Source organism: Homalodisca vitripennis, chromosome 5 (genome assembly GCF_021130785.1).
Source record: "Homalodisca vitripennis isolate AUS2020 chromosome 5, UT_GWSS_2.1, whole genome shotgun sequence".
Classification (NCBI taxonomy): Eukaryota; Metazoa; Arthropoda; class Insecta; order Hemiptera; family Cicadellidae; genus Homalodisca; species Homalodisca vitripennis.
In genome coordinates, this window is record NC_060211.1 from 162,050,148 (window position 1) to 162,122,236 (window position 72,089).

The 72,089-nt window shown below is 32.1% G+C and overlaps 2 protein-coding genes across 2 annotated transcripts in view; one reads left to right on the top strand and one right to left on the bottom strand.

Annotated features, from left to right (window-relative positions):
* The first annotated feature begins 2,812 nt into the window (after positions 1 to 2,812).
* On the top strand, positions 2,813 to 27,447 carry LOC124363068 (integrator complex subunit 6). Its single transcript, XM_046818152.1, has 15 exons — positions 2,813 to 3,074; positions 6,090 to 6,167; positions 8,812 to 9,051; positions 12,640 to 12,820; positions 13,496 to 13,627; positions 14,751 to 14,860; positions 15,402 to 15,581; positions 15,818 to 15,970; positions 16,410 to 16,637; positions 17,975 to 18,263; positions 18,649 to 18,858; positions 19,714 to 19,850; positions 20,943 to 21,213; positions 22,369 to 22,719; positions 26,763 to 27,447. Exons 1-15 carry the CDS (start codon positions 2,958 to 2,960, stop codon positions 26,933 to 26,935), a joined length of 2,850 nt encoding a protein of 949 aa, XP_046674108.1. The 5' UTR covers positions 2,813 to 2,957; the 3' UTR covers positions 26,936 to 27,447.
* A 30,694-nt stretch (positions 27,448 to 58,141) lies between these two features.
* LOC124363069 (NADH-ubiquinone oxidoreductase 49 kDa subunit-like) overlaps positions 58,142 to 72,089 on the bottom strand; it is a 27,177-nt gene continuing 13,229 nt past the window's right edge. Inside the window, exons 6-11 of the mRNA XM_046818153.1 lie at positions 69,908 to 70,071; positions 67,375 to 67,494; positions 64,225 to 64,354; positions 61,393 to 61,489; positions 60,102 to 60,242; positions 58,142 to 58,360 (exon numbers count right to left, since the gene is read on the bottom strand). Coding sequence (XP_046674109.1) covers positions 58,323 to 58,360; positions 60,102 to 60,242; positions 61,393 to 61,489; positions 64,225 to 64,354; positions 67,375 to 67,494; positions 69,908 to 70,071 — 690 coding nt within the window. The 3' untranslated portion in view covers positions 58,142 to 58,322. The remainder of the gene's footprint in view (positions 58,361 to 60,101; positions 60,243 to 61,392; positions 61,490 to 64,224; positions 64,355 to 67,374; positions 67,495 to 69,907; positions 70,072 to 72,089) is intronic.

The following is a 72,089-nucleotide window of genomic DNA, read 5'->3' on the forward strand; positions in this document are numbered from 1 at the left end:
TTAAGTCTGTTCCATGTCTGGTGCAGTGTGTGTGAACATCCTAGTGTTGCTTATTGGTTCCCAGACGAACTGCTAGTGTTGTAGACTGGAAGGATATAGATGGTATTACTGTTAATACTTTCAGACTTTTTAAGACCGACTGGCAACGTTTACTCTTATTGGAAATTCAACTAAAAATCCATTACCTTTTAAGTATTTATAAGTTACCTTATAAGTTCTTTTGAGCTTTTCAGCATATCAATATTAAAATTTCCTGCAATGATTAAATACTCTTCTTTATTAAACAAAAATTCTATGACAATCTAATCGACAAAGAAATTCTGACGATTAACTATAGTCTTATTAGCAGACTTATCAGCAGAATACTCATAATTTTACTTTAAAATCTAGCTATAAAAAATTCAACCAGTTTATCTTGGCAGAGATGATTTCTTATTATATGACTTAGTTGTTAATATCTTCTAACCCTCCTTTGAAAGAATACCACCCTCAGATGCAGTTCTGTGAGAGTACTCTCAAATCATAGAGTAATTTTGTATGTTTCATTTTGATAATAAATTCAGTTTTAGACATATTATGCTCTGTTAAAATTGTTGTCAGGATACAATTCAGATAAAACTATTCCCAATGATTCAATTAATTACTTTAAGTTCACAATATTTTGATGAAAATGTTGGTTATTTTCTTTAACAGGGGCTTTGAGGCCGATTGGACTAGGAGTTCAAAAGCAAGGCATCTGGATTTACACTCTAACTGTATTAGAACTAAGCTTATCAACAACAACAGATGGAGGCAAACATGACTTATTAGTAAGATTGGCAGTAGTGGGTGTTGAAATGCAGCTGTATGAGCACCACACAGCTCCATGACAGAAGCATGTAGTGAAGTGGAGCTGAATTCAACATTCACATTCCATTAACCTTTCTCACCGTGTAAAAACTCGATTGCTCATTATGCTTTGGGATTGTGTTTATTTTTACTGAATAACTTTCTGAAAATAGTTGTAATATCAACAAATAAGACAACAGATGAACTAGTTAGAATATGGTGTGTCATTATAAATAAATACAAATGTTATGTGTCTAATAATTGTTCTTGAGTTACAGTACCAAAAGATTTATCAACTTTTAAGATTATGTAACAAAACAAAAATTGTCTCATATTTTTATGCTTTGACTGTATAATTTATAACAAAAATATGCATTTTCTTGTACTCCATAAAAGTTAAATTGTTGTATAATAATACTTGTGTTAATTATAGTAAACGTTTTTAAAGAGATTTTAGAAACATTGTGTTATGTGTTTTTTTTATTATAGTTAAGGCTTACCTTACTAATTTAAATTTGTTATATTATTAATACATTTCATTATTATTTATTACAATTAATTATTATTAAAAAGTTTTTTTGTTTTTTACCCTTTGACTGTATATTTAATAACAAAAATATGCATTTTCTTGTACTCCATAAAAGTTAAATTGTTGTATAATAATACTTGTGTTAAACATAGTAAAACATTTTAAACAGATTTTAGGAACGTTGTGTCATATGTTTTTTTTTTTTTAAAATTATAGTTGAGGCTTACATTACTAATTAAAATTTGCTATAACATTAATACATTTCATTATCATTAAGAAAGTTTTTCTCATTCCTTTGACTGTATAATTTATAACAAAAAATATGCATTTCCTTGTACTCCATAAAAGTTAAATTGTTGTATAATAGTACTAGTGACATAGTGAAACATTTAACACATTTTAACAGATTTTAGAATCGTATTTTATGCGTTGTTTTTTTTATTATAGTTAAGGCTTAATAAAAAAACCTTACTAATTTAAATTTGTTATAACATTAATAAATTTCTTATTATTAATTATGAATACTCAGTCCACAGCCAAAAATGAATTTTAAAGCAATTTTTTGTCAAATTAATAATTATAAAATAGCTATAAAGGGACTTAATAATATTAAAAAAGGATGCTCTTTTAATGAATTGATGCATAAAAGCCATGACCTTCTTTTGCTAATTACAAATTGTACTTATAAGTTTGGTTAGTTTTATAGTTTCTAAGCTACATTTGGATTGGAACTATTTCTGGAATTCTCTCTCCAAGATAATTAGATTTGGTATAATATGTGTTTGTTAGGAGTCTGACAATAGGCAGTAAATAAATAATTCCCATTGATTTTCAATTAAATCAAAATATAATGAAAACCTAAATGACAATTCAGTATAATTGTTTTATAACATAACTAAAAGTTAACGAAATATTTAACTTACAAATTATAAAGTAGTAATAATGGTTTGTGCTAATATTTTGGCATAGATTGTTTTGTTCAGCTCAAGTGCTACAGTAAACTATGAAATAATTAACAGTGGATATTGAAATCCCGTCACCTGACAATCCAAGACGGCCATTGGCATTTTTATTTACTTATTTAAACGGTGTCAACATTTTATAAAGAGTAACATAACAAGAAGTAAGTAACATTAAATAGTACTACAAACAAAAGTAAATTTAGAAAATGACCAAGATGGATTTGTAAATAGCAGTTTTGTGATAAATTGTAGGGAAATTTTTATTTAGGTACGGATTGATTTGACATCAACATTATTCCAATAATGTAAAGACTCGTGATAGTACACACCTAATTTAAAGATTTTAAAAGTATAAACCTATTTATATCAAATAAATATTTGGTAAAAGCCAAAATTTGAACGTAAACTAATTCTATACTTACAGTCGAATTGTAGTGCGGGTTATTTTGGTTTAAACGTCTTGTTGTAAGATGGCAGCCTGCAGATTGGAATGGAGATCAGTCATAAAAAAGTCAGCAGAGTGTGTGTCTAGTGTTTGGACGATGATGGTGGTTACGTCGTAGCATCATGTCGCTCTTTGTTAATTTATTCTAGATTTCCCATCATCAAATCGTAAATTATCAAATTTTACTTAAAATATGACGATAATCGTATTTCTAATCGATACTTCTGCGTCTATGAACCAAAGAGGTTATTTAGGTGGACGCCCAACTTTACTAGACGTAGCAAAAGGAGCTGTAGAAACATTTGTCAAGGTAGGTTGAACACGAAGTTTTGGTAGAGTTTTATTTTCACGTAGGTCTTCTTGCTCAATATATTCGCTCCCTCAGTGAGTCCTTCCAGCTGCGCCTAGCGCTCCACGCTCCACGTTTTATTAATATGAGTTAATTAATTTAATTTGGACTTTTATTTCAATATTTTACAAGGATTTGAAAATTTGGTGGATGGAGTACAACTAGCCTAGTTGTAGTAAAATATTTTGGCTACTGCAAATATGCTTTAGATCTAAAAAGTCAAGAAAAATAAAATAAAATATGTATTTCTATCCTTACAAAGGCAAAAGATCTAAGAAATTAATTATATAAAGAATAATAAAAAAATAGTTTTATTAAAATCGAATTTATTCAATTAATTGTTTACTAGTAAAATTGAAATATACCTAGTCCTTAGGTAAACTATGTGGGAACATCTTGTATTTACATTTTATAAAAATATTGTAACCCTTTACACTAACAATTTTATTTGTATAGGCCTACCCAATTGCCTATTTCCTGTTGCTACTAATTTAAGCACCACAGATTTGATAAATTCTTTGTAGGATAAACTGCAGAGAAACTAGGCCTCTTGGTTAGTGTTTTTGTGTATGTAGACATGTCTAAGTAATTATTGAAACAATATTTCCTATATCTAAAATTGATGAAAGAAACATACATCATAATCATCGACCATTGAGAATTTTGTAATTATCTAACTGCCAATTTATTCCTAAAATTGCTGTGTGATATCACACACCAATCTGGAACATCCCAAATCATATTCTGGATATAACTAATACTTGATATTTCCATGTTGTATATTGTTTGATATAGCCTATTTGTATTTGACACAATGTCAAATGACATAACAGCTAAAACAATTGAAAATGCTGACTGGTTGGCAAGCTCATACAAAACCATAGTACAAAATTGTAATACTAGGGGAAAGTGGTTTAAAATACTGGAATTGAATGATTTAAAATTCCTAGAACAGTACAACTGGCTATTATGATGGTCATCTTCGTAAACATTAATATGCTTGGTAATTTAATCTATTACAAAACATTTTCATTGAGATTTGAAACTGCTTTTATTATAAAAGTTCTAGATTTTACCTCTTGTTAGCTAAGACATTATTCAGTGTTTGTTTCCTATATTTTATTTTACTGAAAAACTTCTCAGCCCAGACCAATGATACTTTTTTTTTACTGTGGACCCCATCAATCTTCTGTCATCAGTCCTTAGGTGTTGTTCGTAAAAGAAAATACCTTTTGAACAGGAACCGATGTTCCTTTAAACAGAAGGCATACTCAAAAATTTGAATTAAGTAAATTACAGCAGTATGATTGTTCTAGAAATGTGCAGATATTCTTATCCTTTGTCTTCACTGGAGATTATATTGTCATTTAATTTCGTCTTTGTTCTTCCACATTTCCCAGCTGATTCCAAGTATGTTTTAACTAGAACAATTTTATTGAACAGTTCATCACTATTAATATTTAGTTTGAGAAGGTCAGGAAGGCTGTTCTTAATAATTTTAGCCAAATAATTTAGCTTGTTCCCACTCATTAGCTTTGGCTACATTTATACCATTCTGCATTTCCAACAGTTTTCTTCTACAGATCCAGAATACACAATGCATCTTTGATAAAATCCATTTAATTCCTGTTCCACTTTGTGATCTTCCTTGGTAAGTTTTGTGTGTGTTTTTTTTTTCTCATAAAGATAAAGTTAGAGGCATTTTGTCTGTAAGATTTCTTTTAAAGAGATGTCTGAGCTTCAGCAACGTTGAAAACAGTGACATTTTCTTTTCCCATAATCAGAAAATTTTTTTGGCACATTAAGGCAAACCGGCCAGGACACTGTGATCATATTTGAAAACCAGGATTGTCACGGCCAAACCAAGAAATGTGGTAAACCTACATATTGGTCTTGGTTGAACCCTGGTATTTATGTATTATGGTATTAAGTATTTTTATGTTGTAAAATACCTGAGTTAAAATGTTTGCACAAATGCCATTGGCCATCATCTTAAAACGTTTTATTGGCTAATACTCACTAACGAATTCATGTTGTCAGTTGGAATAGGATAAAAATATACTAACAAGGGAAAACAATTTTAAATCAAAAGGTATCACACAAAAGATATCTTTAAAAATCTTTGCATTATGAAAACACTGTATTTGTTGCAATATATTGTTATAATTATAATGCACATAATTAAGATTTTTATTTTTTTCGTGGTCTCATTACTCATTAGCATATTTCATGTAAACTATTAGGCTATAAATAAAGAAAAACTCTAAAATTGGTACAATTCAGTGATATTAATTGACTTTTAAACAAATAATTAGAGGTGACAAATTAATTGTATATATTATAACATCATAAGAACAATAAATGAGATTTAAAGAGTACAATGTTTGCAATTAAATATGTTGATTTAAAGAATGAGTGGGTTGCCTGGGATGTGGGTCTCAGCTTAAAATCTGGAATGTGATACAGAGACAGCTATTTTTTATTGTATTCCGGCTATACTGCAAGAAGCTGTGGGGAAAATTACCCACAGTGCTTACTAATGGGACATTATAACTTATCTGCAACAACTGTCATGCATAGTTTTAACTACATATACAGAGTTTAAATAGTGTCAAAGGCCAGTTAGAAAAGGTTTCTAAACTAGATTTTTATAGCAACAATTTAGTATTTCAACAAGAACATAGCATTAACAATCGTAGATACATTACCATGTGCTAATTAATATTTTGTTACATGGACTAAGCATGGTCTCTAGTAGCTCTGTCAGCACAATAAAAGATTGGAGAGGTAGTGTGTGGTGAATTTCACTAATTTAATCCAATCTCCAGAAATTATCTAAAATATAGCCTACAAATTTATAATTGTGATATGTATGTATGCGACATGCGAATAATTATGCCTGTAATTAAACGTTTTAAATCCTAATCTCATCTCATACCTACTTGTTACAATAAATAACAAATTCTGTTTGTGCAGGTAAGACAGCGATCACCGGAGAGCAGGGGTGACAGATATATGTTAATGACATTTGAGGATCCCCCAAATAATATCAAGGTTGGTATTGTAGATTTTCATCTTTTAAATTAATTAATTATGAATACTTCTGTAATCCCTAACGAGTATAAGCTGTTGAGTTTTGGAGGTTTGAGTAGTTCCATAGGATTGTGCTTCAAAAACAATTACAATTATTTTAACTATTTATTAAATAAGTAATACAACTCGAATAAAGAATTTGAAACTTAAAAAAAAAATAATCTTTGTGTAATTAATGTTAAATCATTGTTATTTTAAAAGGGTACCCGATAAAATGTTATATTTACAAATGTATATAATATTAAGGATAAAAGAAAACACAAGAAAGGATCTAATAGAAAATTAAAAAATTGCACACCACTGTTGGTCCGAAGACCATCATATGAATTGGGATGAAGCCAACATAATACATCAGGAACCCCATTTCTTTGAAAGGAAATTAATCAAGGCTATGTACATTAAATTTTAGACCAACCAATCAGTCTACCACAAGTTGAGATTAGGCCACTTTGGTTGCCAATTCTGAAAAATGAACTAAAAAGAAAATCAAAAGTATCAAACAGATTAGATATTTGTAATAAACCAATGCAGAGTCACAGTGTGGTTTTAAGAAGTTCATCAAGCATGAAGCAATAATGAAAAAAGCTCCACTTGTGTTCCCTTCCTTTTTGCCTCCATCTTGTTTGCTATTGGCCTCTGGTCAGTCATAGGTGGTTGGTCAGGAAATTCAGATCTATTGTGACCTCTATTCTGTAATTCAGTTTTAATAATTAGTGTTGTGGTTAGTTTTTTATTAAGTGCATGTTTTAGAGTTAGTGAAGTTGACACACAACATGGTGGTTGTGATTCCTGACTTACGCTTGTCACAACGCTCTAGTATGATTTGTTTATTTTAACCTAGTTTGTAATTATGTGTTATGTTAGTTATTTACCTGAAGAAGAGATCAAATTGCAGATCTCGAAAAGTAGTGTATCTGATATCTTATATTGCTGAACAATGGTAAATGTCCAAAAAGATCCTGTTTGCTTCACAATCATTCCATTGTTAAAAACAAGCTTTCTAACAAAGGGTATATAATATTGTCTTCTCAAAGACACAAAACTGTTTAGAATTAAAATATCTGTACAATAAAATTATTATAAAAAACAAATAATTAAAAACACTAAAATAAGTCATTTCAAATTTAAAATCTTAAATAAACAAAGTTTATAGGAAAACAATAAAATGTGTCCATAGAAAGTCATTCCATATCGTACATATTTTTTTAAATTTTCTATCAGTGCATATTATATGGATATCTTTATAGATAGAGATATATTTTATAGCAATGTTTTACATAAAAGAACATCCCAATTCAGTATTAATTTTATTCATATTTGCTATTGAACTACAAAAATCACCAGGATGGTTCACTTCTGTGTGGTTTATACTACCTGCCAGTAGAACCTCCACTGAGTACGCAAAAACTGATGTCATAGGGTTGGTTCAGAAATGATCAGACCTTAATCTGCAAAAAGGTTATTTATTCATCAAAATGGTTTAACAAGTGTTTGATCTCCTTTAAAATAGTCCCATTTGAGATTTGAAACACGTCTTGAAGGCATCCTTGTAATGGCTAGTTAAACCATAATGTTTTAATTGTCATTCCTAGTCTCAGATCGGAAACCTGCAAGGTGCTTCTTCAAGGGAACAACCACAAATCACTCAGTGTGATATCAAGGTAGTGGAGAGCCTGATATAACAGGGATGCTGTGTTTTGTCTGGATGTTTTAAACAAGCTGGGCAGAATGCACTGGAACATTATCCTGATGAAGCTGCCTGCAACGGTGTGCGGTGTGTTTCCACAGTGAAAGAAGACTGCACTTTGATTTCTAGATTACCATGGCGTAACTAGAATTTGGCTTAGAGGGAATGAATGTGGTTGAAGAGTACTACACTGGAGGATATGGAATAAATCAGAATATAAATATGAATTATTTAGATAGGCCTAATTGAAAGTAAAAGATTTTACTGCTGTATTTTAAACATGTTGGATTGCTGTTATAGGTATTATTTTATATGTTTTTAAAGCTTTCGGGGGGTTCTATCTCTTTCATACACCCCTTAGTTATGTCACTGCTGGGTCATACCCATGATACACTAATTCACTGGCTGTTATGACTGTTTTGAGAAAATTAGGATCATTTTTTGTGATTTCTCACACGGCTGAGCAATTTAAGACTATTTGAAACCGTATTAAAAAAAAATGATCTATTTTGTTGATCACCGTGGCAACAGCAGGACTTGTTCCTATACTCCTCTGTCCCTCAGTCCATATCTCAAAAACTCGTTAAAGCAACATAAATACTGTTTGGAAAATAAAAATAAGGGGTACAGTCTTGAGACTGCAACACATACTTTTGTAGATGATGATTGTGTATCTGCAAGGAATATAATAAAATCGAATTTGCTCTTGGCAATTTAGGAGGCTGTACAATTAAGTTGAATATTATATTTTTAGAAGTTGGAGATTAATAGTTTGAAATTACGAAGAGTTGTCAATCTCTGGTAAATAATATCACACTCATTGGCACAATTCTATCAGTTACTACCATTACTAATATTGTGACACTAAGTGTGAACAATTTGAATGAACCCTTTTAACTTGTGTGAACATTTATTCAGGCGGGATGGAAGGAGAACTTGGCTACGTTCATGAACGAACTGAAGAACCTCCAGTGTCAGGGAATGACCATGATGGGCGCTGCGCTCAAACACGCATTCGATGTTCTCAACATCAACCGAATGCAGACAGGCATTGACACCTATGGCCAGGGTCGCTGTCCGTTCTTTCTTGAGCCATCCGTCATCGTAGTAATTACTGATGGAAGCAAGTTATCTAACACTAGTGGAGTCCAAGAAGACGTAAGTTCTCAGAACTCTCTATAAGTTTTCTCTAATACTTCTCCCCTCTCCTGTTAATATTAAATATCACTATTACTGAAATAATTTCTATTTATCTAAATCTAAGTATTTTTCATGTTTGCTAAATGTCACTTACAACAATGGGGTAATGGGCTTTTACTCCCTTATAATACTAATTATTGTCAATTTTATTTATTACATAAGTTGTAATTATACATTTTTATATGTTGAACATTTCAAGCACACTAAAATAGTAATTTAATATTCTATTTTCCATAAGTTTCAAAATTTTGTTTTCATTCTAGTCTAAGTTACATTAAAATTTTTTGTTTCGTCTCTGCACACATTTAAAATCTAAATATTGCAGTAGCCTGGTTTGAAATTAAGTACCAGTATTGAACACATCTGTACATGTTCAATGGTAAAAAAACTAATCAAAATTAGCATAGTTAAATTAAATAAAAATTATAATTCAGAAGAACCATTTTATACAATAAAATTTAGAGTGTATTTTAAAGTTGCAATTATTAAAAATGGTTTATTCGGCAGAGTTAAAATTTAATTGCTTAAGCTATTTCTGCCCTCACTTGAAAGAACACAGTGATAATAATTAATAATGATTTAATACAATTATTATATTCTATTATTTTTGTTTAGTTAGAAAATATGTTAGAAAAATAAGATATTATAATTTGTTTTTAGTATTAGTATAAATATGTTACGGATAAATATCCGTAACATATTTATTATATTGGCTGTTATTATATTGTTTCAAAATTGCTTAATGTAAAACATTTATTTCTTTAAAATTGTATGAATATAAATTTACTACATACACTCACAGATAACTAAAAAACGACCAGTGGTTGTCTGTACAAGTACAGCAAGCATGCATGTGGGTACTACATACACTCACAGACCACCAAGAGACGGGCAGTGGTTGTCTGGACAAGTACAGCAAGCATGCATGTGGGTACTACATACACTCACAGACCACCAAGAGACGGGCAGTGGTTGTCTGTACAAGTACAGCAAGCATGCATGTGGGTACTACATACACTCACAGACCACCAAGAGACGGGCAGTGGTTGTCTGGACAAGTACAGCAAGCATGCATGTGGGTACTACATACACTCACAGACCACCAAGAGACGGGCAGTGGTTGTCTGTACAAGTACAGCAAGCATGCATGTGGGTACTACATACACTCACAGACCACCAAGAAACGGGCAGTGGTTGTCTGGACAAGTACAGCAAGCATGCATGTGGGTACTACATACACTCACAGACCACCAAGAGACGGGCAGTGGTTGTCTGGACAAGTACAGCAAGCATGCATGTGGGTACTACATACACTCACAGACCACCAAGAGACGGGCAGTGGTTGTCTGGACAAGTACAGCAAGCATGCATGTGGGTACTACATACACTCACAGACCACCAAGAAACGGGCAGTGGTTGTCTGGACAAGTACAGCAAGCATGCATGTGGGTACTACATACACTCACAGACCACCAAGAGACAGGCAGTGGTTGTCTGTACATGTACAGCAAGCATGCATGTGGGTACTACATACACTCACAGACCACCAAGAGACGGGCAGTGGTTGTCTGGACAAGTACAGCAAGCATGCATGTGGGTACTACATACACTCACAGACCACCAAGAGACAGGCAGTGGTTGTCTGTACAAGTACAGCAAGCATGCATGTGGGTACTACATACACTCACAGACCACCAAGAGACGACCAGGTGTTGTCTGTTTTTAGGTGCTAAACCCTTTTTAAATAAAAGTATTATTGATTTGATCATTATCAGAATTGTTATTGTGTTAAATTGCTGTAAATTTTATAGTGATACCATTCCTCGCTGAATAAAAGTGTTTTCCAAATTCAACCTTATCAGAAAAGTTATGCGATATTTGGAAATTTGGTTTCAACCAGAATGCTTTATCAGATGGTCTGATATCACAAAAAGCAGCATTGATTAGTCAGCTAATTTCTATATAATATACGTGGGACATTGAATAATTAGCTGGTGAATGATTTATTTCACTTCACCCAGGTCATATGGGATTAAAGTCGAGTATCCAGCTCATTTGAGATGTGTAGCACCTTTGATTTTTCAGAGAATAGACCTTGCATCCTTATAGTATTATTGATTATGGTACTATTATTATTATAGTATAGGGATTATGTGGCAGAACTTTTGTTCAGTAAAGCTACTTCTGTCCTTTGAAGCATAGATCTGTTTTTAGTAAAATCGACTGAGGAATTTCTCCTAAGACAGAAATTCTTATAAAACTAGTCAACCGCACTAGTTTTGGAATGTCAAAATAGAGGGATGTCAAAAGGATTAAAAATCTCAAACAACAATTTTTTCAGATAGTTTAAATATATATCCTGACACACTTGAAATTAACATGTCAGACATGTAAATAAAAATGTCACTCGCTTTATCTTGTCATGAAAAAATATAGTATTTTTAATTTACAAAAGTATGGATACATAATGTACTGTAATGTTATGTACGGGTAGTATATCAATTAGTTCATGGATACTGTACTGTACACAAAATGTAATTTCCTGCAGTTTTACCTAAGTTTGATCACATACTTACTTACTTACTGCCGGGGCGTAACAAATCTCAGTCGATTCTCTGCCTCGTCTATGAGCCTCTAAGTTTGATCACATAGTATAAAAATAAAATGAGGCTTCTTATTTAAAAGAAAACAATGTAAGGTTTACTTTTAGAGACTGCAATTACTTTTACTTCCTATAACTACATAATATTAAAAAAAACATGTTTATAATTAATTGTCCGTAAATAGGTTAAATAAATTTGAAAATGTATTCAGTTGTTCTTAAATGTGTAGAAAATAAAACTAAACCAAGAAAATCAATCATTCATCAGAGTAAATAACAAGTCCTAAAGAAATATATTGAAAACGTTGTTTTAAAATAAAACATGTACTTCTCTCCAAAGTGTATTTTGTAAAATGTTGTGAGGGGTTTGTGATAAAGCTATCATAATTATCATGATTGTGGTAGCTGTGGTTTTATCACGGAGAACTATGTCAATTAATTCTTATATAAATGGCTGTTTTGTTTAGTTCACAAAATTTGTATAGACGAGCCCTTCTAAAATGGCCAGTGGCTTTATTTTTTAAGATTAATCGTTCTATTAATATGTTGCTATAGAACACTAAATAGGCCTATTTAGTAACCAGTGCTGCAATGGTTCTTAAGGTCTGTGGCTGATATCAATGTGTATAAATAGAATGCCAAACTATAACAAAAATTACATTCCTTTGTATTCAAAACGTGTATTTGATTTCACTGACAAAAATTAATTATTTGCTAAATATATTCTTTATTTTTCAGATGATACTCTTCTCAGTATTATGTCTACTATTCATTAGACTTAACTGTGTGTAAATTATATCAATACGCGTTTCTACTTGGAAAAGCTATATCATCTTTAATTATTACATTTTAAAGTATGAGATGTTTTTTCTTCACACGCTATCTTTTTTCAATCACCTGTTGCGCCGGACAATGTAACTAATGGGGAATGTGTTCCTTTGCAGTTCAACTTGCCGATGCACTCTCCCATACCCGGGTCAGAGATGACAAGAGAACCTTTCCGATGGGACCAGCGGCTGTTCTCCCTGGTGCTGCGCATGTCTGGTACGCCCGCACTCGATCGTGACACCGGCCTTGTCCCAAGCGACACTTCGCCTATCGATGCCATGTGCGAGGTTACTGGAGGTGATGCATTACTTGTTATGAAACTTGTTCAAATCATTTACTGCTACAATTACAAAGTGTTTTGCTTAACATTTTGATTTTAATAAAAAAACCTTTCTAAATTTGTTTATTAATTTTTAAAATAATTTTAATTTCCAAAATAAAAAGAGTTAATTATTTAAAATAAACTATATTGACATTTTAAATTAATTTAATACTGTTTTAATATTTTTATTTTTATTTCTACTGTACATTAGCATGTGGTTGTAACCTAGTATGTTAGAAATTCATTAAAACAGTAGTTTTCTGTAGTAGCATAATTCATTTATCTTCTTAATCAATAAAAATATCGTGTAGCTATAAAATATTAATAATAAATTAGACATCTACACTAATTTTTAATTTAATCTTCATATTATGTAATGAAAAAGTTCTAACTTCTGTTATATAATGTATTAGTGTTCTATTTACAAATTGACTTTTTTAATACTTGTTTAATGTTTGTTCATGTAGAGAATATTCTTTTCTTTTGTGATAAACAGTCTGCAAGCGATTGTACTTCTGGTGGAAATGTCATATAACTGACATTGATTTATTTTTGATGTGATGGAAATAAAATGTTATTTTGTTTGTAAGTATATAATAAATTAATCAATAACATATATAGGAAACTAAGATGTTTTTCAATCATTACAGGACGTTCATATTCCATTACCTCACAGAGGATGTTGATGCAATGCATCGACAGTTTAGTGCTAAAAGTACAGAGTGGGGTCGTCATTAACTTTGAAAAGATCGGTCCAGATCCAACTCCAATCACTAATGAAAGTAAGTTTATTAATTGTATATTTCATTGTAGTTCTGTCTTTAATCTTGTTATTTTGGAATGATTATATATAGTTTTAACAAATTTTGACTTAATCTCATAATAGAACATTGTAATCTATATAAGTTTTAATATTGGGTAGATAGTTTTAAGTAATTTGTACTTTTTGCTCTTTTTCTTCTCAATGCATATGACAGTGTTTCAGTACTATATTGTAGAATGACATTAACATCAAGTAACATTTTCCTCCTCTTTCTCTAGAACGACAAAACTATTGCATTGTAGCTGTGTGGTGGCTTAGATTTATGTAAAATCTCAAAGTATATTGATTAATGATTATAGCAAAAGTTTGATAGAATTTTAGGTCACATTATACTAACTAACCCATAGAGTTGATAGCAAACTTGATATAAATTGGGCAATTGTAGTAAATAGTGTTACATTAATTTTGTCATTTGATGAGTATTACAGTTGATTTGTATCTTTTATTCTGTTATATATTTGATTAGAAATTTATGTTCATATCATAATATAGCCTTGATTCTCAGAAATTTTAAACTTGTGTAAATCTTTCCAATTGCAAATTTCATTCTGAATCATGTGTAAAAGTAGTCTGCAATAGTTTTACGATTTAAATCAAGAAAAGGAATAGAGGCAAAAATTACGATTCTGCTCAGCATTGTTCTGAAGCGGTCTATAAAACTAGTACTGGTAGATATATTTTTATTGTGTGTTGGTATACAAATATAGACACTTACGAATCTGATCTTCAAGGATTTAAAAAGGTTGAGTAGATTTACATATTCAAAACAATTAAAGATAATTTCATGGAACACTTCACAATAATTTACTTAGATTATATTGAACATTCTCATTGCTACTCATCAGTGATAAAGAGTATTGCACTGGAAGAATTCAAGAATTCAGGATCTACAAGTGTCAGAGTAATCATTTTGTTCTCAGTTCCAATTAATGCTCTAAATTCTTGTGATGGACTGACTGTTAAGTGTTGCGTTTCTAACGTAAGCTACCTGAATCAACCTTGATGGAGTATTAACCAAGCTACTGCCTTCTAATAACTTTTGTCTGAAAGAGATACTGACAGTTTTGATGGTGTGCTTCCAGACTCGAGAGAGGGCAGTGAGGATGGAGACCTGGAACAGGAACAGAGGGACTGGGACAAGGAAGTCATCAACCCTAACAATCACGCAGAACTCAAGCTGCCCAACAATGGGGTTAGTGTGAGGATACGATCTGTAGATTTAGTCAACCGGTGTCTGACAAAACTATTATAGTCAGAAAAGATTTGGTTGCAGATCTGATAGAATAGACATAATTCAAAGAAACAAACTTCAACATTATATGGATACAGTTATTTAAAAAAAATTGTTTATGTTACTTCGTTGTCATAATTATATTTTTGTTAATCACCGTCATGATTTTGGGTATATTTGACTGTAATTAATCTATTATAACCATAATATTTGTCATTAATTTTGCTACTTCTCTGATGCCGTGAATACAGAATTAATTTTATTTCGCTGTTAGAGAAACTTTAATAGTTAATCTGGTTATTTAATATAGAGTAATCTGATCTGTTAATTATCACATTATCATTGACATGATTGGAAACATCAACTGTGGCATTCAGCATTGAACATAATACTGAAAACAAATCCTTTCTATAGTAAACTAAAACTCGCTGTAGGAATATGTTATCTGAACATTTCTCAGATATAATATTTCATGTATATTATTGATCTATTTTGTTGGCAGAATCGCAACGGTGGGACAGGAACTCACACGCCACTAGGGCCGGGCCCTACACTCAATAACACAGCTTGGCACAACTGCCGCAGACTCATCTACGTACCGAAGTCTGCACAGAAGGGGTTCGCAATCGGCTTCTGGCCCATCCCTGAGTCTTTCTGGCCAGACCTCTCCGCGTCTTCTTTGGTAAGCATACAAAATGAGCATCATGGTCTCCAAGTTTGTATCTGATTTCTTTCGTAGTAAAAAAATGTGTATTTTTCCTCCTAGAAATAGAAAATAAATTGAACTTGGCAAAAACAGAATTTTATTTTAAATGTAATTGAACTAAGCCAAGTTTAGCACTTTAAGGGGTTGAAAAAATCATTATTTCTTATGTGCAAGTTACTTAACAAACTTTTTTATTTTATGTTTTCTCACAGCCGCCGCGGTCAGCCCACCCCAACGTTAAGTTCATGTGCACTAGTCAAGAGCCAATGGTGATAGAGAACCTTCCCTTCGACAAGTATGAGCTGGAACCTAGTCCTCTCACGCAGTATATTTTGGCCAGGAAGCAGCCTACTGTCTGTTGGCAGGTAAACAACATTGTAAGATACTAAAATAATTTAGTTATTTAGAAAATATGGTGGAGGTTAATTAGAAACAAATGTATTGGACAATTCCAAATCCAGAGATGGCCACATTAATTTTGTTGGTCTAGTGTAAAGCACTGAAATTATTACATTGGGATTTTTGTGTCTAATGCAATTCCGATGTATTGCAGCTTATTTAAAAAAAAAACTTTAAATAGTTAACTTAGATGCTTCTTATATTGCAAAGTATTATCTTTATCTTAAATATTTTTTAATTAAAACTTAAACGTACAATACATTTTAAACAAACTAATATCCAACGCAGCAGCTGTCTAAAATAAAATGAACTACAAGTACTATAAGCTATTCTTTATATTTAAAATAATTAGGCTATTTTGGACAGACTATGCCACAAAATTTAAAACTATGTTTTGTTACACAGGTTTTTGTGCCAAATAGTTACCGCAACTCAGACGTGGGTCACCCGTTTGGTTATCTGAAGGCTTCTACCAACCTGACATGTGTGAACCTGTTTGTGATGCCGTACAACTACCCGGCCCTGCTGCCCTTGCTTGATGACCTGTTCAAGGTGCACAGACAGAAGCCGACCCCAGAGTGGAGGACTCAGTTTGCAAACTATTTACGCACCATGCCTCTCTACTATGCCGGGGTTAGTTCTCCTTGTTTTCGTTGTCGGTGCTGCTTCCTTTTGGTAGCATCATATACTAGCTCCAGAACAGTCTGGATATCATTGACTTGTTTTGATATGGGAGTTGCCATTTCACGTAGGCCTCCCAGGATCGTATCTAGTTTTATCAGTACTGAACTATCTATTTTGAACTGGGCAGAGTAAGAATAAAAAGGGAACCTCCCATACAGAAAGATGAGTTTGTAGTTAATTTGTACAATACTGGTAGTATTATGACTCTTAACCCTTAGAGTGCTGGATATATTTCAATTTCAAATCTCTTTATTCATGGAATGTATAAAGTTATACATGGAATAGTGTAATATTGTACATGAATGATTAAGACTGTGGTTACTTGATTATCTTCCTTGTAGCGTGTCATTAGTTTCTAAAAAAAAACAAATAGATATTAATTAAAATGTCTGAAGTTATTGTTGGAAATAAAAAGTGAAAACTGATTTTCTATAGACTTGATCTATAGATTTTAATTTAAGATAATTTTTACAAATAAATATGTATAGAAATAACAACATTTTCCAATTCACAGAACCAAAAAACAATCATAATATAAAAAAACAGAAAATTTAAATCTCAATTCGAGATCAACATTTGATACAATTACTTAATCTATAGCAAACCGAGCATTTTCAAAATTATTTGTACTTTTGTAATCGTATAGGGTTTTCTAAAAACTAGAGTTGGTTTGGTTGCGATTAGTTGGAAATTATGTTCGTCACCTTTATGGATTCAGTATTATTGTATACCTACATGTACTATTGGATTTCCTCAATGTTACTGTATACGTCTTGAAATTTAAGAGCCCACTATCTTGAAACTTTACAATATATCAAAAACATTGTTGTAAATGAACTTGGAATTATTAAACACATCCATTTTCTGCTATGATTTTTAATAACTAAAATATAACCATTCCTTTTCCAAACTCTGCATAGCCTTTATGTTGAAACCTTAAGAGAGTAACATTTTAATAATACACAAAACGTTGTTTAAAATGACTTATTATTGAAACAATTTTGCACAAATGTGAATGTGTCATCTTGAAACTTTTTATTGGTTGGGACTGTCTCATGAACTCGTCCAAGTCATAACATTTCCATCAAATGTACTAAAAAAACATTGAGGTAAATTGTCTTTTAACTGTCTAATGTACGGGAGTTTTAAAGTTCAAAACTAAACAGATACCAGGTTTGGCTTAAATACTGAGTGGTTGCAGTAGCATGTAGATAAACATAAAGCAGCAGAAGGTCCCTGTAGCTTTGGTATAGTTGAAAGAAATGAACTTATGATGTTGTTTACAGCCGTTGCGCCGTGCCCTGGCTCGAATGTGCAGCCCACAGTCGAACTTGCCGCAGACACTAGTGCCCGACTCGTTAGAGAACTCTCTCAGCTATTCCGTGCTAAACTACCTCAAGCGGCTCAAGAACCAAGCTAAGCTGGAGTATGACCGGTTGTGTAGCGAGGTCAGCAGCAAGCAGCCGCCACTGGGCAGCAAGGCTACTGTTGTTACTAGCACTGTCAACGAGGGTATCCGGGTCGTGCCACGGACACAACTCCGTCGTGACCTCATCTCTCACCCTCTACTACAAGGTATGTACTACGTGTTTACATCTGTTGACTAGAGATGGCTCTCCGCAGTGAGGCTGAAATAATTTAAGAATTTAATTGTGTTAGGTAATCTAAGGAAACGTAGATGTTAGTTATAATACCAGATTATTGAGTATAAGAACAAAGGAGCTAAACGATTTTACTAATCTGAAAGAGATAACAAGCCACAGTGAATCAATGAGAAAATATTTTATACAACTATATAAAAATATTTAAAATATATAAAACCAAAAAGAAACGGAAAAACTAGTGTTACTGCTATTGGCACAAGACATGCTTCCGTATAACTGTCAGTATCACGGGTGTCTAATTTTACTTTTGATTGTTGTTTCCACCTGTTTTTAAACCAATATTCCTCTGTCTGCAGATAAATTCACATCGATGAAGGAACAATTGAACGAGTTTTCAGGATTTGTTGTGGGAGTGGTGCGCAATCGGCAGCATCAGCACAGAGTAGGAGGCCAGAGTCTGCGGAATCCCTTCGACATCCCAAGACGCAACCTTCTTGACCAGGTTGTGCGTATGAGAGCAAACTTCCTCCAGCCCGCCTTCAAACACACCAAACTGCTTGATGAAGGTACAACTTGCTTGAGATCACTTACCTTATGTATTAACAATATGTACTAAAAACACTATTTTACTGATATCCAAGTATCAATTAACCTCAAAATGAATGAGAAATGAATAGATCAATTGATTGTCATTATTTAAATGGTCTTTTACTGGATTTAAAATATTTACATTTTAAATAATACTTTTCATAACTGGTACAGATTTCCTGTGTATTAAAATTTGTAATACTATTTATCCTACAAATTCAAAATAAACTTCAAAATCAAGCAAATAAAAAATATATTGACTCATTCCTGTACATGGGCTTAGCCAATAGTTTTAGCATTTGTTAATAAATTTATCACATTAATTTATTTCACAGGATCTAAAGGATAAAAAAGTTTTAATTTGATCATTACAACACAAAACATTAATTTGTAGTATAATAGCAAATATTTTGGGAAGAACTAAAAGGAAATATTTGAGTTATGCTGCATGAAATGCATCATACTTTATATATAGGTTCATCAAGAGATCATAAAGCTGTTCAGAGATTACATTGATTGTGATCGTATTGAGAAATATCTGTATTTACAAAGGTACAATCATCCAAAATTTAAGATCCGTTCTGAAGTCTGATATTCTGAATACATCAATTTCTTTTAAAAATATAAATTTATCAAATTGTAATTTGATTTCATATAACTTGAAAGATATATGTGAAGGAAAGGATCACAGAAATCAAAGAATTAAATAGATAAATGGTTTTAACACATAATTGACACATATCATTTATATAGAGTAGTTTTTGTGCAATGAAAGTAATTTGCAAGGGTATTTTCTGGTATGTGCAGTACTAATAAGGTAACGGTGGTTTCAGACTATATCCACAGCATGCCAGTGAGTCAGATGGGTAACTATCAAGAGTACTTGAAGCGCATGCCGTCTCCTCTGCGAGAGGTGGAGTCTACACCAGTCAGGCAGCATATGTTTGGCAACCCCTTCAAGATTGATAAGGTACAAGTTCTTGTTGCTTGTTCATTTATGCTACAATTTAAATGTATTTTTACTTATCTTTTAAGAGTTTCCTTTGGTGGGATTGTATTAAAAACTTACTTGGAAATCACCCGTTAGTCCTCTTTCTTCAATGCAACCCCCAACTTGTTTGCGACTTTAAATAGATCTTCTTCACATTTTCTACTTTTTGCAGTAACTTCATTCAGTTCAAAATTTGTATTTCTTCCATACCGTTCCAGCCTTTCTAAGTGCTGTGGAACCAAGATCCACAATAATTGATCTTAGTTTCTGTAAATCTTTCTTAACTTCAGACAAGGTTTTCAGTTTTTCTTCAATTTTATGATACTTATCACTTAACTGGTGACTTATTCTAATTTCATCTATAAAATTTGTCAAATTTTACAGATCAATTTTTATACTTTGAATAATTTTCAATTTTTTGGTAACTTTTTCCAGACACTCCAAAACCCTCAAAATTAAATTTGCTAATTCATTTGATATGCTGGTAATTTTCGTATTCGTAGAACTTTTGCATTCTAGACACAGCCAGTCTACTTTCTGTTCTGCAGACAGTTTTGTAAAAACAGTTTTCAACAGTTTCTCGTATTATAGTATATTACCTGTAAAAAACTGAAGAAAATAGCGTTGGTTGTCTAGAATTTATAACAATCAATTTGAATTTTGTTAGGCGCAAAGTATAAAACAGCTTGTATATGCTATTTTATTTAAATCTATGATGAAAATCTGAGCTAAAATCACTTAGCTAAATTGTCCATTCTTGTTTAAAAAATATTATTTTATCCTTATCTTTATTTTTTCTCCTGGGAACTATAGGAATCACATTTATAAATAAATACTTTATAGAGAATTGTATTGATGTCACTATTGTAAAAGGTTAAATATTGATATGTGTTTAGTGAGTATTCTATAATATGAGCTAAATATTTACCATTGTTCACTAAATACTAAGATACTATTCATTTTGTATTTTTCATGTATTTAAAAATCGTAATATATGATATATTGTAAATGTTGTTCCGTAAACTAAAGGCTATTCATTAATATGTTTTTGGATTGTTGTTTTTATTGCAGAGGATGATGGTGGACGAGGCAGATATTGACCTGGTATCGAGTGGATCACCCCACCGCGGAGGAACCAAGAGAGGGGCTAGTGAGCCACTCAGTCCGAGGCCCCCCAACAAACGCAAGCCAGGTCCAATACCACGAGAGGTGATAGTGCGTCGCCCAGTCAGTCCAGCTCCGTCTCCATCTCCATCGCCGTCTCCGACTCCTCCCGTAAACTCTCCGCCCCCAAGCCTGCCGCCGCCACTAATCCCTGCCGTCATAGCTAACGGTGATATCGGTAAGTGATTCAATGTTGTCTTTGTAATTACATGTCTACATCGAGGGAGAGTTGATTTTATGTCAAAATCATGACTTGGAAAGTGTAATAGTGCTTTTAAGCGACATACATATTAGGTATCTAAAACATGCAAAAGTCAAATACATTTGAATGTAATATTTTTCAAATTTCATTAACAATAAAATTAAAAAGAATGAACCAAAACCGCTATTGCCGTATTAAAATTAGAAAATTAAATATTTTTGGACAATCTTTCACTATTATATAATTGATTTTTAGTTTATAATTATAGTCGTAGTCCTCTATTGAAACATGAAAACATTTCACATTTAAAATACTTTCTGATTGGAATTACTTTTCTTTGAAGAAGTAATATTTTATAAAGTAAATATAACTTACCCAACCATCGATTCACAGAAAGTTATATAAAATGAGAAATATTTTATCCATAGATATAAAGTATCAAAAGTGACACTCCTTCCTACCATCATTGATTTTAGGTCATGGATCACTACTCTATATGTACCTATTATAGGGGATGTTTTCCCAATATTTAATAATTTACATGATATGTTTAATTTGATGATTACACTAATATTTAATACACATGCACTGCTAAATATTACATAATTCTCTGTCTTCATTTGAACAAAACTCACACAGTTACTTATCTTAATTTTGTATGTCTGAAAATCATATTTTAGTTCTTAAATTTTCCTATTTTCATTATTTTTGTTCCTCATCTCTACATCTCCTCAGAACTTGCCACCATAGGTCAAGTTTGTGTACTGTAATGTACACACCCTTAGTTTGGACATTTGGTGTAACATTTTTTGCATACGTTAAACTTCAAAATTTTGTAAAATAAAACCAATGACTCACTATTAAATTTGACTAACAGAGGACTGGTCAGTACATTTTTGTTGGTGAAAACTTTAATGGTATTTAAATTTTTATTGGTAAAATTCAAAAAGACTGTGTTATAAAACAATATTTTTTAAGGGAAAACGTGAATTGTACTGCATGATTTTTGAAAATGTTTGTAGCTATTATGTTGTATTTAAGTAGACAAACTGTCACAGCATGCCAAATGGTGAAATTTGATGTAAGTGTTTGGTATTTAAACACGGGTTTTGTTGTTGTCTTGTTTTGCAGATGATCTAAATAGTTTAAGCCCTGAAGATAGCCGTGCAAGGTCTCCTTCCCCTCCTCCCCTCCAACCATATGATGAGTGCTCTCCCCTCCCTCTCCCCCTTGATAGTGCCCCCATCCTTGGGCTCTCCCCTCCTCCCCTCACACTAATGGAGGACGAAAGTCCTGCCATTGATTGGCAGCCCAATCACATTTCCGAAGGGTTCCAAAACCACACCCCCCATTCTCCGGCTGGACTGAATGATATTAAACCCAGCGATTTGCCGATCTCCAAATCGGAAATGGCAGAAGTCCGACAGCACAACCTCAACGTTCGAACGTTAGCGTATAGAGAAGTGAGGCGGCCTGGAATAAGTAAGTAACAATTGTACGTTGTTCTAGTTTGATCTTGCCTCTGATTCTATCCCACCATACAACATATTTAGTTCAACCCAACAAAAAACAACAATTCTCATAATAGCATTAAAATAGGAATCTAAAGTTAACAATTATTTAGATATAACACTAACCTACACATAGTATAGGTTAACCCTTTATCTGTCTGTCACCACAGATTACCGAGCCAAAATGCTACTTTTCACCTATTGTCAGTGTATTGCTGCTGTTTTGGATTAACATTGGAACTTACTAACTAAATTAATTAATAAGAGTTTTTCTAATCGTCTTTGTTCATTTGGATCATAACACTGAATTATAAATATATTTTATACTTTTTGGTCTGTTTTGGAAGAGAGTTATTAAACATTCAGATTAAGTAAAGTAGCAAAATTTGAGGTTGTCTTTTAATTTTATTTAGAAAGTTTTGTCAAATGTGCTTATTTATGCATTATTAATATACGGTTCCACTATCTTAAAACTTTTAATAGAATTTTCCAAATTTCAAGATTTTAAATATATCAGCTAGGGTATGTTAGGTCTTCCATTTTGTTTTGATAAGTGATGGTTTTTACATGAGGAGGGGAACATGGAGATAAGACAATAACAAACATCCTCCTTCACCTGATACAGCTGTCAAACAATAAAGAAAGGCTCTATTTGCAGTCACCCATCCCCTCCTCTGAGCCCAGTCACTATAAATAACCATTGTGGGGGTCTTTTTGACAATTATATACCTTCCTTATCAGTTATAGATAGAAGTGGTTGTCACAATTCCTTTCTTTGTTAATCCAATGAATATAAGTTTTGTGTGTATATAAAACTCGAATCCAACACTTTATAATGTTAGTTTATATATATTTTTTATCATCACTTCTTTACTTCCAAAGTATATAGATACAAATATATGTTTACAACTGTTTTACAAAAATACAAAAACTCTTTTTTAGGTTTTTGCACGAAATTTATGACTAAAAAATAACAATATGTTATATTTTACATTTAATTGGTCAGTAGTTCAAAACAGTTTTGATAAAAGAAGATTGTTAGTCAAATAATTAAGTCAACTCATCACTCTACATATCTTAATAATAGTTTAAACACAGCAATTTTGATAGCAATACTGTCAATAATACAAATTAATAATACATTAAATTAATAGCAATAAATCTTATTGGGAAAAGAATCAGAACTGAGAAGTGACAAGAATGTTGTTTGCAATAAGTTTATCTATAATTACTCTAAATTCAGAGATTCAAGCATAATGTGCAATTATTATAAAGTGTGATTGGTCTCATGTATTAATATATATATATATATATATATATATATATATATAAATAATTACCACATACAACTGGCAGATATATTGAACTTCTCTTATTGAACTGAGGTGTATAGTCAGCTAGTGTGATAAGTAGTCTTAATACACATTTAAAAATAGCAAAATTTGTAACATTTAAAAAAGAGATTATATCTTTGAAATTTCATCCCTCACAAGTGTAGTATAGTGTAATCCAATAGTGTTAAAATGTATTCTTCAGAAAATAGTACTCTAAACAAGAACAATGAATTTATTTTCCTCAAGAATGTTACTGAACTGATAAGAACTAATACATCATTATTTCATTTTAGATTGAATTGACAAAGTATAGGGCTACAATATGTAAAGACTTTTTCTTGGATTTATAGTTCAACTGTTCTTTTAATTAACTTAACGTTGTAATGCCAATTTCAGTGCTCGTTTATGTTACTGGACAGAAATTAATGATTAAAATGACACAAACAAATAAAACGTATCCAGTTTTAAGTCAAGAATTAAATACTCATAATATATTTTCCATTCTCTTTATAAATTTTGGGGAAAATAACATTATTTCTAACATCTAGTGTACGTTTAAGTGCTTGGTGATGGGGTTATCTTTTCTTATAATCCTTATCATTACAAGACATACAAGTAAAAGTTTGATAGTTATTGGTTATTGCCTGATTTAGCTATTAGAGTATTTGTAGGAAGATATTTTTAGAGTCAATAAAATAAATTTTATCTGAGTAATGGTTGGAAAAACTTTTATCAAACAAGCTAAAATTAAATTCATTTCATAAAATAAGTAACAACCTAAAAGAGAATAGTGTTTTATATGGTTAAACGGTGCTAAATGCTATTAAAAATAATTTTTTTTAGAATAACTACCAAATGTAGGCGTTTGTAGTCATCCATATAAGGCTAGCTGTTTTACTTATTTTTTTGAATAACTACCTAATCTAGGCATTTGTAATCATCCATATAAGGCTAGCTGTTTTACTTATTTTTTTAGAATAACTACCAAATCTAGGTATTTGTAGTCATCCATATAAGGCTAGCTGTTTTACTTATTTTTTTAGAATAACTACCTAATCTAGGCATTTGGCTGTTTCACTTAGTATCTAGTAATGTAACAAGTGATTTATGAATAATACATCAAGAAACAATATATCTTTTAAGGGACAAAGAACGTTTAGGTTATAATTGTCTAAACAGAGTCCTATTTTCCTTAACCGTCGAAAGCGCTTTTTAAATAAATTAATGTGGAAGTATGAGAAATGCCTTTTCCATTAAACAGAGTCCTATACAAATACATAAAAAAGATTTCAAGCATAAAACCTTACAAAATGTGTATCCTCAAATATTCAACTCCAGAAGAGGAATATACAATTATTCAATCTTAGCCAACAACTTAGAATGTTATAACAGTATTGGAACAGTTTCATAATTTTTGTACTGGTTCTGTATATAAAACTAAAGTTTTTTCATCACACATTAGCTTAGATCCTAACAAATCTTTTTACAAGATTGTTTACTCCCATCGGTGAACCTTTACCTCCCAAGGGCAAATGACATGTTGGTAGAAAATCTTATCTGTTAGATATAATTTCAGTGATTTTGATCTAACAAGGAAACCGTTATATGGTAAATAAATTAAAACAATCTTAAACATATGCAATTTTTTAATTTAACAAATTATGAACCCTCTGAAGTACAATTTACAAAACTAAAACTATTTACCGAACTTAACATGATATTGATTGTCATTAGTTACTTAATGAATTACCTTAAAAGTTTATAATACAAGGTGTATATTTTAAGTAATTACTGTTTTGACATATAAAAAATCAAGTAAATTTATCTAAAACAGCTCACACTTTGATCTACTTTTCTACATAATTGTCATCAATATTAAGTCACTTATCATATCTAAACAACCTTTTGTACACTATCATCTTAAAAGATATTTGTCGTCGTTGTGGGACTAGGATGATTCTTCTTATGAATAAAAAAACAAATGGTAGTCAATGGGCTGTTTGGGGGTTTAAACAATTAATTGTTCCACACAAAATGCTGTGGTGAGATCTTGAGTTTGTTTTACCGCATGTGGATGGACATTTGAATGCCATTTCATTACTCATAATTTTTTGTCTATACACTTCACAATTCTGATAGTAAATTTCAATTGCTTTCACACCTTTAGTCAAAAGGTAAGGTTTGGCAGAGAAAACAAATAACAGCACATACTTCTGTCAACGGGATTCTCAATTGATGGGGATATTTGAAATATACATTAACAAGTCTAAAAACAATCGTATTTTGGCATAATTGCATCTGTGGCTTGCTAACAGATAAAGGTAGAGAGTGCACAAGCAAGGGACACTAACCGCAGCGCTTCAGAGGCGTAATATCAAAACGGTACTTTCTTAAAAAATATGCCTTGTGTTTATAATACATTTATATTTAGTATGTTTCAATTTAAAAAAAATTGTAATCAACTATTTAGCGGAGTATTTGAATGGTAATACAAATTTTCATCTCCCCTCCACGATTCTATATAAATTAAGCAATACATTTTTGTGACACATCAGTGTTATTTGAATGTGAATCATATATTTTTAACATTTAAACTTGTTTTGTGTTGAAACATGTGCTGGTGGCCTGTTTGTGGTCTGTCAATTTTATTTTGTTGAAATGTGTCTGTGTTTCTGTTTAGATTACGCACCGTTATTTGGCCACCTGGAACAAATGCGTGGGAGTGTCCATGTTCGCGCGAAAGTTTTAAAAGACATCATCAACGAGTCGTTGCGCTTTAAGCGCCGGAAACTTGCTAATTTGTTGGACGAATTTCTGCAATCGATGCTAACCGGCGCCAACGGAGAGAGATGAGTTTTGGATTGCTACAAAATTTAAAACTGTCTCCCGGCGCGTGAAACACCACTGATCACTGCACTAAGGTTTACCGCTTCAGTGCCCTCGAGCGAGCTGTAAATATGTTTATATTTGAAAATCAATTTGATTCTGTACATTTACGCGGAGCATAACACTTCTGACCTGTGTTACTTATTTAGAGAAGGACCTGGTTATTTTATTATTATTTAAACTTATTTATTTTCAGTCAGGATTTTTTAAATGCCACTTATTATGAAATATTAAATTGGCTGCAATACCATTCAAATTATTGAATGAAAGATTTTTATTTAAGAAAAAATATTTAATTTATAACATACAAATGGACCATATTTATGCTGTGATGAAAGTATCACAAACCCGCAATAACAACATTGTACAAACATAATTATTTAAATGTATATTGGATGATAGAGTATTTTGAAGATCGCTTTGTTTCCAAGGCACTGTTTGTAATTATAAATATATCTATCGTTTCTTAGAATGCAAAACTGGTAGGCCTATCATTTTTGAAGACTCTTCAAAAAAATTAATGGGCCAGTTATTTCAACCTTTTCACTATTTCTCGTGGGATTCCTCTGTTGTATGGTAAGTATTAGAGCTCAGTTTTTAAATTATTATTGAGTTTTAAAACGATTTTGTAGCTGTACAATTAAAAGTGGGCTAATTCCAAACGTTTTTTTAACCCAAAGTGGGACTCATTCTCGATTTTAAGATTTAATAATTTAAAAGAAACTGTGCTAAAATTCAAAATAAGGTAATTTTCAAGTTGGCCGCAGTGAGCAAAAAGTAGCATTCTATGCTCACTACCATGTGATAAAATAGGTCAGTTTGATGAGGTACATTTGGTGTTTGTGGAATATTTGGATTGCGGTGCCATGATAAATTTTGCTATATTAAATTTCACACTTGTAAAATGGATATAAAATATAAGTACAAGTAATAAAGTAGTAACTCTTCTCTTTAGTGTGTATCACTGTGATCGTGACATCACAAAGTTAATTGAAGATCTCGTCATGTGAAGCATTGTAAAGGGGTTGTCTGCCACCATTTCCTAAAGCACCTAAACATCTATAAATTAGTAATCTACATTAATGGACATGAGTAAGGTATATAGCATGAACATACTGAAGTGGATAAACCAAAAATAAGTACTTTATCATGTATGAATCGCTATACGAATGTGCCACAATGCTAAATCACGAGAATTAAGTTTTTAATTGTTGAAGAAGCAAAAATTGATGTTAAAAATCGGAATTAGCCCACCTCTACTTAACATTCACATTATCATAGTCAGTAGTGACTACTTTTCGTTCTTTCCGAAAGAGAAGCTACGTTTTACATGATTTTTACCTGAAATTTGACGTAGTGTCAAATTCAACCAAACACCAAGGGTACATATCACAAAGGAAAAAAGATTAGAAACAATACGGAAATTGCTGTCCACTAAATAAGAGAATGTGGTAACAGATCATAGATCACACATAAGCTGAACAAAAATATCTTAATTAGTCTAAATCATACATTTATTCAAAGGTCATGTTTTAGCTTCAAACTCATAAAACCTACTGTCAGACATGTAAATTGAATAAAATCAGTGTCAGCCAACAAGATTAACACTGATTGTTTGGCTGAAAATGGCAACTTTAGGTATCTTTATCTTGGTGACTGATGCTGATATATTTGACAGATGGATTTAAGTATTTCAAGCTAAAAAGTGTGATTCTTTTCTTAAGAGCTGGCTGTACTGGCTGCCATTATGATTTTACTCCCATAAAAACAATGTTAAACTTATTTTTTTTTAGTAGAACTATAGCAGGTGTTTCATTTTAAACATGAAATTAATATGCAACAAAAAACTTCTTGGTTTTTCAATATTTCTCTTCACTTTCTTGTACTTAATCGTTTAAATCTTCAAAAAGTATACACTTTACAAAAAGAATTAATGCTAAAATAAAAAATAATGGTGTAAATGTGCATGAGGATTAACATTGTTATTTTGGAGAAAAATTAATAGTTGGTTTACTACAGTTGGTTTTTAGGAACAAATTTATTAATCGATTTCATTAAAATCTAGAAGTGCTATAATTGTGCTTGTACCAATATATATATTGGTTCTCTGCTCTTGCTTAAAAATGTTGTTCAAGTACTTTTTCTCTTAATATCAAGCTTATATGGAATATAAATGGTACTTTCTTTAACACCTTCACTGCTGGTATATACTGAGTGATGGTAACTATTCTCATAAGCCAGAAGCAACCAAGGGGGTTTGTCGCAAGCAACAAGTTTTTTTTAAATGGAGGATATGAATGGTTACGTGCTACAGAAAACAAGAATATGTGATTCATACCTGAGGTATGATCTCTCACACAAATACAGGGAGCGGCAAAATGATCTGACGGTTTTCGCTGCCGCACTGTTAAGCGAGTGAGTGGTGGGGGGTGGTGGGGATAGGGGCGTGGCAGAGCCTACGTGCGGACATTTTTAGTAGCCATGGAGCGGTGGACAGCTGAGCACCGTGCGTTCGTTGTAGAAGCATTTTTTTAAAGTGGCGATAGTGTTGTTGCTGTTCAGCGGCAGTTCCGCAGACGTTTATAATGTGGCTCCAAGAGGGAAAGTGCCAACTCGAAACACCATTTTGCTGTGGGTGGGTAACTTTAGAGCTACCGGTTCAGCTTTAAAACGAAAATTAACAGGCCGTCCAAGGTCAGCCCGGACGCCAGAGAACGTCGAGAGAGTGAGAGGAGCTGTGGAAGCCAGTCCTCGGCGGCCTGCACGTAAACAAGCTGCAGCTCTGCAGATGTCTGACCGCTCGGTAAGAAGAATATTAAGGTACGACCTGCACTTTCATCCGTACAAAATGGCTATCGTGCAACAGTTGAAGCCCAGTGATTATGCAAAACGCATTGAATTTTCAGAGCAAATGATTGATTTGCTTACAGATGAAAAAATTCTCATTATGAGCGACGAAGCTCATTTTCATTTGAATGGTTATGTTAACAAACAGAATTTCCGATATTGGTCAGAAAACAATCCAGAAGAACTGCATGAACGACCTCTTCACAGTCCCAAGGTCACTGTGTGGTGTGGCGTAACAAAAAATTGTGTTATAGGCCCATACTTTTTTGAAGAGAACGGTCTAACTGTAACCGTCAATTCACAACGATACCTGACTATGTTGAAAAACTTCCTGATCCCCGAAATACGCATAAATCGCTTCAACCACCACAGAATTTGGTTCCAGCAGGATGGGGCAACTGCCCACACAGCCAATGTGGTAATAAATTTCTTAAGAAGCAAGTTTCGTGGCCGAGTCATCTCGCGTTTCGGGGACATTGCGTGGCCACCTCGCTCCCCGGATCTCAGCATCTGTGACTTCTTCTTGTGGGGACTGCTGAAATCTAGAGTATACACAAACAAACCCCGCACATTGGATGAACTGAAGGAAACCATACGCCAAGAAATAGCCAACCTCTCTCCTGAAATGTTAGGGAAAGTGTTTGACAATTTCAGTGCAAGATTGGAAGAATGCATCGCCAAAGATGGACATCATTTGAAAGACGTTATATTCAAATCTTAAACGGATCAACTCGCCCTTTTTTTGTTATTTTTATAAGTGTTCATAAATACCAATCTGAAATCTGCAATAAAACACTTTGTACCACTTTAAACGTTTGAGTTGTTTACATTATAAAACCGTCAGATCATTTTGCCGCTCCCTGTACATAAAATAATGTATCATTTTTAAGGTGAAATGAAGATGAAATGAAAAATGTCTTTAATATTCAACGAAAAAGCATACTCAATTGGTGAGGTTAGGACTATTAAGTCCTCTCTTAGACCTAACCATAAATTAATAAACTGTACTATTAGTGGAAAAGCAAGAACCACAATATAGTCTACATTACTATTTACATTCAAAAATGATCATCTTTATTTATATAAAATAATAAAATTAAAAGAAGGTTCTTTATGAAACTAAAAATAAATAAATAAAATAGAACTTACAAAGAAATTAAGACGTTCACCCATCACCATTCATACAAAGCCATCGCCCCATACTCTATGCCTATGCCCTAAGGTGCAGGAATGAGGTAACAAATTAATTTAGGTAAACAAATCAAAGCAATGCCTACAAGAAATCCCACCACCTGTACTAACTAAACCTAACAAATAATAAAACACACATCCCGCTACAAGGACATAACCTCATGGCAACGACTGAGCTGTCACAATGGCTGCTGGGAATCATGATAAACTAAACATCAAGATGGCGGAAAGTGTTACGAGTAGATACAGCATGTTGTTGATCTTGGATTTAATTTTCAAAACCATTTTATGTATGCCAAAGTTCTGTTATCATTCAGTATAATACATAGTGTTAGATGAAAGGCTATTAGTATTACAGAAAATAATAAATAAACATCAAGTCATGACTTAATAAAAGTAGTAAGAATCTTCTGTAATATTAAGAGTATTGATTTATTTTGGACCACATAAAGTAAACGCTCTTAATTTTATGTATGTTAACATTATACATGTGTAAAATTTTTAGGGTGTATAATGAAACTGTAAAAAGTGAAATAATTGCTAAATAAATTAAGGGTTCCAGTAATTTTATGGTTAGTATATATATATATATATATATCCAACATGTCAGAGGTTTGGGTTCAAGTTCTGACAAAGGAAATTCTTTTTGATTGGTCACAATGAAATATTTTGTACATGGCACATTCAATATTGGTATTAATACTAAAATGTAAGTCCTCTTCTATAAAATATATTCTTCGAATTCCGTTATATGCCTCCAAATATTACATTTTTTCTGTAGAAAAGTAACCATCTCAATCTATGAAATCTACAAACACACAAGTGGTGTAATAGTGGATTCTCCATGAAGATATGTCTTCGACAAAATGTCCGCCTAATCAGACTAAATCTCCAGTTGGGTTAGTTATAGAACTACAAGACATTTGGAGAATCGTAACTTCAAATAATATCAATTTTAGCTCCATCAACATATTTTGGGTGGCATTTTTTAATATGTTTATGTAAAATATCCCAAGTAATAGGCACTTATAGCTTCAATAAAATCTTTAATTTTTAAAATAAGATTTTATTTATAATTTTTGGTTTCTCTGACCAAGATAAAAACTTGTAATTCCAACAGAAGATTTTACAGGCAAAATACACTCCTGGTGAGAGCACTCTTGGTAATAAAATAAAAGATGAAGAACTAGTATACTTATTATTAGTATACTTCTCTGGTATATACTTATTACACTTCATGCCAATTATTTTAAATCTTAATGGGTGAAGTGAATAAAAAGTAATACTTCCTTGTTACACTGATTTTGAAGCAATTACTTCATTTCCAGTGAATAAAAATGAAAATTTCATCAAATAAAAAAACTTACTTCACATTTCCCGGACCATGTACCATATGCTCGGATTCATGTGAAAAGAACTTAACCTACTACCTTTCTGTAGTAATTGCTTCGTTCTGTGGAACCTGGCGTAAGTCAGATTTCATTTCAATTCAGTTGGCATCAGGGTAATGTTTAAGTACAAAAGTTGTATCGTGAGCTTCAGCATGTCACTGAAAACAATTTTTATGGTTTAGGAAGGATTTATGAAACATGCTGTGACCAGTTCAGGATTTCAAGGTTCACATAGTACCATCAAGACCTCCAGCATTATTGCTGGGCCAAATTGTCAAAAGGTGATTTGTGAATTGAGTCTCATCAGCCAATTAAGCGTTAAATGTTTATCTTACTGCGCGGCTTGGGTACTCCACATTACAACAGCAATTAACACAGTGTAGAAGATGGTAGAGAAGTAACAACTACCATCTGTTTGGTCGGCCTGTGTAGTGATGTTCTGTGGTTATTACTTCTTTTTATTCACTTCACCCAACGTCTCATCTCAATAACACTCATCGTGGGAGTTTCCTCAAGTCCGCCTACAACCTGCTGTGGGAGAGCCTGCTGCTATTACACCTACTAAAATATCTGATTAGCCGTTTGTCGTCTTCATTAATCCACTTTTAAAAATGTAGTACATAAATACCTGTAAAAAATAATAAGACCATTAATCAAAATTGTTAACATTATACAAAATAATAGTAAACTACTCATGTTTAGGCCTAGGCCTACAACTCACAATTAAATGAGTTGGGGTATAATATTTTATATCTTTTATAAAATAAAAACGTATACCTCTATATATAACATATACTTTAAAACTCGTTTTACTATTTACTCATAAAATTGAAACAAAGAAAGTATAATCATATTCATTTTTTTGAGCAAAGAACCTTTTTTGAACACACTTTGTATATTTGGACTAGTACAAGGCTTTTTTTTATTTTGTTATAAGACTCCACGTGGGAAGTACTTCTCAGACATTTATCACATTTATATGCGCTATGACAAAAATGCCAATTTGAAAAAAATTATTTAACTATATGTTTATTGAACAAGAAAATATTATTATCTTTACGTCTTCAATTATTGATAATATACCAATTTTAAACTGAAAGTGGTGTGCAATTACACAGGTTTTTCAACTTCCAGATCCAGTATTAAGAAGTAACCAATTAATTTGAAACACAATGTAAACACAAGCCAGTTGGTAATAAACAAAGGCAGACAGGAGTAATAATAATTAATTATTGCCCCAACTGATTTGATTCAACTGTTTGGATTCTATGAGCAACTGAATAAAACAAACGCCCACATTGAGTGGAAACATAAATTTAGAATTGAATATCCACTGTCCAGTGAGAAAACAAACTGTTGGAAATAGTTCCAACTGAAGTCACCAGATCACATTGGCGTATTGTCTGCACTGAAATGTGACACGTGAAGCCACGCCAGCACTACTAATGTGTTATTGTAAGAGACCATATTGAAGAATTAACCTGGCAGAAAATAGTATCATACATTCATTTCTGATAATATTCTAAAAATCTACAGAGCTTTGTTGTTTTTAAATATGCAAACAAAGTACCTAACATGATCATACTGACTAATAGACAATAGATTTTTATTTCTCAGCCAATACATAGTGTACATAGAGAATTGTCATAGATTTAATATAAAGTCATAAGTTCATTACTAAACATTTTTTTAGATAAAACAAAGGTAATCAGTTATTAATGTAAAGATTCAGTAAGAAGTTTAAAACATTGTTGACTATAAACTATCATAATCTAAAACTACTATTACAAATTTTAAATAATAAAATACCCTGTCTTATATTATTTAAAAACTATTATGAGACTAAACTTTACGCCTAACATATAAACTTTAAAATAGAAGATGATTGGTAACATATTCTAAATAATACAAACTTGTTGGTAAAAATTTAAAAACTCACTAACAAAGGTTGTTATAAATTCAAGAAGCAAAAATTATCAAAAAACAAAAAATTAGAAATTTTTAATCTTTATTATTATTTTTTATTTATCACTAAATATTTATGTTTACAAGCTTACTATCAAAAAAGTAAAACAATCTGTTTTCATGTAGTAATAAAGAAATACCTGCATTAATATTCCAATTAAGAATTATACTGTATGGATATATTGTAACGCAAATAAATAGCAATAGTTAGTTATATTTATAAATATATAGTTGTTTTGTTGAAACAGACTGTAAAGATATTTATATAATTAAACACTAAAAATAATTCTGGCAGTTTGAAATAAATCTATTTATGTTGTATAGTTTCCAGCATATAAAATCCCAATTATACCTAGTTTATAAATGTACAATAATAAGCCATTACTATTTCTATCAATTTAATAATAGTTTTTCTGCTTTATTATTAAATTTTTATAATCATAGTACCTGAATATTACTTTTTTTGATTAGATATTTCTTAGTTAAGTTAAATAACACACTCAAATTACTGTATTAGTTGTTAAATAAATTCCGTAATCCTTTTCATATTTCACATCAACTGTGAAATGATAATGAATCTAGTACGAGTTGTGGTATCCTGATAGAATTTCTGCAAGAAAGGCGAACCACAGAGAAGTCAACAAACGACAAGATCATAAGTTACTCTAATAGATTCATGTAATTAAAACATTAGTATTTAATGTAGAAATTAGACACATCTCAAGATAGGCTTATGAAGAACTGTTTTTTGTTTCAATAAAGATAAAACAAATAATCTTCAATTCCATCATGTAATTATAAATTTTAGAAAACCAAGCAATTGCATATAGTATGTCAACTACCTAAATTGAAATTTATGCATTCAATATTTCTAGAAATTATATAACAGAGATGAATAAGAAATAATTAAACGCTTCATTGGTTGAAGATGAACTGTTGAATGCATTATAGATTTTACTACAAATTGATTACAAAATGAGTTATTGCGTTTTTATACTTTAAAAAATTATTTATATTCTCCAAAAAAATTGGTAACACGTATAATGTACAATGTGGAAGATACAAATTATTTATATTCTCCAAAAAAATTGGTAAGACGTATAATGTACAATGTGGAAGATACAAATTATTTATATTCTTCAAAAAAATTGGTAACACGTATAATGTACAATGTGGAAGATACAAATTATTTATATTCTCCAAAAAAATTGGTAAGACGTATAATGTACAATGTGGAAGATACATGTTGTTATACATTGCTACTGCTGCACTATTGATTGTCAATTCAATTTATTTCTCTTGTTTTTCCAAAAATAATACATTTGAAACCTTGTTTGACTGGTAAGAAACACACACGAGTTCAAATTACTTGTGATCGTGAGATGGATGGAGATCTATGGAACATCAATATTGGGAAAAATAAAATATATTAAAACAAGAATAATTTTATGAATATTTATATTGGTACTAACGTATTTTACAGACACATGTAGTGTTTCAGCCGAGACACATTAATAAACATGAGCTTAGTAAATGTGAAAACAGGTTTCTTGTCATTGTATGCAAGATGCTTTTGAACCTAAAACATCTTAACACATTACCTTAAAATTATCTTCATGGGATAAAAAAATCTAGATTTGTCGGATGGCGAGATTGTTATTAATTATGTTTAGTTCTCTAATTTCTTAGCCAAACATTTAGTTTTATTAGATATTTTTTACCAATTTCAAATCTGCAAATTTATATTATTTTGTATTGTGGCAGACTGAAACGCTTGGCAATCATAAATTTTATGAATAGATTTTTATTGTTATGTTCCTCTATTATTATTATTATTATTAGCTGTGAATGTGAGTGATTGGTCAAAAGTAAATATTGATTTTGGTTAAGAGCAGATTACCTTTTGCTATGTTTAACTGTGCTGAATTGTTAATTGATAAACAAACTTTATTGATTATGTGGATAAATTACTATCTTGATTGGAAGAGTGAAACGGAAATAGTATTGCTTTCATGACTATTGATAATTATAAGGGATTCTTATTGATACCTTAGTTGAGTTATTGTTTCTTCGATTCTTCTGAGTTTGAAACTGAGGATCAATAATACCAATTAATTATTATATTAGAAGGCTGACTCAAATGGTAAGTCTGTGAAAATTGAATTAGGTTACAAAATTACTGTTTGTCGTGAAACATAAAAACGTTTTCTGATATGGCTGATTTCTGTGTAACTTGACGTTTTAAAATTCTGATGGTTTTATTAATTCAGGTAGATAGTAACGTTTTGTTTCTCCAATGTATACTGAATTAGAAATACACAGAATTCCATAGACTCCAGGCATTGTGGAGTTGGTGGAACTGCATCCTTTAATGAACAGTTCTTCAACATTTTAGTAAGATTAAAGATTAAATACTGTTTTAACTCTATCCCCTACAACTTACCTGTATAAAGATATGTTTACTGGTAGATTTGGTTTAACATCTGCTGACTGAAGGTCGATCTGAAGCCTAAATCCTTGAAATTTAATTGTGATTAAGTCAGTGATTGAAATTAAGATCCATTGCAAATAAAAGCCGTTGAGAGTCTTAAATGTGACATAAGTTATATTGTTTTAAAAGTCTAGGTGGGCCCAGAATAGTAATATGAAGAAAATATTGGACATCCTCTTTTAAAAGAGTTTCTTACAGAGTTCCAGTCATTCAATAATTAGTGTATTGTAAGAATAAACATATACCAACCACAAGTTGAGTATTTGTATACACTTGAGCTTGTTAAATTAAGTTCAATGTGATGTTTTGTGCTTGTCAAGTACTTATTTTTTTATTGAGTACAATACCATGGTATCCATATTAAGTACTGTTGATCTAAAAATTATATGGAAAGATTTTTCCTCCTCCAAACAGTAATATCAGTATTCCAATTACCAGAAAAAACTCGGTGGTAGTTTACTAAGTAATGGAAGAGCTTTCAATGACAGAAGCAGGCTTTTCTTCTAAAACATAAAGCAGAGTATCAGTTCTAACATAAAATATACTAGGAGAAGACGGTTAGGACTTACAAGATAACTGGCATGTATAAATGAAAGTGTTGTTTCGTATTCAGTATTAATTATGCTTTTTTTTTAGTAATGACAATCAGGTGGTACTTTACCAATGCACTTCCATATATAGTCTTGAGCTGTGCATAGACTCTTGGAATAGGATATAATGAAGGCTACAATTAAAATTGTTCAATCACACATAAAAAGTAAAGAAAATATAATTACAACAGAATATCTGTACGAGAAAAACAGCTAATCTCACTGTGTAGTCAACCAGACACCTGGCCTGCAAGTGAAATCTGCAGTACTCTACCACAAGAACTTTTATCTCATCTGCCGAGTACAAATGTTGGGAAACCTGTGGAGAACTTACACGAAGCTTCTATTCAAGGTTCAGTAACAAAATTAAGTCAAATCTTTACCTTCAAAAAGCCAGGTATAGTGCATTTCTCAATTTGGGAATCCTTGGTATTTTTGAGAAACATTCATTAATAAATAACTTTATAATTAATCATCTGAAATGTTTACATAAACAGAAATGTGTAATTTTGTTCATAACTATTATGAACTATTGAAATATACAGTCCCATGACAGGTAATTCTTTCATACACTTTTTAGTTTTTTAACCAGTAGATTTAATACTATGATGTTCCTTATTTTCTTCTATGGTTTACTGATAAACTGACAATGTCTGATTTTTTTCTACTCGTTGAAGACTAAAATCTTTTGTTAAAATTTTGAAATCTAAACCGCCATCCAGTAACATCTCATTTTGAAGGAAAAATACAGTAACAATCTGTTGTAGTAATTAAATAATATGTCGCTTGACGGTAGTTAACATAGAACATTTAAAAGTTTTCTACATTTAGGGTTGGGGTTAAAGTTTTATATATATATATATATATATCCAAATTGTTGGTCTTATAATGGATATTTGTTGATATATTCCTGTACAAAAGTTAATGGGTCCAGGGAATAGATCTTTTGGGACATCTTTGATGTAATTTGATCTAATATTAATTTTTCACAATTCGTTGATTGTGGGCACACGAAATAGTGTAATATGTTGCACATAAAATAAATCGAAATCACCATTATATATTTATTACAATAATTAAAATAAATATCTTATGTAAAATGGTACCACAACTGGCCCAAAAATTATCGTCATTATACAGCATCATGCAATATTTCTAAACCAGAAGCTGACAATTCTAAACCATAACAGTTGTTACTACCAATGTAATTTTTTTCATTAATAACCAGCCTATAAGAATGGTTAGGAAAAAATCATTTCAAAGGAGTTGTCTCGCTTGGCAGTAGGATATAAAGAAAACATCAACTGCATGGATGGTCCTAATTAGTTTGGCAGTGTCATTTACTTCTCATTGACCTTGATCATGCCAGCTTTGTAATTGAAAGAACATGACCTCTCCTGGCCGCAAGATTGTACCCTTTTATTCTGTAATCAATAATATATTGACTGCCAAAAATTTGTATTTAGTTAGCTTCGCCACAGGCCTATCTCATGTTAGAATAGGAATATACTGGGTTTAATAACAATGCCATGGCATAATCCTCATAGAATTGGGAAAATACAGATTAAATTATCTGTAATATACTGCTGATGTCATGGCAGGATTAAGAATATACTGCCTTCACCAGCAAAATCCAAATCGTCTTTTTGAACAAGCGTTGGAAATTTGCTATGGAATACATTACCTTTTAAAAGTAAAACAGTTACGCAATGTGCATCATTGATAGATTATATTTTTAACCAACATTTAATTCTACATTTTATAGAATTTCTGTTGAACCATAATTGATTGGGTTTGTGAGCTCTGATATTGAATTAAGCACCCATCAATTTTGGACATTTCCCAAAACTTTACAGCCATTATTGAGAACATTGTTTTATAGTGTGAAAATCCAACAAAATTAAAGATTGTCTGAAGCTATTCCAGTGTGTGATTTGATGTAAATTTTGCTCCAATTGTCTGTATTACAGTCTCCTTACAGTCATCATAAACGAATAGACACACTCATATTAACAGATTTTTTCATGAAACCCATTTTTCTTAGTCGTACCTCAAAATATGTATTTCAATTATTTCTCATAGGAAGTACTTAGTATTATGTAAAAAATATGTTAAATTATTTAGTTTGTTTTAATGGTGATAAAACTTAAGACTGAAAATATTGTTTCTAATGAGGCTATGCTGTAATATGCCAATTAAGTTAAGTAAGGTAATCCAACTTTAAAACAGTTTACTTAATGAAGTTATAACTTGTGAGATGTATTATTTAACGTACTGAATTAATAAACTATGGACTGGACAAGTGACGACATATCACATTGATTTTGGTGTTAACGTTGGAATGAAGATATTTGATTGAGCCATATTTATATTCAAAATATTTACTTTTGTCATGAATGTATCTACTATCAATCTGAAGTTGTAAACAGGTTTTATCAGCAGTGTTTAAATTGTTTACATTGAAGATTTTGTATTTCCTAAATTAAAATTTAATACAGACCAAATGAAAATATGCTCTGAATGGCTTTATTTGAAGTTAAACAATAGTGTTTTAAGAAATTATATTGTCTTAAAAGTGCTCAAAGAGTGAAAGCTTGAAATGAATCCTTTTAACTAATATTAGTTGTTAAATATTCCAATACATTAGTACCTTATCTATAAATTCAGTGCTTCTCGTTCTTTGTTTAAGGTTTGTTATTGGCATTGGAAGGATAGGATTTTGGACATTGCCATCAATATAGTTACAGAATGAATTACATTGCCACTATGTTTGAGATCTGCAATCTGATCTCTTTTTCAGGTGAATAACTAACCTAACACATAATTACAATCTAGGTTAAAATAACAAGTCATACCAGACCTGCTTGCAGTCCAGCACAGGTGATATCACTGCACAGGATGCAAGAACAAGTCACAATCATGAGAAGTCAAGTTCACAATCACACGTCACACTAACTAAGCATTCAGTATCTCAATTTCACCTATGCTGGTGTGACGTGTGGTTGTGAACTTAACTTCTTGTGACTTGCATCCTGTGCAGTGATAATGCCTGGACTGGACTCCAATCAGCTCTGGTATGATTTGTATATTTAAATCTAGATTGTTGTGTTAGGTTAGTTATTTATCTGAGGAAGAGACCAGATTGCAGATCTCAAAACGTAGTGTTATACATATTGTACATATAACGAAGACAAGTGTCTGAAATCCTATTGTAATTATGATGAAAGTATAAAGAAGCTAGTCCAGTAATGATGACAATATTCTTATTTAGTATTCACCAATGATTTTAAAGCTTGTATACTTTTGAAATTAATAAAACACAGAATACAGATTAATCTTAATTATTATATTCAAAATTGTTGAATTATAACCTACTGTCTGGTTTCTTCCAAGTAGGGTGAGGAGAACTTTTACTTCAATACATTCATTGCTACATGATTGTACATCAACTAGAAAACGCTAGGATAGTAGCTACTTGCGTCCACCACAGATCATGTGTTAAAGCACATTAATATGAGTATGAACTTTCTACAGTGAGACTGACTTCTGCTGAGAAAAACCAAGAATCTAGCTGTTGGTATCCTGCAGCAGCTCAGCAATGTGGCTTCCTTACAGCACATCATAGTGTTATGGGTCTTAGATATCTGACTTGCAGAAAAGGAGTAGAAATAACTATCCTTTGAATGTTGACTATATTTGAATGATTGTGTTATTCATTAACAGGTTGAATGTTACAAGACCACTGCCTGGAAATGGGGCATTAATAGTTACATGGTTGAGAGTGAAACCACTCCCCATAGAAATACGGTAAGACATTACATTTTGGAATACAATGAAATAACAAACAAAAAAGTGATAAAGCTGAAAATAGTAAATAAAATAAAAATATTTTGGTGTTTTGTTTTGAATTTTTTGTTCTTGTACAAAAATAATGTATAACACAATTATTTTTACTAAATTTTTTTACATCTAACAAGAAGTTTCCATACTATTACGATTGGTTTTAATCAATCATTAAAAGCAATAAACATGAAACTGAAGGCAAAATTGAATTGTTGGTGTATTTTGCATATGAGATATTGAAAAATATACTACTGCAAGGTCTCTTCATTAAGGACCTAACAGGGCGTGCCTATCCATCTATCTGTCCTCTGCCCTGTGTGACAACTCTTGATAGAGAGGTCCTAAATACTTTAAATTAGGTACATAGATTGTTTTTGGTCCAAGGAAGATATCTGATGGTTATTTTCATCAAAATTAAATTCTAACATGTTTAAATTGGTCATATGAGTAAACCCCATCATAGCAATGAGAAAATCACAGAATAAAAAAAAGTTATAACATATGTGATGCAATTACTGTGTTATTAGATTTCTAAAGAAACTTGTGTGCAAAAATACTAGAATTCTCTATATAGGTTACATTTTTTATATTCAAATACCCTGCTTACAGTATGTTACAGGCAGTGTCTTATTAGTTTTCCTCAGTCTTTACAACATATGGTATAAATTAAACTCTTAGGCATTAAATACCCTGTTCCTCTTTTAGTGGTGTAACCTCTGGCTCTCTATGGAGGCTAACCAGACATTTAGCCTTAAAAATTATATTTCAATATAATATTATGATGCTGAATGGGTATTCCAAAGTTGAAACATTTATTACTCAATTTAAAGACGCATTTTATACAAAAATGATAAATATAATTTTCCTTCCTCTCTTAAATTTGGTTTTGATAATAAATAAATTTATACAAAATGTTGGACTTAGTAAGAAATTATTTTCAAATTCATTAGATACCAGCCATACAAGTATGTTATAAAATATTACAAATTTTCTTTCAAAAGTGTTTTCCTTTTCTTTGCCATAGTGCACACAACTTATAACCGAGTTTGAATTCAAGGTTTGATTCACGTTCAATTAAAAATTGTTCGAAATTCTCATTTTCTATGGATTGAGAAGATTCTAGATGTTTTTTATTGTCACTAAGCAAAATAAAATTAAAAGCATTTCCAAACCAATTCGCTTGGGTAATTCAAGAAAACCATCTTATAATGCACTAAAAGAAATAAATACAGTAACTATAACAAAGAAATAACACAGGGAGATCAGCAGACTTACCTTGAAAACTATCTAACTACCTATAACTGTGAATAATTGTTTGAAACATTTGAGAACAACTATTTACTAAGTACTACTAGTGGGAGGAGTGGTGGGTACTCCACAGTTTAATGGACAGTTTAGAAGTTAGGGAGAGGCCAAATTTCACTGTTTTGGTTAACTCTTCTTCCCTCAAGAGTCCTAGATAGGGATATTCAGTTTTTGGATGTTAGAGTACTAATTGCAGGGGACCGTTCAAGATGGAGGGGCTTTGTTGGTGCGGCTAAATATCACCTCCGATATAAATGGCCCTGGGAGTAAGTAAGAGTACTAATTAGCCTCACCGTGTTCTCACTCAACAAATTTGTTTTGGTAACAATTTTTCACTGACGATGACTCAGGCTCTCCATAATGATGATGAAATGTTCCGAGATTTGAATTATGTTACCAATTATTCAATGTGGTGTGAACTGGAAAATTTAGGTGACAGTCATCCCTTTCTGATATTGTTTGAACTGTGACAAAAATTGAGTGGTTTGCGTATTATGGAAGTGGCTAAGTTAACAGATAAGTAGTCGCTGAGTCTGGCTCTGTCTGAGAAGTACAATGTTGAGGACATAAGCGATGTCTTTACATCATGTTGGTGTGGGATTTAGACATTTCAAATTTTTTGACGAGTTCTAGCCCAACATCTCCACTACTTATAAGAATCTCTGAGGCAACCAAATCAGTAAATATAATTTCCATCATAGCTCCAGCGGCTATGTAAAGTCCAAACAATTCATCAAGATATAGAAGTCTGTGATTTATTAAAAAAAAATTTCAACTTTTTTAAATTTTACCCTTTTTACCATCCACCAGTTTAAGGGTAAAACTACCATAAGGAATATTTAAAAAAAAGATTTTATTACAATTTAAATAATACAAAGTAAGGTAATTATATATAAAAAAAATCACAGAAGTCTCCCCATGGTATCAATGTATCAGGATTGGATTGTCTGGGAACAATAGATAAGTAAGAAAAATAATTGGGATTATTTTGTGATCATAAAAACCAATACTGTAAGTAACAATTTTGAAGTGGTTTCTCCACTTACTTCTTTTTATTTGTAATTGATTAAAAACAATTTTTAATATAAATTACTTTTATCCTCCACATATTACAGCACTTATTGAAAGACTGTTGATAGTCCTATAGCAGCTTCAGCAACAGCTGAAACCTTACATTACTGGCCACAATTACAAGATACTTATGTTTAAAAAGATACATATATTCCCCCACTCCCCAAGAAGTGGCTTAAAACTTGGTGAGAACAGTATAACAATTTCTACTGAAGTTTTAAAATTCATAAATACAGTTACTTAGTGGTACTTAAAAGTGGTTTTAATTGCTTCAAAAAAGCTACTTGATATATCGTCACCACAAACATAATATGATGTTAGACTAACTTCAATCCCTCTGAAAAAGACTAATCATATGATGTAACCATCCACAATGGTGCAATAGAAATACACATGTAAAACCTCTCCACATTACTACAAATGTTGATCATAGAAAAAAGTTAACATGTAGCATTTTATTTATGTTCTGAAAACTTTGGTTTTGCTATTTAACGCCAATTTATGTTTGAGGCAACAATATATTGATCAGATGACCATCTTGCCAGTCTTATTCTGCAATAGCCTCTTTCTGCTCAAATCCATGATCGAACAGCTCAACATTAATGCAGCTTTTTTGTATTTATGGAAGATATTGGCACACTCTGTAAAAACATAACACGAATCCTGACTGCCTTGTTTGTTATTTTTAAGATGCAACACACAAGAAAGGGAATAGAAACCTGAATAGAGAAGTATAAGGTATGAATGCTTGAAACTACAAACCAGATCCTTTTAATTTAACCAATCCTCACAAGTGGGATGCAAAGATGGGCTTCCTAAATTAGTACAGATCTGGTGGTCAGCTTCTTGTACTTAGATTCATGTCTGCCTCAGAGAAACTTGGATACCTTTACTGATGGAGTTATTGAGGACATTGATAGAAAACTTGGTTACAATATCACCTAACCTAAAACCTACCTAAAAATATTTTAAAATCTAATCTTTCATATCACATGATTATGCTAATCCTTGTGTGACAGGTAAGACTGATGTTTTTCACTCGAGTTAACCTCTTGTACACATACATAAGGCAGACAACCAGATGCCATTTTGCCTAAATTGAAAATGCAATAAGACACATAATTTCTTCTGCTGTAAAGAGAGAAGCTCCATGTACTTTATGCCAACTAAAGAGTAATTTATGCTGCTTCTGGAAAGACAGAATGATTGAGCCACTTCTACTCAGATTCAATGGAACATAGTGTGGAAATGTTTAGGACAATTTCATTGTGTTGCCAACTCTTGTTTTCAAATTATGAATAAAAGATTATGCGTTAGTAAAAGTCACAGGAAACTGTCCTTCAGAGAGGTATACTCCCAAGGCTCTGTATTTGGCCCTCTTTCTTTTCGTAATAAATATAAACGATCTTATTCAATTGATACCAAATTTGCTTTTATAAGCTTGCATTAAAACTTTCAGTAATAAATCCAGAAATGAATTAAATAACATAATTGTGGAAAGCTAATACAGAAACTTCTTTAATGTCGATATAGTGCACAAAATAGGGCTATCTTTTAGATTCAGAAAGTGAAATAGAGAAAGCGACTGAATATAAACAATTTTTAGGAGTTTCCATGCCAACATAAAACTTATGAATCAGGTATCTATTGATAGATTATGCATGGATAAATTATCTAGTAATTTATTAACACTCCTTAAAAATTAAATCTAGATGAACATACAGTATTTTGTCTATTACTTCCTGTCTACTCTCAGATACTGTTTCATCATCTGTGGTATAAATCATAATCATGTATAAGGGGTACATCAACTCCCCCCCCCCAGTTTTGAAAGCAAACATGCAGTTTTAAAACATTAAAATTACATTCAGTAGTTTTTTAAAAGCTAGAACACATTTATGAGGCCTTAAAACTCTACAATTTCCTGTGAGATATTTTCTGAGCCCCTGTTTTGGAGGGTATTTTGTACTTTCCTAAACCACACAGTGTGTCAGCCCCCACCAAAATTATTTTCTGGATACACCACTGGTAAAATGTATATATTAATCCTACAAAAAAACTTCAAAATCACTATTAAACTTAGATCACAGTAAAACTATTTTTAAAATAAAAAAATTCAAACTCTGTATTTTACAAATGATTTGACTATTCTAATGACCCTAACTATAGTAGTTCTTTTGAACTTGATGCACTGGTCTCAGTTTCTACTTTTGAATATTTCACTTCCTGAATGACTATGGGAGGCTTTCAGTAATTGTTTAGGAAATGCTGAGAGCATAAAAGAATTTGCAACTGCATTAATACTATTAATAAAATATAATATTAAAAAAACATATTTTTAATACTTTATTTATTTTTTTCATCTCCTTAAAAAAAACCAAATAAGTGGTAAAAAGTCCTTTCCAGGATTTCCAGTGATTTTCTATTGCCGACAAGAATCAGGAAGTATTAGCAAAGCATGTTTGATACCAAAGTTTAGTTCATTCTGGCTAGACAGACTTGCTGGAGGAAGCCAATAAACCCCTAATGCTATCATGAAACAGGCAAGGAGGGTGAATTGGTGAATCCTATGAATTTCCAATACTCCGTTCAATCTAGCCACATAGACTTACTGGAGAAGTCAATACACTACAAATCTTCCTGTGAAACTAGCAAAATAGAATTGTTGGAAAATTTAGTATATGTTATAATTTAGCACATGATGTACACATGAGACTGGGTTATGCAAGGTTATTGGTGAAGCCAATGATCTCCAATTACATAAGGCTAATGAGATAGGGTTACTGGCGAAGGCTGTATATCTCTAACCTGCAATGAGCCTGACAAGATTACATTGTTGGTAAAATAATGTAATATTAATAACCCACATAGGCTGATGGGCCAGTTCTATTTCTATCATTATCTAATCTATCATTACTTAGAAGAATTCTGTCATGAGGTTGGTGTGCTTATGTATTTATCTTATCTTCTAAGGACTGTTTTAAGATAATTTAATAAAATGGAAGATAAAAGGATAATGGATAAAATTTTGTGCAAGATAAAAGGAAATTTGTTTTACGTTGTGTTGAATTATTCAGTAAATATCACTATTTCCATAACATTTTATTCAGTTGAACTTTTCAACTATAGCAGTTAGATTATTAAGTTAAAACTGCTCTGTGGCAGCCAGGGTTTTGGCAGAACACAAGCTTAAAAAAAAGTTGCTACTTTGACATAGTGCATTGTAGTTAAATGAAAGATACAATTATATACATAACATCCATTTAAAGTCATATGTAATTTTGTGATTAAATATTTACAAAAGAGATGTAAAATAAATTATAAGTCAGCCAATTAATTACACAACTGGCCAATTCACACTGGCAATTTAATTTATGGCCTCAACAGATAGTACCGATATACTTTAATTTTTAGAAGAAATTGAGAATATGTACAATAAGACAAACTTATACTACTACTGGAAAAGAAAATTTGTAATACATGTGTATTATCTGTAAAAAATGTTTAGATATTTTTATATAAAATTTACATGTTTTAACATATTGTTTAAAAAATAAGTAAGAAAATAAAAAAGATGTATATAAATAGTTTTCAGAGTATATTTGGAATGCAATGTAAAAATTGTGAATATTATGATTAATAAAGAAATAAAATCAATAAAAACACATTTGATGACATAAACAGATAGGTCTAAAATTAAAAACTGTTCACTCACTTATCGTACAATTTTTCCCTATAACTATACTGAATTATAGTGTAGTTGTTTGATATTTTACTTACTACAACACTCAATAAAGCCTTTTACAATAAAAACGACACTAATTTAATGTTACCACATTATAAACTTGGTTACAAAATACTGATTGTACATACTCGCAAAAGCCAGGTGCAGAATGTCGGAACATGAGTAGACAGAGAGAACAGTTGAGAATTGGGGTCTACAAATCAGCAGCTGTTTGAATTTGAACACAAATGCTGATTACCATAAACTTTGGTGCTCTGCTATAATTTAACTTTAGTAAAAAAACAAGCAGAAGTCTCACAAATAAAATCATCTCATATAGATCCAGTATATCTGACTTCCACAAAACAATGTTTCTCAAACTATTTCTAAAATATATTATTGTACGAAATATTTACACGTTCAATTCTCTTTTGACAGACTGTGAAAGATTTTCAGATGCAATTTCCAATAACACCAATAAAATCTGCTTATGAACGAAATTTCCCAAGTTACTATTTAGTGAAAAAGGGTTATTTTCTGTGAAGTTGCATATATAGTGCATTTCAGATTGTACACAGTATAAAATGTGAAACACCAATTAATTTAGACAATTCCGACATATTGGTGTGTACGTGTAATGTGAGTGTGTGTATAATTACGTTGTTTTAATCCTTTTAGTGCCGAGTATCACTATGAGCAATGGTCCATACTAGTGCAAATAGTGCCGGACTCAGTGACATCGACCCTAAAAATTTGTTATAGCACGGGTTTTTCTTTTTATTTCTCAGTATTCTGTCTGTTATGGTTAGAATCCATGTTTCATTCTAGTGTTTTTCATTCTTTCCCTGTTTCTAGATGGTACAGCTGGAATTTTCTAATTGAATTTTTGAGTTGTTTGATTTTGTTGGGACATGCAGTGGCTCCGTTCCGCTGATTGTTTTGGTTATTACACTTGGTGATCTGATCAATGAATATTTTGTTATTATTTTTCGAGTAATTTTTTTTAAATGTTTACCATTATGGTGTAATAAATTACTAATCCACATTTTGTGCCTTAGAGAATAGTCCCTCTAAATGATACAAATTTTTACCAACACTAAATATCGTTTAAATGGTTTTATAACTCTTAACAGCTACTATTATGGTTATGATTGAATAATTAATGCCTTACAAAACATAAAATAACACAAATTAAGTTGTATTTTTTAATAGTAGGGCCAAAAATGCAAAACAGATGTTTTGGGTCTGGTACACTCATCCAAGACTACACTGATCTGTCAACTTCCACCCTAGCCAACCACCGTAAATTTAAGGTAAGCCCTCAAACCAGCTTTGCCACAGACTATTTTTTTTATAGTGATTCTCATAAGTGCACACTAGACCAAAAAAATCCTAAACATCAGACACGGGACTCGAACATGCAACTCCAAGGCCAACTCCGAGAGTTGCGTCTTAGATCATCTGAGTTAATGTCTTGGTAGTGTAGATAGCTCACTTATGACTTTGCGCTAGAAGTGCTCACTCACTTCTCGCTTTGGCAGCAATCTAATGCATGACTTGTAGTGTTTATAGGGTGAAAAACGTGTAACTTACAAAAAACACAAATGAAAACATTTGTTATATTTGTCACTTATGTATTAATGCTGACAAGGAACAAAATGTAACATTTTTGTTTTTACCTCTAAAATAAACATCTAGCAAAAAACTATGATATTGGTATAGATCTTTTTACTATTTATTGTGAAAATTATTCAAAAAACTTATTGGTACATTACTTTCTTTGAAAGTTTAACCTTTGGTCTTTTGTATTTTAATCAGATTTTTCAATCTGAAATATTATATTTTATTATAGCCCAATTTATTATCTACACCATGATAAAAACTATAAGAAATATTTTGAAAAATAAAGATATCACAAAATGTTTCCTAGAACTATACATTTTACAATAGAATGCCATGGCACTTTTCACACAGGAATTGATAAAATGATATGGCACTGAAAGAGTTTGTACATTCAATTGCAAATAAAGTTATGTTAGATCTGAATTGTCCAACTCTGTGGCAAGTGACTTTTTAGATTATATATTTCCAACCTTGTCACATGGAGAGTTAAGTAAGAAAATATTTTAGTGTTTTCTATCAAACTGAACAGAAGAGAAATAAATAATTTGATGCTAGTAAGCTTTTCAATGAAGAAAAAGTGGTAAGGTAAGTTAAACGGTAAAAAATTATTTTTTTTTTAATTTTTTTTTTATTTTTGTATATTTTATTTAAGCTTTTTCTGAGTATTTAAAAAAAAGAGCAAGACAATTGAAGGTCCAGAAGTATTTTTTTTAATTTTTTTAACATTGTATGTTCCTAGAGTTTGTATTGTTTTTGAGCAGTCTACCACGCTCAGCTTCAACACTTGTTATAGTAGTATTTATGCAAAGCTAATAGCTGTGTAAAATTTTTTTTGTTAGGTTGTCAACAATGCATAACAGATGCAGGTGAACATCTGTAGCAAGACTACAACTGACTTGTCTGCCAGTTATTGTTGCTTACCAATAATGTGTTTTGTTGACAAATCTGCAATTTAGTTTATCAAGTGGTGTTTTATGTTGTTATTGTTTTATATAATAATTATAATATTCTTTGTGAAGTGCTAATTACTATGACAAAAACCAAAAGGAGTTTTTAAAAAAAGGAAATGCAAGGGTAACCAGCATTTTAGGACAAATCCTTTAGGTCAAGGTGAGGTTAGTAGACCTAATGTTACTATTCAATCTAGGCCTAGTGCTTCAAAAGCAAAACTAAATGAAAGTATAAGTGACTATACACAGTACACGAGTGATGAAACAAATATTATAGTTGCTCTATCTCTTTTGAATACAGCCTTGAACAAGTATGTTGTGTGCAAATCTTGTGGCGGAAAAGTAATTTTAGGTGAAGTAAAAGAGAAAAGAAACGGTTTTAGCATGTAACTTGTCACTTTCATGTTTGGAATGCCATGGGGAAAATCGGTTTCTGGACCTCTGATAAAAGTAATAAGTCCAACCTATATGACATAAATCTAAGAATGCTATATGGCCTTAGATGTATCGGTAAAGGCGGTGAGGCTGGAAAGCTGTTGTGTGCATTTATTAAATTTGCCAAAGCCGAACTCAGCGTACACAAGGTATACAAATGTTGTAAGAGAGAGTGTCTTTGATGTTGCGGAGAAATCGATGCAAAAGGCAACAGAAGAAGCTGTGCTTCATAATGAAAACGGATGAAAATAATAGAAACCTGGCAGTCGCTTATGATGGGACTTGGCAGAAGAGAGGATACAAATCAAAAAATGGCGTGTGCACTCTGACAAGTCTTGACACTGGTAAAATTTTAGATGCTGAGGTATTGACAAAATTTTGCAGTGGTTGTGTGAAGTGTGGGTCAAGTGAAACCAACAAAGAAAACCATATATATCTGTATAAAAAATTATGAAGGTCAAGCGGAGGTATGGAGACTGTTGCTGCGGTGTCTATTTTTAGCCGATCAGAGGAGAAGTGAGGAGTGAAGTATGAGTACTTTCTGGGTGATGGGGACTCTAAAGCCTACCAAGCAGTAGTCAGTAGTAGGCCATATGATGATGTGGAAGTAAAAAAGCTGGAGTGCATTGGGCATATCCAGAAAAGAATGGGTACACGCCTGAGGAATTATAAACTACGGAACAAAAGTTTAATTTTATCTGATGGGAAAGGACTCAAGGGTGCCGGTAGACTACTGATAAAGTCATAGACCAACTTCAAGGATATTATGGAGGGGCTATTAGGTCTAACCAATCCAATCTTGATGGCATGAGAAAGGGCTATTTGGGCAATCTGGTACCATAAAATGTCAAGTGATGACAATCCTCAGCACGACCTGTGTCCTTTCCCCCCGGACACGTGGTGTGCCTTCCGCAAAGCTGAAGTAGCAGGCACAGTAGCTAATTATAAACATAAAAATTCAATTCCGTTAGCTATTATGGAGGCTATCAAGCCAATATTTAAAGATCTTTCCAACCCCGACCTCCTCAGAAAATGCCTTCATGGGAAGACACAAAATGTTAATGAGGCGTTCAACAACGTGCTTTGGACAAGACTTCCAAAAAATGTTTTGTTGGTAGGCATACCCTTGAGTTAGGCACATATGATGCAATAGCTACTTTCAATGATGGAAACCTAAGTAGGATTAAAGTTTTAGAACAGCTTGGAATAAAGGACATAGGATCTAACACCATCTGTCTGCTACAACAACTGGACACTGAGCGAATCAACCGAGCGGAGATTGCGGAGCGGAATGCTACGAAGGAAGCTAGGCTGAAGAAAAGGAGGATAAATCTTGAGCAAGATGAAGTAGAAGAAGAAGATTACATACCAGGAGGTTTTTTAAAAAGGTATTTATAACTTATATTCAAATAAAATTGCCAGTTGTTACAATGGAAAAAGGTAATAGGCCTACTTTAACCGCGGTTTCCCGAAAGTCCGGTTTTTTTTAAACACAAATGACTCATTTTTTTAAAAACTATACAAGATATCTTGACCAAACTTTTACCACATTTTCCCTACATATAGGTGATGATGTGGATCCTCAGGTATATCTCTATCTATTTTTTTTAAAAATATTAAAAAATAAAACAAAAAATTTAAAATTGTAAAAATTATTTCTTTTTTAGTTTTATTTACAAAATTTTTATTTATCACAGTACTAATATAATTCAGGATCAGTACTGTCACAAAGACATATAAAATAGCTGGTAAAAGTTTCAGAACATTCCCTTAAATGGTTGCTCAGGAAACGGGTCATAAATATATACATTTTTAACATGGGCGAGATAGGAGCGTTTAACTTACCTCCCTCTAAGTGGCAAGTGACGTCTGAGACGTTCTACTTACGCCGCCGTGACGTGGCAAGCGACGTCTTAGAAGTCGCTTCACATTGCCGCTTATTGCTAGGCAACCGATAATTATTTTTACGCCTAGTTTGCACAGTTGCGTTCACCACTAAATTTCAAATACATTTCATATAGTATCATCAACATCACGATGAAATAATCAATGGTACTAACTGAAATAATCCGGTACTTTGGGATTATACCGACCACACCCAGACATGAATCGTTATTTGACATTTTGCTTCTACTGATTACTAGATTAGCGTAAAACAATATTTCGTCAATATAAAACAGGAATTGTCTTATCGCAAACCCCTCCCCATCCTCAGACAGAGGTCAAAGTCGAGCGGTCTAGTAGATAACGTGATTGCAGAGTCGCGTCGCTTTGTTGTACTTCCGTGTTTTACCTCTACATTTCTCCAAACACAAAAATTCAACAAAAACAAACATTACCAAACTAAAACTAAACTCTTTATTGAAAAAACACTCAAAACTTGTTTTTATTCTTGATCACATTCCGCCACCCAAAATGGTGCTGCCCCGCGCTGATGTCAACGAAAGAAAAACATCCCTCGAGATAGTACCTATCAGTAAAATATCAAATTCTAGAGGGGCTGATCAGAAATATAAATTGAATTGTAATGGAAAGGCAATTATGTACCGTGCAAATCATGTGATGCCGCGCGGCCTGCCGTAATCGGGATTCTCGAGAAAGATAAGATAACAGAGACAACAATACCGATTACAATATCTGGAAATGCTTGTAAGTTTTTAATTTTGTAATTAAAGAGTTGTTTTTTCGTTCTATCATGTTTGTTTCTATAAATTTATATTTTTGTGTTCTTCATACTGGTGTGGTCGGTATAATCCCAAAGTACCAATAATCCTAAGGTTTCTCCCGCGGTCTGTTGTTTTTACTGAAAAAAATAGTGTACAACCTAATTGACACTGCAGTATTCAATGCTCACATCCTATACTCCAAAAATTCAGATAAACCCATGGCAAGGGATGATTTTGTTGATAGTATAGTACAAGGACTGGTTTCCAATGATACAACTCCTTCACCTACTGTGGCTCATGAAAGTCAAAGCCCCCATGAAATTGCCCATTTAGATGGGAAAAATCAAAGAGTGTGCATCATTTGTGCGAAAGACCCTAATGTGAAAAGAAAAAGAAGCGTTTATTGGTGTCCAGGGTGTAACTGCGGTATTCACCCTCTTTGTTACCCTAAACTCCAGCACTTTTATAGGCCTTACACAACAGGGAGGAAAAGGCAAGCAACTTCTAGCGATTCTGACTAGAAAAAGTGTTTTTTCTAGATTCAGTTTTTCCCATATAACTTTTACAGTGTTGTAAATAGAAAAAATATTATTGAAGGTTTTTTGTTTAGAATTAAATTGTGAATAAAGGTTGAATTTAACATAATCTCCTAGGAATGACATTTTTAAAGTTACAGAACGTAAAAATGAAAAGTTTGGTGGAGAAAAAAAACGTTTTTTTGAACATTTGTGTGGATATCATAAAAAAAAGGTTAAGGTATGTAAAAAATATCTATACTATGTTATTCTGTAGTTTATTATGAAAAAATTTATATATAACAAGCATTGCTCATATTAGAATTTGCATTTTATTTTTAAATTATAAGATAGTCCTGCTTGACTCTGAAAAATAGCCCGCCATTCCAGCAACATATTACCGCCACTTAGAGGGTTAATGTAAAATTATGTTAGGTCGTTCCTCTTAGATAAAAAAAGATTACATATATTGGGTTGTGGAGTTAAATATATAAAATAATTTTTCAGGAAAGATATGCATTCTGAAGTTTGATTTCGGAGAATTCAGCATGCTGTGAGATTGGAAGATAGTCTGCAAGTTTCCTATACACACTCTAGTAAGCAAAAGAAAATTCTTACTTTAAGCTTTTCTAAACAGAAAACAAGTTAGGTTATTGTGTTATAACTCAGAAAATGATAAAGGTGTTCTAACAAGCAATAAAAAATAATTGCATATGTGATAAGCCACAAAGTAAAATAATTATGTGCTAAGCTTATGAAACAGCAGATAAATAACCTTTAAACATAAATTCAGATTGCAGTATATGCCCCTTAATACTTACAGATTAAAAATGAATCTAAATATATAAATATATATACGTTTATTATTAGTTGTTAATTTGAATCTATGTAATCAATGTCCAAATCGGATAAAAGGAATATTAATCCTGACCAAATTATTAAACTTGAGATAATATGATTGAATCAAATTAAATCTTTTTATTCATGAAATGTTATGTATTAATACTTGGAATAGTATCATGGACATTGTTTTTAATTAATTTGTTAAGTCCTAAAACTATTATTAGGTAAGCCACCAGCCAAGCAGTTGACAAACATTACTTCTTTTTACAACAAACTTGTTAAAAGTACAAATCTTGCAAAATATAATTCTTTAACTGATTTTTAAACTTGGTAATAATGTGTTATCAAACTACCACTGCAAGAGAATTTCCTACCCAGTGAATTCTTACATGAAATACATACAGTTTGGGATAATGTAAACTCTATATGATATATCAATAGAAACAAGGAACAGAATTTTCCTCAATACCAACTCCAAGAGAGTGTAAACTGCCTCTACAGAGTTCCATTAATTCCATAATATTTTTTTAACATAATACAAAATGCTCTTCAACTGTTTAAATCGCTCATAAAATATTCATACAAATCTAATATCACAGAGTTTATTGAGTAATGAGACCATATTCCATGGTCAGATGTAAAACATATCTAAAACCTGCTTTTTCTTGGTTTTTCTCCAGACTAAAGCTTTTGATGCTTTCTATCATCCCTCCTCTCCATATTGCTCTGTGACCCTGGAATTATTGGGTTTTAACTCCGACATCCGATCAGGTCGGATATACGAAATATGCTTTAAACTCCGACGTCCGACGAGATCGGATCCAGCTGGTCTCGCCAAAACCTCCGGATCCGATTATATCGGATGTTGGTTTTTAGTATATCACTGACTTAGTAATAAACCAAAAGCTAAAATATTCGGTGTTATGACGTTATGCGTGAATTGACGAGTAAAATGATGTATAGTTGCTTACTCTATGTCTGATGTTTGTGCCGGTGATCACGATTGGAAACAGCTGTCAGTCTACTTCTTGTTTCCAACGTTACGACTACGTATTGTCGACTTGTAGTGTTTGTAAACAAAGCGTGTGTGGATTATTCGTTCGTAATTGTGTTTTATTCGTCGAAAATGAGTAAAAGAAGACGAGTAATGTCTCCTGCTAGTGAGAACACTCTTATAAATAGTTTAGTCGAATCTGGCCTCGATGTTATAGACGATGATTTGAGTGAATCTTTTCTGGAAACTATTAGTGAGTCGGAAAGTGACAGTGAATTAGGTGAGGAGTTTTTGGATGATACTGATGAGGATCCCGACTGCACTCCTGCCCCCGGACCAAGTACTGAAGTTAACAATGTGAGCCCTGTTCCTAGGCCTAGAGGAGTTTCTCAAGCTAATCAGAGTAGGCCTATTGCCCCTGAAAAAGTTTGGAGTGTTGTTGATGATGCTTCTGACTTAGGCTATGACCACAATTTTTCATACCATGAAGAACCTGGCCCAAAACATTGCCTCCCTTCTGATGCAAAGCCAATCTCTTATTTTAATTTATTTTTTTCAGTACATTTACTGGAAACATTTGTACATCAAACCAATTTATATGCAGATAAGTACTTGAAAGACCATCAAAACCATCTAAAACCAAACTCTAGAGGTCATATGTGGAAAAAAGTAACAGTAGGTGAAATAAAAGCATTTTTGGCAGTTATTTTTAACATGGGAATTATACGAAAACCTACGATTCAAACTTATTGGGCAACTGCTGATTTACTTATAACGCCATGGTTTGGTCAGATGTTTTGTCGTAGTCGTTTTGAGAGCATTTTGCAATTTTTTCATACTGTTGACAATCGCACCCTAAAAAAGCCAGGTGAGACTGGCTATGACCCTTGTGGAAAATTTCTCCCAGTTATGGAACATTCCAACAGAGTTTTTAGAACGTATTATACACCACACAGAGAATTATCTGTAGACGAGAGCCTGGTTGGAACCAAAAGTCGCTCCCAAATCCTACAGTATTTACCTAATAAGCACCACCATAAGTGGGGAGTGAAAATGTGGATGCTGTGCGACTCAGTTTCGAATTACTGCTTGGGGTTTTACTGTTACAGAGGAAACAGGGACAATACAAACCAAGGTAATGGTTTGGACTTCAATGTTGTAAAAAAACTGTTATCTTTAGGTCCTTACCTGAACAAAGGCTACCATGTTTTTTGTGACAACTACTTTTTGAGCATCCCCTTAGCTGATTTTTTTGTATTCGGAGAAAACTCATATCACTGGTACAATGCGGAAAAATAGAAAAGGCATACCACCACAATATAGGGACAAATTTCAAATAGGACAGAAAGTATATATGAGGAGTGATAGTTTGCTCTTGTTAGGCTACAGAGAAAAAAAAATCACAAAGACAGCCTGTTCTTCTTCTTTCGACCAAATCCAAAGCTGAGTCTGTCCAAGTTATGAAACGTAGGGGAAATGTTCAAACTGTGAAAACAAAGCCTGAGATGATTCACTCCTACAATCAGTACATGGGAGGTATTGATACATCAGATCAGATGTTGTACTGCTATTTGGACGAGCGCAGAACTGTTCGCTACTGGAAAAAAGTGGTTCTAAACATATTTTCTAGGATGGTTCTAAACGCATACATTCTGTATAAGGAAAACTGTGCTGGTAAGCAGTTAACTAGGCTTCAGTTTACAACTTCTATTATTCAGGAACTGGCTCAGGAATGGTTACAGCAGAAAAATGCTACCAACCAGGCAGGTGGTGATGGTCGTGTAATCAATGTAGGTTGCGGCAATCAGTTTGGTGTGGAACCCTTGCCGGGAAAAAAAGAAAGGGAATGTGTAGTGTGCAGTCCTGTAAGCATTGCTGGAGGAGGAAAAAGGAGAAGGTCTAGGACTGCTTGTGTGAAGTGCAAGAGAGGCCTGCATGGGGGGTGTTTGTCAAGTCATTCGTGTTGAACAAAGTGTATCAAGACTGCGTGTAAATATTTTTTTGTAAATATAAGCCTAATTAGAAACTATATAATACTCTTCTATTTATGTTTGTGTTGTGTTGTAACAAGAAAACTATGTAATGTGTTAGCTGCAAAATATCCTCAACAGAGTGATCAACTTGTGAACTTCGACCAGAACCTGTGAAAATTTTGAATATGTGAACTTATATAAATGTTGCTGTAACATCTATACCGTTCAAGGTAGGACATTCAAATTTTGGTTGCATGTTTATAAATAAAAGGTCTTTTTATAAAAAAATAGATTAAGGAGTTAAGTTGAAGTATAATATTAGTTTTACCATGTCAAACTTAAAAAAAATTTTATAAAAAAAACATATTTTATACCAAAATATATTGTTTTAAATATTAATCCATTTCAAGTAAAGTAAAACAAAACAAGAATCATCAGTCTACTACAATAAATAAAAAAGTTACAGAATTTAATGTGCAGCCATGTAAAATACGACATTTTTGCATGGAGTTTCTGGCATAACCTAATAAATAAGAACCGGTTTTTCCACCATATACCTTAAAAAAATCACGGAGTGAAAAGGGTTAAACTGAAATTGAAATTTTTTAACTCTTGTCAAAAGATGTATTAAAGTACTGCTCTCTGTGGAGCCAGTTTTAATGTTTAGCGTCCCTCATTGATTGGTGTTTGGCCCAATTTTATTCCTATTCCTTTCATTATATCTTAAAACGCAGGTGAAAACATTCAAGACATGAGTATAGTTTTGGAGTATACTGTTTAATTAAATAACCTGATACACATTTTATGTAGAATAGGTAAAATTAGTATTTACAAAGAAAAATCCAAGGTGGCTTTAAATATTTACAAAAGGAATATACAATAAACATTACTTACTAAACAGATAACTTTATTTCATGAGTGGAGTCATATATGACATCTAACGGTCAATCTCACCAAATACAACATCCAATGTACCTGAAACATACAAAATACATTGCACAATAGTTATTCAGTCTTGCTAATACAGTACAGTTGCACTTATCTAACCTCTGAAATTTGCATATCCAATATTCCAGTTTATACAACACGATAGATATTTGCTGTATTGAAGGCCGGTTTTTTCACTATGAAATGTACCCGACTGTCTGCGGGACAGTTTTGTCCAGAAACTCTCCTTGTTCACAGGATCTTGCTCTTACACAATTTCTCTTTTTCCAGACTTAAAAGTAACATGAAGGATCTCTCATGGAAGAGTGTAGAATCTTGGAGCATTGGAAAAAAGGTTTATTGTACTATCACTAGTATAAACGACTACAACATTTTCCAATATAGTTTTTATTTTGTGCCTGATGATGGAATCTTTGATTCAGAAAGGCCTTGCACAAAATAAAAACTATATTGGAAAATGTTGTAGTCGTTTATATTTATGGAAGAGGTTTAGAAAAAACTTTTAAAGGGTTGAAAGGCACAAAAATGGGTAGTTTCATTACTGCTTTCAAGGTGACGAAAGTAAAATTAATTCAAAGGTAAAGCAATTCTCAATTGCTTTGAGTTTTCCCATCATGTTTTTGTAATGGCTGAAAGAGTTATATCAGATGTAACAAAAAAAGTGTTGATTAATTAAAAATATATTTCAATTTATTGCTTACAAATTGATAGAAAAGTGTTATGAAGGGTTGATTGCAGTATGAAAATTTATTACTTTAAGGATAAAGAACCTGAAACGGCCTTTCTTCAGTCAAATTTCACATGATTACTAAAAACTAGTTTTTTTGTAATATGTATAACTATTATAAACAAAAATGTGAGTTATGAGGCTTAACATAAAATAAAAACCAATAAAAGGAGTTCTTCCTAAATTATAAAACTCATCACTAAGATTGTAAGCAAACATTTCTTTCCATTAAAGTATATCATAAACTAAAAGTACAAGGCAAAAAAAACAATGTGAAACATATTTTTTTACTACCAGTATTTACACATTATTTTATTTTTTGTTTCAGATCTAAGCAGATATTTATTTGCCAAATTGGTAGTTTTATACAACAGTGAAATTATGATTTTCAAACGCTACTTACATCACAGTGTTATTGACAAATAACAAATAGTTTTAATGCAATAATAAATATAACAATGGTTCAAAATATGAAATTTCCAACCATATAAGTATGGTTAAGATCATGGTAATACATTGACAATGCGTATTATAAAAATTGCGAAAACAAACACATTTTCCCTGGTGTTAAAGGCATTGTGTGCTAAAGTGAAACATGCATGACTAATCAAGCATAAGGAAAATCTGACTTAACTTTCAGAAGAAAGATAAAGAAAAGTTGTTATTATTTAATTACACCAAAATATAAAAAGCTGCAGATTGTATCCAATAACCAGTAATGATGGTATAAAAAGAGCCACAATAAGTTAGTATAGATTTCAAAAGCTCTGGAAACAACAGATTCTTCGAGGCTACCTACCTATAATTTGGAACTGCGCTTTATTTTACACAGCAGATTTTAAAACAACTAAACTTGATTGAGTGAAATTAAAATGACTTCATTTATGTTTACTCATATAACTCCTGACACCAAAGATTTCAAACACTTGGCGTAACAGATTTAGCTGCCAAAAAATTTGTATGGGAAAACTATTTATTTAAGGAAGAACAGGATTTATTATAACTATATTATTATATTATAACTATTTATTTAAGGCTTACCGATGATGGCTACGATATCTGCCAGCATGTGACCCTTTCCCACCTTCTCCAAGGCCGCGAGGTGAGCGAATCCTGGGGCCTTGATTTTGCACCGGTACGGCCTGGAGCTGCCATCAGACACCAGATACACTCCGAACTCTCCTGTAAACAAGAGGGGCCAAACCTTTCAGTACATTGTACAATAAACCCTCATTAATTTAGTCTGTGTTAATTTAGGACTCACTCAGTCTGAACAGCAGGTTTGGAAAATTACATTATGATAACTTAGGAGTAAGATGTTGGAAACTATGCAGTTTTGTGATGTGACATGTTGTCTAGTAACAACAACCACCGCGAGGGAACGGGGGCATGCAGTTGAGTTCCTTGCTACACTCAAACCCTACCCCGGTACTGAGCAACTTGTTTAAGCGTGTGCCATTGCGCTTTGACCATTAGCAATTGGTTTGTATACATGCTCTGCAAGATTTCTTTTTCAAATCAACGCTGTTCGATATTGTGTGATTCAGAAATCTGTTGTAGTGTGTACCCTATTGTTAACTTGTTTAGTTTATTTGAAGAAAGCAAAATATTCTCATATCAATCAATAGAAAAACTTCACAGAGACATGGAAATTTGCTAATGGTACATGCTGCAGTGTAGCTAAATGAAGCTACGATCTTGCATGATGTTGGAATAAAATTTGTAAAATAATATTTAATTATATTACTGATGACTAGCAAGACATATATTTAGATAAGATACCAACCAACACCACAGACCCAGCAGGGATCACTTCTGGCAGGTTTATACCTTCCAATTGAACCCACCACTGGGCACAGCAAAAACCGATGTGTCACTTCAATTTGGGCAACCTTATGGGTATCCAGGAGCGGCACATCACTAACCGCAAATGTTGAGATTCTAGGGTTCATGGCCAATTCGATAGGTCTAGTTTACTGTGGGAGATGACTGTTGGAGTTGGTGGGGTTTGTTCCCTCAGAGGTTCTTGCTAACCTCAACAAGGGTGTGCCACCCCCTGCCTACTTTGACTGGAGAGGCTGGTTCAGAGCTGGCCTCCCCTTCTTTCGGGGAGACATGACTTTGAGATGTAGTGCCCTAATCTTCCTCATGGATCTCAATAGGAGGCAGTCCCTACTCTCTAACCTTACCCCTCAAATTAAAAAACCTCAAATTAAAAGCAATAAAACAGACTAGAAACTGCGACCTTGAACATAATAACAATTTTGAGGTCTCAGATTTCAAGGAAAAAGGTTTAATAGCATTTCACTTTATTGAATGTGTACTAACTTACCCTTGGGTGCCTCAACAGCTGTGTAGGTGGCACCAGGAGGCACTGGGTAGCCTTGTGTGAACAGTTTGAAGTGATGAATCAGAGCTTCCATTGATGTCTGCAAGCCACACGCACTCACATTAATTATACATTTTTTCAATTCAGTTCTCCTGTAACATAACTGGCTATCTGTTCAAAAAAAGAAAATGTTTTAGGTTCTCGCTTGCTCTAGTCTATGACCAATTGAAGTCTTTAATTATTTATAAATAAAATAATACGTCGTAGCATGGCAATATAATTGAGCCAAGTGAAAGAAAAGATGTTTTGCTGAAGAAAAAGCTATTATTTTATTATCTAAATCTACTATAGATATAACAAATGTTTGCTATAGTTATATCTACTAATAATAAAAAGCATTTTCTTTAAATAATATAGAAAACAGCTTATTTTAATTCCTGTACTCTCTCTTTTTTTATTTTACGTTGTTTCATTTTAACCTTCTCCCAGTTGAATTACTGTGATGTGCTTCTGACGCTACTGGACTGATTTCTTAAAAACTTTTGCTACCAGGGAGAACAATTTTGATTTTGTTATTTTAACAACCCTTTTTGAACAAAACCGTTAAATATTAAACATAGTTTTAAATATCAATTAATTCTCTATAGTATTAATATTTTTTTTAAACCTACCAAGTAAACTAAATACAAACGAAGACTCCTTTTAAAAGAAATGTTTGTTTGTATTGTTATATTCAAATAACAGTACACACTGTACAATGAACTGTAAAAACAAAGTAACAGTATGTCAAAAAACAGTATTTACAGAAACTTATAAATATTTCCAATAGTTTTATGAGATAGCAACAAAAGTTGGAGGGAATAATTGTGATGTAAAACGACTAAACACTGTCATTAAAGAGATTGATAAAACTTTAAATATAATTCTACTAGATAGCATCACTTTGGATTGCTATGAAAACATTCAATAAACAAGGACAACAGTACTGTTTAAAGATATTTCCATTAGCAGTTCTTAAAGTAGCCATCTGCATACAAACTATACATATATATATATATATATATATATATATATATATATATATATATATATATATATATATTTATAAAATTTGAATAACTGATGCGTTTAGATGAGGCAAAATGATTGTACAGAGTATAAATATTGTAGTTTAGATGATTACTGCCATATTTGTATGCATATTTATAGGTTATTACATCATTATAGGTTATTACATCATTTTAATATATTAACCATTTCGATAACAATGTCCGATAGACCGTAACAATGAGTTTCAGTTGAAGAACACTAACGTCTGACTGGTTAGACGGCCAAGATTCAGGTGGAAAACACCTATGTCCCATTGATCAGCTGTTCACAAAAATATATTAAAACATTGATTTACCATCCTATTTTGAAGTTTGTTCCGAATGTTTTGAAGTAAATAAGGCCGTCTGTACACAATTATCAAGTTGGTAGTGTAGATTAAAATTGTCCCAGCAGTTTATTTTTAATTGACAAAATCATTTAACGGAATTGATCTGTTTGCAACAGAGTAAGTACAACCAAAGGCAACAAAAGGTGAGAAAATAAAGGATATGTTTTCAAAACCTACAAGAAAAGTATCAAAACATAGTCCTAAACAATGTATTAAAATGTGATATGAACAAATGTATATATTTTAAAATATTTTCTGCAACATTTAAAAATGAGTAGTTACTGGTTTTTTCTACTTGCCTTAAGAAAATTTCTAAAAATAACTATTGGTAGTGAAAAAAATCACCATACAATAGTGAAGAGTATTATATAAAACAATTTTATGTACAATTTTTATACAAATTTGTTTACTACCGCTTTGTTAGACAAATGTTAAATATTGTGCAGAGAAAGTTTCTTTTCGACATAGCTATGTTAAAAAGTAAATAATAATGTTTGTTAATTAACATATATTTAGGTATATTCAATAGTATAAACAATTTAGTTACAAAAAAAAATAAAACTAATTCAATTTGCCTAAAACCTATGACATTACATAGTGAAACATAATGGATTGTAAAAATGTAAAAGTAGGTCTTAGCGGTCTCCAGTAGTACAGCTGTCGTGGATATTGGCAGTGATGGGTGGGGTGTTCGCGTCCAAAGGATTACATTATATTATTGTAAATAAAGTAACATTGCTACCGGCAAGTGATGTTCATGGTCGGATATTTCCCATGAGACTACACACACGCTTAATGTCTATGACACGCCAATGAGAGATTTTGTTTTTAAACCGGCAGGGATCACTTCTGGCTGGTTTAAACCTTGCAGTTGAACCTACCACTGGGCACAGCAAAAACCGATGTGTCACTTAAATCTAGGCAACCTTATGGATGTCTAGGAGCGGCACATCACTAACCGCAAATCAAGATTCTGGGATGCAAGGGTAATTCAATAGGTCTAGTCTACTGAGGGAGATGACTTTTGGAGTTGGTGGGGTTCATTCCCTAAGTACTAGAGGTTCTTGCTAGTCTTCAACAAGGGTGTGCCACCCCCTGCCTGCTTTGGGGGCTGGTTCAGAGCTGACCTCCCCTTCTTCCGGGGAGACATGACTTTGAGATGTAGTGCCTTAATTCTTCCTCATGGATCTCGATAGGAGGCGGCCCCTACCCCTTAACCTTACCCATCCTGGATATCCTGTCACTCCAGAAGCAGCGATAAGGCCCTTATAGGACTAAGTGCAATTTAGAAGCTTTTTGTCCTAGGAGAACAAAAAAAGGGATTTTTAAGAGTTAATAAGATTTGTCTGTTTTTTAAAAAGTGTACATTTTTGAAGCCTTAAAACCTAGTAACTGACCTTCATCTCAGCTCTTGATGGGTTGCACACCTTCATGTCATCCGTCCTGACTTCTCCTGGTGGCATTTTGTTGATACATTGTTCAATGATCCTCAGCGACTGTCTCATCTCCTCAACTCTGCACAGGTACCTGTTCAAAAATATATTATTATTATAACATAAGAATCGCTATATAATAGGGTATTACTTGTAATAACTGCAGTGGTTGATAGGAGACTGTCACAGATAACCATTGTCATGCCATTTGACAAATGTACACAACGCTGGCACCATTTGAATCACTAGTGTCTATTGTCTATGCTGTTTACACACATTATGAACAATACATATTAATTTATATAACTATTAATATTACTAATTTATATTAATGAAAGTTACAGTTTCTTTTCGGACTGTATAAAGAGCCTGTTTTTAAGTCTGTGCCCTCTTGTTTGTTTTATTTGGATTTTAACATGTTTAAAAAACGCTTTTCAGGTATGGTTTGTCTATACAGTGCTCGATACTCGATTCCTAGAATTAAAGGTGGTGTAACACCTCCGAGAGTGTATGGATTTCCTCCTAGAAAAAAAGGGGTCCTGCAGCTATCCCTGGCAAATTGTTTAACCCTTATAACCCGGGCGGACAATATATTGACCACCGAATACTACGCGAAGCGTACGGGCGGACAATATATTGTCCGCCGAGTTACTTGCCAAACGTACGGGCGGACAATTTAGTGTCCGCCAATTTCATGTTTTGAAATAAAGTATATTGGCTCAAGAAATATATATTTAATTAGGTTTATAGTTTTTTGTAGTTTATTGGTGATTTAGTAATCAATATAAATCATCTATTTAAAAGTCTTTGACTTTTTTAGCATTAAAAAATAACATTTCAGCTGGTGGAGCAGGTGATAGTGGTGTACAGGGTAGCCCTAGGGCAGGACGTTTTTCTTCTTTGATAAAATTACCCCGTAACAAAGTGAAAACTTGTTGGGTTTGTTCTGATAAGGGCACCAAATGTAACAGGAGTAATAGAAATAGATCTAGAACTGTCTGTTCTCTTTGCCAAAAGGGCTGCCATCCAATGTGTTTGCCCAAACACATTTGCAATTAGGCCTACCAGATTAAAAAAAATTGTAAATATATAAAATAGTGTTTATAAAAATGTGTAAATAGATTTTGTGACTTAATAATAGTGAAAAAAACTTTATTGGTTCAATGATTGCAACTCCTTTTGATGCTATTGGTGAGTGATTTGTATTTGTTTTTATTTTTCCAAAAATTGGCACATAACAATTTTATTTTATTTTATTGTTAAATTATTATTTGTTCCCCTAAGGGTATGAAATTTTGATATATTATAGCTAATTAAATGCAGAACTGAAATATTTGGCTCTCCATGGTAAAGTTTTTATTATTTCTTGTAGTTTTAAGGCTTAAAAGTTATTTTTTAACATTTTTAAAAGTTTATAAACTTAAAAAACATATAATACTAATTATTAAATTGCTTTGATAAACTTTAAAATTCTTTATTTAGTTAGAAATTTTAATTCTGCAAATTTTGGTACCAGAAACATTACAATAGCCTGAGTAGAAATCAGAAAAATAATTTGTTATAAAAAAACGTACAAAATCAAAGCAGTGAGCATGCAGCAGTTTTATGAGATTTTCATAAAATTGGCGTGGCAGTTTTAAGAGAACATAGTTTTTTCTCCCGGGTCAAAAGGGTTAAATATGAGGCCAAAAACAGTTGTTATGCATTAGCTGCAAAAGGAAGTTTACCACGCATTCCAAAAAATACTAACTTTTTTTAGAGTGAAGTACCATGCCATCAAGTACAATTCCGTTCTGGCACATTCGTTAACTTGAGCACTGTATATAAATAAACAAATATATGTATACATGTGTGTATGTATCAATCCTTCAGGTGGGTTTTTATTAAAAAAAAACTGCTTTGTAAATTATAATGGATTGAACCCAACTAACATTCTGGAACATCATTACTTTATTTACTCATAAGAGTAAGGCCAAAGGAACTACAGAATATTCAGAATAATAAAAACAGTTTTTCGGTATTTATTTACAATACCGTGACCATGAAAAAATGGACTTTTTTTTCATGGGTTGGGCATTTATAGCCAAGTATTATTATCACAGGTGCATATAAACTGGGGGGAAAGTATATTATTGTATTATATTGATGCCTTTCGGGCATTATTGCGTTAAAAATGGAAAATAACCGACAAAATTTTGTCGAACAACACTTGGAGGGTTAAGGATCAGGGGCATCACGTGATCTGGGATTCGACTTTTGCAAGCTCGAGTTAATTTTTTTTTTCTAAAAGAGCAAGCAGTGCGCAGCACTGCGCAGCGGGCAGGCATCGTTGACAGAATTAACGTACTTGTCAGCATCATTTCAGTAAAATTGCCAGAGATACTGTCAAAAAACAGAGTTTTCAAAAAATCGTAACTCCTTTGATTTTCGTTGCCGACGAATTTTTTCTTCACTATTGTTTTCAGGAAAAATTGTAGTTTTCAGGGGGAAAAAATGAACATACCTTTCCATGGTCACGTTATTGTAAATTGATACCAGTTTTTCTTGTATGCAATATGTGAAAATCATCAAAACAAGTAATTAAAAAAATAAAAATAAAATCATTATTTTAACGTGGAAGTCACACAAAGAAACTGTTACCAGCATAGTAAACAAATGCTGTGTGTGTTTCACACCAGATTTCTATTAAAAATGGTTTACCCAGAAAAGATATTCTTTGATTGTTGAAGGTTAATAAGGTCCGATTAAGCCAATGATTCTTATGTGGAAACTGTACATCATCATAATAGGTTTGGAACAGCTTAGAAAAACTGAACAGGAAGAACAGTTTTTCACAAAGGACCGGACAGGAAAAAAGTCCACATTTAATTTCCCCTTTGCACTCTCTCTATTCTAATACAAAAGCATACAGCTTTATTTATTTCCTAATATTAATATTACAAAATACAAATATTGGATTCAAACTGCAATCACTAAAAAAACCATTGTTAATAGAAATATTGTTTTGGAACATCATTAGTATTTTCAAGTGAAAAAAGTGGTTCTGGAATATGAATATTATTCAGTAGCAAATACACACAATCTTAAAATATTTATAGTTTGTATAATGTATACCTGTCGTAGCAATCTCCCTTGGAACCAACGGGCACATCGAACTCCACCAAATCGTAGGCATCGTATGGTTGGGACTTACGTAAATCCCACTTGATGCCGGAACCTCGCAACATTACTCCACTTGCAACAGAAATGGTTTATAAGCTATGAGGTTTACCGCATTAAAATGAAGTCAATAAACTTCTGGAAAACCATGAGCTGAAAATTAACTCTGATAACACTTAACTGATTGTCCAATTCTTTGTTTCAAGTTTGTTATTGACGATGGATGATTTGAAAAGACAATTTAGGATTTCAGACATTTGTCATGGTTATGTAATATTTACCATGTATAATAATGATGGCAAGTGTTAAAAATCCTATTAATTGTCCGATCTATCTAACTTTTAACAGAGTAAAACAATACACAGACGAAATAGTAATGCAATAATAAAAATAACAGTTGGTAAATAAAAATATAAAATAACCATACTGACATAATTAAGTTGAGTTAATCTCAATAACACTTTGGATATAAACCAATAGTACATAATAATGATGGGTTATGTGTGTATGGAGGTACATCCTATGAAAACTTGGATAAAACTTTTAATTAGTCAAAAAGCGCTTTAAGAGCTATTTTAAATTTATATAATGACCAGTTTATAGTATATATATAAATGTATTTTATATGTAAACATTAACTTAAGTACATTTTTAACACACAGTAATATTCACTGTTATAACGCAAGAAATAAAAATAAAATAATTTTGCACAATCACAAGTTAGTATAAGAAAAAAACCACATACATTTACAACAGTATAGTTTTAATATTTTATTCCAACAAAAATTAGAGGCATAAAAATTCATAATGATTTCAGGTTATTGTTAAAGGACTTCTTGCTTAAAAACCCTTTTTATACTTTTGGAAGAATTTTAGACATTTCAATTAAATGGTACTAAAAATTTGAAAAATGTCGGCCCAAAGTATTTAATCTTAGATTTATAGATTGAAATCTTGGATTTATTACTTACCTAGATAATCTATGACGTATGTATTAAATTGTTGAATTTAATCTGTTGAAATTTGGACAATATTTACTGTACCTCAATGTACAAATACAAATGCAGATTATTTAACTGAATAGCCAAGTGCACCAAAATTATCAGGCTCATTTTATATACACTTGCACAAATTCAATACAATATTTTAAGAACTAAACCTCAAATATTCTACATTTCATTTTAATTTTATAGATAATACATTCTATGAATATATCTTCTTTATTCGATATAAAAGTATACTGTATATTTCACTACTTATATTATGTATTGTAAAAGTGAAATTTTTGAAAATACAAATTTCAAGCAACCACTAATTATGATAAAAAGTTATTGAGATATAAAGCCACGTGTATTTTTGTAACGGAAATATTCATACATACAAAAGTACAACATAAATACATTTTAGCTATCACCTGTTTACTTCTTTGTTTGAAGTTTGTTATGGACTGATAGAAGGTTTGAAAGGATAATAGGGTTTCATACATTTGCCATCATTATTACTGAGCAGCTTACATCCATGTATGGACACATATTGATACATGAACATAGACACAGAAAATATAAATTTATTTTTCTATTACATTATAAATTTCATTATTTAATTGTAAATTTACAACTAAACAATTTCCAATTTGGTTGCCAATAGTTTTGGTAATTTTATGAAATATTATGAAATATATTACGTCTTTAATAGAATAATTAGATGGTAATAGATTATTTAAATTATTAATAAGAATTTTCAAATACTTTACTTAAGTTTGGATTGAAAAAGCTCAGCTTACACTAAAATCATCAAGCTCTCAGAAATTATATACAGAAATATCACAGACTTTAATAAATACACAGACCTGGCGGAGCAAATACTTTTTGGGATTCAATATTTATTGAAATAAAATTAGGCTATTGCCATTTATACAAATACTAAATTTAAACATCATATTATGTGTCTGTAGGTAGTTGTATATGTATTTGTTAATTGCGTTTATTTGTATGTATCTGTATGACGTAGCCTATTGTACAAATATGTATTTAATGGCCAAATATATGACTTATAGACTCATATTAAAACACTAATAAATGTATTAATTAGAAACTGTGTCCTAGTTGGGGAAAAGATAAAAATTTAAATTAAAAATATAAAGTTACAAATTTAAAATCCTTCATAAAATCTGGACAATACTATTGTTATGGCCTCTGCCTCAGATGTAGGTGTAGTGGTGAACAAAATTATGAGAGACATGGAATTACAACTAATGATATACAATTTCTGAGCTGTACTTTAGCCTTGACAACCAAATTCTGATTTATCCCAGGATTTATTCAAAAATTTATTTGCCTAAATCTGAGGTATCTGGTTCATCCCATTCAGTTAATATTGGTTAAAAACTGAAAATACCATTTTCTTTTATGGAAAAATCTGATGGCTTGCAATTACCGAAAACTTTGTAAAATGAATAAAGATCCATCATATTCTAATAGCAGCTGACCTGAAGCCTAGGTTGAGGGCATCCTCGGCACTGACCACACCGATGTCCTGTGTCCGCTGGATCCACAGCCTGTTGGATGTTAGCAGATCCTCTGTCTCGTCCAGCCGTTCTCCAAACTTAGAGGAAAAGTGATAAATGTCCTCCAGCAATCCCAGAGGGAGGTCCTGCATCAACAGTTTAAAAATTAAAACGTGTTAAGAATTTGTTAGCCCTCTTTTTGCGTAACTATAAGATATAAATAATAAAATTATTCTAAATTTTTAAACATTAAATTTCGACTAAAATCTTGATTTTTTTTAACTCAGTGCCAAAGTCTTAAAAAGTACATTGCAAATTTTTTACGTCAGTCCATTTGTAAACAAACAGCTCAGTGATTATTTGTTAACTTATAATAAAATTCAAACATGAAATCAGTATAAAAACTACAATGAAATCAGTCATACATTCACCAATGACCTAGTCAGATGTTTTGAGAGTTTCATTTGTTGTGAGTTTATTTACTTTCAGGTGTTTTTACCATCCGGAATATTTATTAAATTGTGCTTCATTTTAATAATAAAATACACCAAAAATAATAATAATATTCTAATAATAATATAGATTGCTCATGTTTATTCTTGAATGAAAACACAACAAGAAGTGTTGTTAATGATGAGAATCTCGGTGAAAGTGAATTTATGTAACACTGTGTTGCCAACTAATGTGAAGATGACGGTAGTTTTAGTCCATTGTTTGATATAATGTAAACATATCTCAAGTGTTTCCATGTGTTCTTGTGTAATTTTAAGTATTTTTTGGTAATAAAGTATTTGACATATTGTTAAACAACAAACAAAAACATGTTGTGCATGGTTTAAGATCTGACTAAACTTAAGTTCCAACTATGGGTTTTGTTCTAAGAAAGTTAGTGTCAATTTAAGAAACCAGTATAGAGATTCTGATATTTAAACTAAATTTGTTTCAATCAAAAAACTAAATATTAAAAAAAAGTGTACATTTAATCTGTATTTTGTTGTAGGATCACATTTAGGATGTCTATTTAGTGGATCTGATTCTCTAGTTTATTGGTTACTTAACTAAAAGTGTTTTTATTCCTACTTTAACAAGTAAAAAATCATAGCAATTTCAATATAACTATACAATGGTGCAAGAAAAGTGTGGTTCTTATAAACAGACTTAGAATTGAAATAGCTTGCACTTTTGAGTGTTTCAAGTAAAAAATTGGATGGTCCTCAAAGGGTTAAAATTAAAAATAATTTTTGAAGATAAAGAATATACAAATGTTTATGAGACATACATTCAATTTAAACCTCACTGATGTAAAGAACCTCTCCGAAATACTTTTTAATCTGAAGAATTTTAATGGTTAATATGTTTTTAATCCATCTTCTGCCAGGTAATTCCTTAAATCCATGTTCCAAGCGGCATGAGTAGAGACACATGACTGATCAATAAAAAACTATTCTATCCTTGTAAAAACATTGTCTCGACGTGGTGACAAACCTGCATTTAACACTGAAGAGTTTTATAAACCTGGCATCAATGAAAACTGCACTTTCAACAAGAAATTTTTGAGAATAATATTTGAAATTTCAGGTGAAGCATATCAAAGAGCACAGGTTGCTTAAGGGGAACGTAAAATATTACAATCTATATACTTATATTTGCAATAAGACATAGATAGATAAGACAAGAAATAGTAACTTTGTGAGGAAGTATTTCTATTGATTGATGAAGCAATTTATGATTACGGAAAGTTCTTTTTTATTTGTAAATTTTTATCCTTCAGTGTTTAGTTTGGCTGGGAATAAGAGATTCAAAAAGTGGACAACGCCAGTGTCATGCCAATGTAACGTGCCGGCCTACGCAGTATGTCCATGCTAATACCAATCAACAATTAGTAAATACTGTGACCAACTGACTAACAATCAGCAACATTGGCGATTGCTATGTCTCGCCTCATTGGCTGACGCAATACAGTGTTTGCACCTGCCACACACTGGTGTGTGTGTTTTTGGTGTTGTTGAAATGAACTACATTAATTTTACTGTAATAGAGATTGTTTACTACTTTTCAACACCTTGTTCATGCCGTACATATTTACATGTGAATCAAATCATATGTTGCAATGGAAATTGCTTGTTTCTATCAAGTCTCACAATAAGTATATCATAACAAAATT

Excerpts from the sequence above, each read along its gene's own strand:
- LOC124363068 (XM_046818152.1), top strand. The coding sequence starts at position 2,958 with ATGACGATAATCGTATTTCTAATCGATACTTCTGCGTCTATGAACCAA. Across the intron at positions 12,821-13,495 it reads CATGTGCGAGGTTACTGGAG|GACGTTCATATTCCATTACC; the intron begins GTGATGCATTAC and ends CAATCATTACAG. Across the intron at positions 15,971-16,409 it reads AGCCTACTGTCTGTTGGCAG|GTTTTTGTGCCAAATAGTTA; the intron begins GTAAACAACATT and ends TTTGTTACACAG.